This window comes from Procambarus clarkii, chromosome 70, assembly GCF_040958095.1.
Source record: "Procambarus clarkii isolate CNS0578487 chromosome 70, FALCON_Pclarkii_2.0, whole genome shotgun sequence".
NCBI classification, from domain to species: domain Eukaryota; kingdom Metazoa; phylum Arthropoda; class Malacostraca; order Decapoda; family Cambaridae; genus Procambarus; species Procambarus clarkii.
In genome coordinates, this window is record NC_091219.1 from 11279250 (window position 1) to 11351338 (window position 72089).

The 72089-nt window shown below is 39.6% G+C and overlaps 2 protein-coding genes across 2 annotated transcripts; both read left to right on the top strand.

Annotated features, from left to right (window-relative positions):
• The first annotated feature begins 15430 nt into the window (after positions 1–15430).
• On the top strand, positions 15431–27195 carry LOC138349734 (uncharacterized). Its single transcript, XM_069311583.1, has 5 exons — positions 15431–15747; positions 22790–22833; positions 26003–26084; positions 26869–26989; positions 27167–27195. Exons 1-4 carry the CDS (start codon positions 15441–15443, stop codon positions 26874–26876), a joined length of 441 nt encoding a protein of 146 aa, XP_069167684.1. The 5' UTR covers positions 15431–15440; the 3' UTR covers positions 26877–26989; positions 27167–27195.
• Positions 27196–27602: 407 nt separating this feature from the next.
• Positions 27603–34958, top strand: LOC138349658 (uncharacterized). The gene is made up of 12 exons (XM_069311582.1): positions 27603–27720; positions 28453–28575; positions 29996–30225; positions 30565–30743; positions 31126–31219; positions 31619–31951; positions 32111–32157; positions 32626–32717; positions 33083–33284; positions 33412–33578; positions 33807–33991; positions 34273–34958. The coding sequence occupies exons 3-8, from the start codon at positions 30067–30069 to the stop codon at positions 32678–32680; spliced, it is 867 nt and encodes a 288-aa protein (XP_069167683.1). The 5' UTR covers positions 27603–27720; positions 28453–28575; positions 29996–30066; the 3' UTR covers positions 32681–32717; positions 33083–33284; positions 33412–33578; positions 33807–33991; positions 34273–34958.
• Positions 34959–72089: the final 37131 nt, after the last annotated feature.

Genomic DNA, 72089 nt, shown 5'->3' on the forward strand with positions numbered 1-72089 from the left:
ATCTCCTCAGATAGATCAAGTCTTATAACACCATGTTGCAATATAAGCAAAGGAATATATATATATATATATATATAAACATGTGCAAGGAAAATCAGCGTATGAATGCAATAACATATATATATCAGTATAAATGTTCCTTGATATATAACAATGATCAATCGATCACCCTATCAGTCCTAGAGCACATACATCTGTAGGTAATCCAGCCTACGACTGTAACTCTATACTTCAGTATAAACACTCCTCGGCACAAGAATGCAAACAATCACTCACCGTTCACTGCGTCTTGCACGCTAATGACAACCAAACACTCCATCACCTCCCTACAAGTAATCATTTAGAACGTCCCTTTCACATCTGGAAGTTCACTGCCCTGATCTCTTCAGGTTCTTCCGGGTTTAACTACCAGGATCCTCTGCAGCTCCTCCAGGCTGTTACATCATGAAGTTTTCCTTGGGCATCTATGGTGCTTCACCTACTAGGGTCCTCCACAGCTCTTCTGGCTGCTACACAATGAAGTTTCCTCGAGCAACTTTGGTGCTTCACCACCTCTACAGAAACACGTGACACTCCTCTTCACTGCTTCTCCTCACAGCTCGAGGTCCTCTCCTCCACTACCTTGGAGTCTCATCAACTACTACCTCTGTGCTGGCTTCAAAGTTCTCAGCAACTTCTTCCCCAAAGACAAACCTGCAACCCATTGACACTCCAATAAAAATGTTTCCCCTTAAACACATAAACAAAAACAACCACACAATATGTTTGCCTCCTACATCTATCTGCTCTCTACATACTGTGAGAGTGGACTCCCCCGTTTTAGGCTGGAGTCCATGCTCCGCCTTGCCCGGCGGTCCTCACTCACTCTGGGAGGGTCCTCCACCGCTGGGAGCTGGGCTCCCTCAGTCACCTGCCAGCGCTCAGAGGAGACGGACGTCGCTCCGTCCTCCAGGATGTTCCTCACTCTCCACTCTCTTATTTTATGCCTTCTGCCTTATCAAAACATGTCAAACTTATCAATAAACATTGCTACTGTTGCTGGGCACACGACCGACTACAAGTAATCGCTATAGACTGGCTTAAATCGTGCTTACCACAGATTGTCTGGTCGACGGCGCTCCTCCCTCTGACGGAGTCTGGTCAGGCACTCCCACGGCCCACGATAATGTCTCTGGGCGGCTTAATAAACACTCCTCGCTGTCCAGGACTTGAGACCACAACGTTCCCAGCTCGATTCCACATCTAGCACATCTGCACACTTCTCTTCTCTTGGAGATATATCACTAGGGGTTCCTTTCTGACGGGAGCTCAAACGGAGCATAGCATCCCCCTGCGATGTCTGGCCTCAAGTGAGGTCAAAGCCCTCCAGAAGCGAGCCTCACGCCTCCAGCAAATTATCCACATCTCCTAACCGTCATTTATCTATTTTCTTATTCACTGCCCATAATCTCAAATTGTTTATTAAGTCCAACCGACTATTTTACATCTGTGTTATCACCTCTATATTTCCTAGACCTTCTAGTCAGGTCAGGTCAGGCTTGATAGAATAATTCTCCCCGGCTTGATAGAATAATTCTCAAGGGGAGACTCGTTTCTCGGCTGCCTGGGATCATAACAGTACACACACACACACACACAAACACACACACACACACACACACACACACACACACACACACACACACACACACACACACACACACACACACACACACACACACACACACACACACACACACACACACACACACACGCACACACACACACACACACACACACACACACACACACACACACACACACACACACACAAACAAACTCTTCAGCACGGGTGGGACACGAACAAGGGGACACAGGTGGAAACTTAGTACCCAGATGAGCCACAGAGACGTTAGAAAGAATTTTTTCAGTGTCAGAGTAGTTAATAAATGGAATGCATTAGGCAGTGATGTGGTGGAGGCTGACTCCATACACAGTTTCAAATGTAGATATGATAGAGCCCAGTAGGCTCAGGAACCTGTACTCCAGTTGATTGACAGTTGAGGGGCGGGACCAAAGAGCCAAAGCTCAACCCCCGCAAGCACAATTAGGTGAGTACAATTAGGTGAGTACACACACACACACACACACACACACACACACACACACACACACACACACACACACACACACACACACACACACACACACACACACACACACACACACACACACACACACACACACACACACACACACTCACACACACACATACACACACACACACACGTGTGGGACGAAACGTGGGGAGCAAAATTAGTAGATGTTATAGACAGGAATTTTCTGACACAACATGTGAAGGAAAACACAAGGGAAAGAGGAGGAGATGCACCGAGCCTATTAGACCTGATTTTCACCCAGAACGTAGAAGATATCGAGAATTTAGAGCATGAAATACCTCTTGGGGCCAGTGACCATTGTGTCCTAGTCTTTGACTACATGATGGAATTCAAACTTATGACCATGGGACAAGAGGTCTGGGAAAGGAGAGCTGACTACAGGAAAGGGGACTATATGAGGATAAGGGACTATCTGGGTGAAGTGCAGTGGGAGGAAGAAATTAGAGGAAAAACAGTCCAAGATATGATGGACCTAGTCATACAGAAATGCCAGGTGGCCGAAGAGAGATTTATACCAACGGTAAAGGGAAAAAATAAGAAGGAATAAAATAACCCATGGTTTAATAGACAGTGTCAGGAAGCAAAAATAGCCAGCAGGCAGGAGTGGAGGAAGTACAGAAGACATAGAACAGAGGACAACAGAAGCAGATACAACAGAGCTAGGAACGATTACATTAACATAAGACGAACATCGGAAAGGGACTATGAGAACGATATTGCAATCAAAGCGAAAAAACAACCTAAGTTACTACAGTCATATAAGAAGAAAAATGTCGGTGAACGACCAAGTGACAAGACTAAGGAAGACAGAGGGGGCATATACTAAAAGTGACAAGGAAATCTGCGAGGCACTGAATGCCAGTTTCCATGGAGTGTTCACTACCGAGCCTGAGCAGCTCCCATTGTTGGAAGGGGTTACCCTAGATGAAAGACTATCAGATATAGAGGTGACAGCAGAGGAGGTAATGAAACAGTTGACAACTCTAGATGCAACTAAAGCAGTTGGACCAGACAAAGTATCACCATGGATACTAAAAGAAGCAGCACAGGCCCTCAGCGTGCCTCTGGCAATGATATTTAATGAGTTACTTATGTCAGGAGAATTGCCCAGTTGCTGGAAGAAGGCAAATGTCGTGCCGATCTTCAAGAAAGGTGATAGGGAGGAGGCACTTAACTATAGACCTGTATCACTGACAAGCATCCCCTGTAAAATACTGGAAAGAATAATTAGGCTACGACTGGTTGCACACCTGGAGAACATTAGGTTTGTGAACAAACATCAACATGGGTTCTGGACAGGGAAATCGTGCCTAACAAACCTTCTGGAATTCTATGATAAAATAACGAGGATAAGACAGGACAGAGATGGTTGGGCAGACTGCATATTTCTGGACTGCCAAAAAGCCTTTGATACAGTACCGCACATGAGACTGCTGTTCAAGCTCGAGAGGCAGGCGGGGGTGGGGGGAAAGGCCCTAGCATGGATAAGGAACTACATAACAGGAAGGAGTCAAAGAGTTACGGTAAGGGGCGAGAAGCCGGACTGGCGAACAGTAACAAGTGGAGTACCACAAGGATCGGTGCTGGGACCAATTCTATTTCTTGTATATGTTAACGACATGTTTACAGGCGTAGAGTCCTACATGTCGATGCTTGCGGATGACGCAAAGTTGATGAGAAGAGTTGTGACAGATGAGGATTGCAGGATCCTCCAAGAGGACCTGAACAGATTGCAGAGATGGTCAGAGAAATGGCTACTAGAATTCAACACGATCAAATGTAAAGTTATGGAAATGGGACTAGGAGATAGGAGACCAAAGGGACAGTACACAATGAAGGGGAACAGCCTACCTGTAACGACGCGTGAAAGAGACCTGGGGGTGTATGTAACACCTAATCTATCTCCTGAGGCACATATTAATAGGATAACGACAGCAGCGTACTCTACACTGGCAAAAGTTAGAACATCATTCAGAAACCTAAGTAAGGAGGCATTTAGGGCGCTTTACACTGCCTACGTAAGGCCAGTCTTAGAGTATGCCGCCTCATCATGGAGTCCCCATCTGAAGAAGCATATAATGAAACTGGAAAAGGTTCAGAGGTTTGCAACGAGACTCGTCCCAGAGCTACGAGGGATGGAGTATGAGGAGCGCCTGAGGAAACTGTGCCTTACGACACTAGAAAGAAGAAGGGAGAGGGGGGACATGATAGGAACATATATGATACTCAGAGGGATTGACAGAGTGGACATAGACGAAATGTTCACACGGAATAGTAACAGAACGAGAGGACATGGATGGAAGCTTGAAACTCAGATGAGTCACAGAGATGTTAGGAAGTTTTCGTTTAGCGTGAGAGTAGTGGGGAAATGGAATGCACTTCAGGAACAGGTTGTGGAAGCAAATACTATTCATAATTTTAAAACCAGGTATGATAGGGAAATGGGACAGGAGTCATTGCTGTAAACAACCGATGCTCGAAAGGCGGGATCCAAGAGTCAATGCTCGATCCTGCAGACACAACTAGGTGAGTACTAGGTGAGTACACACACACACACACACACACACACGCACAGGGGGGGGCCTCGTAGCCTGGTGGATAGCGCGCAGGATTCGCAATTCTGTGGCGCGGGTTCGATTCCCGCACGAGGCAGAAACAAATGGGCAAAGTTTCTTTCACCCTAAGTGCCCCTGTTACCTAGCAGTAAATAGGTACCTGGGAGTTAGTCAGCTGTCACGGGCTGCTTCCTGGTGTGTGTGTGTGTGTGGTGTGGGGGAAAAAAAAAGAAAAAAAAAAAAAAAAAAAAAAGTAGTTAGTAAGTTAGTAGTTAGTTAGTAAACAGTTGATTGACAGTTGAGAGGCGGGCCAAAAGAGCAAAGCTCAACCCCCGCAAAAACACAACTAGTAAACGCAACTAGTAAACACACACACACACACACACACACACACACACACACACACACACACACACACACACACACACACACACACACACACACACACACACACACACACACACACACACACACACACACACACACACACACACACATTCTACCCAACAGACACCCATCCTGCCCCATCCCCTGTCAGTCCCCCACTAAGTACCCACCTAGGGCACCCTCCCCCACCCACCCCCCTCCTCCCACTCACCCCTCTCCCCAGGACCTCCCTTCTCCCACATCCCTCAAGCCCTCCCCTCTTCCACATGCCTTCCCGTCTCTCCCACCCCCAAGCTCTCCCTTCTCCCCCACCCCCCTAAGACCCCCACTCTCCCCCACCCCACCTAAGTCTTCCCCTCTCCCCCACTCCCCTAAACCCTCCCCTCTTCCCCACCCACCTCAACTCTCCTTTTTCCCCCACGCCCCCCAAGCCCTCCACCCTTTTCTCCCCCCCCCCATCTCCCCTATCCCCCACAGCCTCTCCTCCCCCCAAGCTTCCCCAACCCTCCCTCTCTCACCCCCCCCAACCCTCTCACTCTCCCCCCCTACCCTCCCCCTCTTACCCACCCCCCTTACCCTCCCACTCTCCCCCACCCCCCCAAGCCCTCCCCCTCTTACCCCCCTTACCCTCCCCCTCTCCCCCACCACCCCCCTCACCCCCACCCCCCAAGCCCTCCCTCCTCCACCAGTCTCCCCGTGCCAGGCCCCCCCCCAACTCCCAGATCCCAAAGGTCCCCCCCCCAGAGAAGAAGCAGAAGAGAGTCAGTTTCAGGGTGATGTACTCGAACATAGATGGGATCACAAGCAAGACAAGTGAACTAAGGGAAAGAGCACAGGAAGTTAACCCAGATGTGATCGGACTCACTGAAAGAAAACTCTCTGGAATCATAACGAATGCCGTGTTTCCCCAGGAGTACACAGTAATAAGAAAAGAGAGGGAAGGTAGGGGAGTAGGCGGAGTGGCCCTACTCATGAGAAAGGAATGGAGTTTTAAGGAGATGGCCATCCCGGGCTGTGAGGAGTTCAGAGACTACATAGCAGGCACCATAATAATGGGAGGACCAAGAATAGTAGTAGCAGTAATATACAACACTCCACCAAATGACAGAAGACCCAGTCAAGAGTATGAAAACAACAACATGGCAGTTAACACTATAATTGAGAGGGCAGCCTCTGCTGCCTGTAGAAATAGATCCCACCTGCTCATCATGGGCGACTTCAATCACGGAAGGATTGACTGGGAGAACAAGGAACCGCATGGAGGCGAGGATACGTGGAGAGCCAAAACTATTGGAGGTGGTGACAAGAAACTTTTTAACCCAGCATGTCGGAGAATCCACAAGGATGAGAGGCAATGATGAACCAGTGAGACTCGACCTAGTCTTCACTCTGACCGACCCCGACATAAGAAAAATCGGTTTTGAGGACACAGTAGGAATGAGCGACCACAGTGTACTGGTGTTTGAGTACTTGCTTGAAGAAGGATTATTGAACTCGAGGAGGGATACCGAAACCAAAAGGTTAGCATACCGAAAGGGAAACTATGAGGGGATAAGAAAATTCCTAACAGATATAGCATGGGAAACAGCTCAGGGGAAAGACGGCCCAAGATATGATGGATTACAACACACAGAAGTGCAAGGACGCAGCAAACAAGTTTGTCCCAGTCAAAAAGGAAAACAGAGAAATGAAAATGAGAAACCCATGGTTTAATCAGAGATGTGGGCTAGCTAAGCAGCAAAGTAAAAGGGCATGGAGAAACTATAGGAATAACAGGACACTGGAGAGCAGAGAAAGATACCAGAATGCCAGGAATGAATATGTCAAGATGAGAAGAGAGGCAGAAAGACAATACGAAAATGATATCGCAAGCAAGGCAAAGACTCAGCCTAAATTGTTGCATAGCCACATCAGGAGAAAAACAACAGTAAAGGAACAGGTTATGATATTAAGGATAGGGGCGGAAGGATTCACTACAAATGACAAGGAAGAGTGTGAGGAATTGAATAAGAAATTCCAGGAGGTCTTCACCTTAGAGCAAGGAGAAATTCCAGAGGCAAGTGTGGGAATAGCTAACCAGGAACCACTGGAAGAGTTTGAGATTACCAGCGGGGAAGTAAGGAAGTGTTTACTAGAGTTGGATGTGACAAAGGCTATAGGCCCAGATGGAATCTCCCCTTGGGTTCTAAAGGAAGGAGTAGGAGAACAGTGCCTACCACTCTCCATAGTGTATAACAAATCACTGGCAACAGGGGAACTGCCAGATATTTGGAAAGCAGCTAACGTAGTCCCGATATACAAGAAAGGGGATAGACAGGAGGCACTGAAATACAGGCCTGTGTCCCTAACCTGCATACCATGCAAGCTGATGGAGAAGATTGTGTGAAAAAAACTAGTGCAGCATCTGGAGCGAAGGAACTTTGTAACACAGCATCAACATCGTTTCAGGGATGGCAGGTCCTGCCTCACTGGGTTACTTGAATTCTACGACCAGGCAACAAAAATAAGGCAAGAAAGAGAAGGGTGGGCAGACTGCATATTTTTGGATTGTCAGAAAGCCTTTGATACAGTGCCACACAAGAGGCTAGGGCGAAAGTTGGAGACGCAGGCTAGAGTGAAAGGGAAGGTACTCCGGTGGATAGAGGAGTACCTAAGCAACACGAGACAACGAGTCTGTGTGAGGGGTGAGGTCTCAGATTGGCGAGACGTTACAAGTGGAGTCCCGCAGGGGTCAGTCCTTGGACCTATACTGTTTCTGATATATGGAAATGATCTCCCAGAGGGTATAGATTCGTTCCTCTCAATGTTTGCCGACGATGCAAAAATTATGAGGAGGATTGAAACAGAGGATGATAGTAGGAGGTTACAAGATGACCTAGATTGACTGAGTGAATGGTCCAATAAATGGCTGTTGAAGTTCAACCCGAGTAAATGCAAAGTAATGAAACTAGGCAGTGGAAACAGGAGGCCAGACACAGGATACAGAATAGGAGATGAAGTACTTAATGAAACAGACAGAGAGAAAGATCTAAGAGTTGATATCACACCAAACCTGTCTCCTGAAGCCCACATAAAGAGAATAACGTCTGCGGCATATGCGAGGCTGGCTAACATCAGAACGGCGTTCAGGAACCTGTGTAAGGAATCATTCAGAATCTTGTACACAATATATGTAAGACCAATCCTGGAGTATGCGGCCCCAGCACCTTGTCAAGCACAAGACGAACCTGGAAAAAGTCCAAAGGTAGACTAGTCCCAGAACTAAGAGGCATGAGTTATGAGGAAAGGCTGCGGGAAATGCACCTTACGACACTGGAAGACAGAAGAGTAAGGGGGGACATGATCACAACCTACAAAATCCTCAGGGGAATCGACTGGGTAAACACGGATGAACTATTCAACACTTAAGGGATGCGAACAAGGGGACACAGGTGGAAGCTGAGTACCCAAATGAGCCACAGAGACATTAGAAAGAAGTTTTTCAGTGTCAGAGTAGTTAGTAAATGGAATGCACTAGGAAGTGATGTGGTGGAGGCTGACTCCATACACAGTTTCAAATGTAGATATGATTGAGCCCAGTAGGCTCAGGAATCTGTACACCAGTTGATTGACGGTTGAGAGGCGGGACCAAAGAGCCAGAGCTCAACCACAGCAAGCACAATTAGGTGAGTACATACACACACACACACACATACACACACACTATAGTAGAAGTCACATCTAACCCCCCACCAAACGACAGAAGACACAGACAGGAATATGATAGAAGCAACATGGCCTCCATCAACTTAATAAAGAGAGCAGCTTCTGTGGCTAGCAGGAACGGATCCAGACTACTAATAATGGGAGATTGCAACCATGGGTAAATAGATTGGGAGAACAGAGACCCACATGGAGGACCAGACACATGGAGAGCTAAGCTGCTGGACGTGGCAACGATAAACTTATTAAGTCAGCACATCAAGGGACCGACAAGAATGAGAGGAGAGGATGAGCCAGCTTTGCTTGATCTGATATTTACCCTAAAAGATTCGGATATAGGAGAAGTTAAGTTAGAAGCCCCCTTGGGAATGAGTGATCTTAGTGTATTGAGCTTTGAGTACCTGGTTGAGTTAGGAATTATCTCCCCCAAAAAAGAACAGGGAAAGAAAGGGCTGGCTTATCGAAAGGGAAACTATGAGGAGATGAGTAAATTCATAAGGGATATACCATGGGACACAGAACTCAGAACTAAGTCCGTACAAGACATGATGGACTATGTCACCCAAAAGTGTCAAGAGGCGGTTAACAGATTTATCCCAGCTCGACAGGAAAAAAACGAGAAGCAAAAGAAGAATCCATGGTTTAATAAGGAATGTATGAAAGCAAAGGAGCTGAACAAAAGGGAATGGAGGAACTTCCGTAATAACAGAACACCAGAAAGTAGAGAGAGATACTCGAGAACCAGGACCGAGTATGTTAGTGTGGGAAGGGAAGCTAAGAAAAAGTATGAAAATTATATAGCTAATAAAGCCAAGACCGAACCAAAGCTACTACACAGTCACATCAAGAGGGAAAACAACAGTGAAGGAACAAGTGATGAAACTTAGAACTGGTGAGGACAGGTACATAGAGAATGACAAAGAGGTGTGTGAAGAACTCAACAAGACGTTCCAGGAGGTCTTCACAATAGAACAAGACTGGTCACTGTGCTAGGAGAGGTGGCAGTAAACCAGGCGGCCTTTGAAGGGTTCGAAATTACAAGAGATGAGGTCAAGAGGCACCTGTTGGATCTGGACGTGAGAAAGGCTGTTGGCCCAGACGGAATCTCACCATGGGTATTGAAAGAGTGTGCAGGAGTGCTTTGCTTGCCACTCTCCATAGTGTATAGTCGGTCACTGGAAACGGGAGACTTACCATAAATATGGAAGACGGCTAATGTAGTCCCAATATACAAAAAGGGTGACAGACAAGAGTCACTGAACTACAAGCCAGTGTCTTTAACTAGTATACCATGCAAGGTGATGGAGAAGATCGTGAGAAAAAACCTAATAACACATCTAGAGAGAAGGGACTTGGTGACATCCCATCAACATGGGTTCAGGGAGGATAAATCCTGCCGTACAGACTTAATAGAATTCTACGATCAGGTGACAAAGATTAGGCAAGAAAGAGAAGCATGGGCGTACTGCATTTTTTTTTAACTGACAGAAAGCCTTTGACACAGTACCCAATAAAAGGCTGATCCATAAGCTGGAGAAACGAGCAAGAGTAACTGGTAGGGCGCTCTTGTGGATAAGGGAGTACTTAAGCAATAGGAAGCAGAGAGTTACAGTAAGGGGTGAGACCTCAGATTGGCGTGAAGTCACCAGTGGAGTCCCACAGGGCTCCGTACTCGGACAATTCTTGTTTCTGATATACGTAAATGATCTCCCAGAGGTTATAGACTCATTCCTCTCAATGTTGGCTAACGACGCCAAAATTATGAGAAGGATTAAGACAGGGAAGGACAGCCTAAGGCTTCAAGAAGACCTGAACAAGCTGCAGGAATGGTCGAACAAGTGGTTGTTGGAGTTTAACCCAAGCAAATGCAATGTAATGAAGATAAGTGTAGGGAGCAGGAGGCCAGATACAAGGTATCATTTAGAAGATGAAATACTTCAAGAGTCAGAGAGAGAGAAAGACCTGGGGGTTGATATCACGCCAGACCTGTCCCCTGAAGCTAATATCAAGAGGATAACATCAGCGGCATATGCCAGTTTGGCTAACATAAGAAGGACCTATATAGGTAAGTACAATTAGGTAAGTACACACACACACGCCCACACACCTCGTGTGTGTGGTGTTGGGGCCTCGTAGCCTGGTGGATAGCGCGCAGGACTCGTAATTCTGTGGCGCGGGTTCGTTTCCCGCACGAGGCAGAAACAAATGGGCAAAGTTTCTTTCTCCCTAAGTGCCGCTGTTACCTAGCAGTAAATAGGTACCTGGGAGTTAGTCAGCTGTCACGGGCTGCTTCCTGGGGTGTGTGTGTGTGTAGTGTGGGAAAAAAAAAGTAGTTAGTAAACAGTTGATTGACAGTTGAGAGGCGGGCCTAAAGAGCGAAGCTCAACCCCCGCAAAACACAACTAGTAAACACACACACACACACACACACACACACACACACACATACACACAGGAAGCAGCCCGTAACAGCGGCCAGTAACTCCCAGGTACCTATTTACTGCTAGGTAACAGGGGCATCAGTGTGAAAGAAAGAAAGGCCATTTATCTCTGCTGGCGCCGGGAATCGAACCCGGGCCACACGATTACGTGTCCCACGCGGTGTCCATTCAGCTACCAGACCCCGTGGACTCCATTTCATGATGGTGTCCGAATGCATGATAGAGCTAATGAGTTAGCCAAAGAATCTGCCTTTAAAGGAGAAATTTAGTATAACCTTGGATTGTCAATAAGCAGTCTGAGAGCAATAGTATACCAAGAACTTCAACAAAATTTGTAGCTCTGATGCAAAGTGAAATCGGCACCAGTAATTCCTTCTGTCATCATACTATCATGCAAGAGGAGCCACACATCTATGGATCATCCAGTAAAATCAGCAGACTTCTAGATGTTACTACTGCTCGGCTTAGACTTGGTTACAAGTATCTCTGGGGAATTCTCATTATTTGCTGATGTAGATCTGACCAAATGTAAACTGTGTCATTGAAATTATTCTCACACCCTCCGTCACTATGTGATGGAGTGCGAAAAGATACGTGAATTCAGAGACAGTTCTATGACAAATGTTCCAGACATGTGTAAATATTTAATTCAAAATGATATGCTACCAGAAATTTTATATATCCCCCAAATATCCCCAGTTTGCTAACTGTAGGTAGTAACTAAGTGATTGTAACCTATCCGCCGCTGCCCACTGGATGGGGGACGGTGTGCAGGAAAAACATATCAAGTGTGACACTAGCTCTCCACATATGTCAGTTGCTTAATTTAGAAACTGTACTTGTGGTCGACCTCGACTCCAATGATGATATGACGATGTGTATTGAATTTTGTAACTAGCTCATCAAGACTGTAACTTGCTTAGCAAAATGAATTGTGGGGTTCAGTCCCTGAGCCCATTATGTGCCTCTGTAACCCTTTCCACTACGGCCCACATGATGGGTATGGGGTGTATAATAATTTAACTAAACTAAAAAACTAACTAAGCCAAATAGGTACTATGTTATAGCGAGAGCGGGTCGTACAGTGTATAGTGATTTTGTCATGGGTCCTGTAAACTGTTTATAGTGCTTGTGTCAAGTGCTCCTGTCAGGTATCCTGTAAACTGGGTATAGGAATTTTGTCTGAGCTTCTGTGAACTGTTTGTAGTTACTGTGTCAGGACTCCTGTAAACTTAGTATGGTGCTTGTGTCAGGAGTCCTGTAAGCTCAGTGTATAATGCTTGTATCAGAGCTGTAAACTGTGTATAGTGACTGTGTCGGGGGGTCCTTTAAACTGTTTATAGCGATTGAATCATGGTTCCTGTAAACTGAATATGGCTTTTAGTAACAGGGCTCCTGCGAACAATCTTGGGTGCGTGAATCAAGGCTCCTGTGAACTGTAAATGGTGCTTGTTGCAGGGTTCGTGTAAACAATGAACGGTACTTGTGTCTGGGCTCCTGTAACCTCGATATTACTGGCGTCAGGGTTCCTGTATATTTCTGGCTATTACTTGAGTCAGGGCTCCTGTATATTCTGGACATTACTTGTGTCAGGGGCTCCTGTAAATTGCGTATAATAACTGTGCCAAGGCTTATCTAAACCGCTCCGCAGAATTACCCAAAGCCTCCTATCATTACGTAAGTAATGAAGAAATATGATATATATCTTCAATGTACATTATTATTTCTTCATTATTTTCCCAACTTTAATTATTGATTGTGTGGCATGTAGGACATGAAAAAATATATTTTAACTCTGAAATAATAGCATTTCATTACTAATTAAAGCGAAAATATGTGGCAGGTGACGCCGTAGGAAGTCGACTGTCCAAGCCAAAATATTGTAGAGCGACTTATGCAAGATATATTGTTGCCTGGAGACTAATTGCTGGCATATCAGCCTCCTGTACACAGTTATCCAGTCGTCACACTTCTCTCATATAATCGCAAATTTAATTTGTAATATTAATTTATAGAATGCATGAAAGCATATTTACAATAATATTTAGCATAAATTACCACAAAACATTTTTAATTTATGAAGAAAATATTTCTGGAAGTTAAATTAACTCCATAAAAGAATTGTGTGCGTTTGCTCCTTAAACTACTATGTACTTGAAAACGTCATGTACGTTTTCTGATATATTGCTTAATTTAAAGAGATTTTCATATTAGACTTATATTTTTATATGTTAGCAGAAATACAGGGATAAAACCTTTTTTGCGAATCTATCAAAGGGATAATATCTTATGAGAGAAGAATGATATTCATATTTTAAAGAAGGTTTCTTTGCCAACGCTCTCCATATCGATGAGAACTACGACTTTTAGAAGATCAACGTTAATTTTATCTAGATATTGTAATAAACGCAAGTAATCTATGTCATCAGAAAGGCAGGAATATATACTACATCTTAAATCCCTTGTCATATATATAACTGAAGTGAAAGCGAAGATTTGTGCATTTTTATGGTTACTCGATGGCTCGCTCTGAGAGTGTGAAGCTCTACACACTAGCAATCAATTGAGTAATTAACTTGCATATATGCCACTTAAGCTTAAAAATCTATCTATACCTCTGAAGAAAGTATATAGTTGAATATATCTGATTTTAATATATGAAATAAACGTTAATATAACGTCATAATAACATAACGATAGCGTGTATATAACATTATATTCACGTCATACAAATGAGATATTTATGTTAAAATAACGTAAATTGGATAGTTTACATAAATTAATCATAAAAAACAAAATGTTGACTGTTTTTTTTTATTTTTAAATATATAGCATGAAAACATTATAATTGCATATTCCCTATAATTTTTAACTTTTTACATATATCTTAAAAAATTGCGTCTCAAGACGGTATGTTTTTAGTTATCTCTAATGGTAGCACAGAGACGTATATAAATCAATAGTTATAGTGCTACCTCTCTGCCACCATTTAAAAACGCTCACAAACGTTTTGTGTTTGCTGGGTGTTATGTAAGTAATGTTATGTGAGCACTATTAGGTAAGCACTTTTTATGAACATTGTTAGACAAACACTGCTATAAAAGCCCTGTTAAGTGATGCTATATAAGCATTGTTAGGTAAGCACTACTATATAAGCGCTACTAGGTAAGCACTGTTATATAAACCCTGTTCGGCAAGCAATGCTATATAGGCACAGTTAAGTAAGCACTGCTATCTAAGGACTGCTAGGTAACCACTGCTATAGAAATAATGTTGGGTGAGCACTGTTATATAAGCCCTATTAAGTAAGCACTGCTATATAAGCACGCTTACATAATCATTGCTATTTAAACAATGCTGGTTAAGCACCGTAATATAAGCACTGTTAGGTGTGCGCTACTGTATAAACAATGTTAGGTAAGCACTGCTATATGCACTAATAGGTAAGCCCTACTGTATGAACATTGTTAGGTAATCACTGCTATATAAGCACTGTTAGGTAAGCATTGTTATATAAACACTTTTAGGTAAGCACTGCTATAGAACAAATGTTAGGCAAGCACTGCTATAGAACAAATGTTAGGTAAGCACTGCTATATAATCACTGTTCGGCTAACACTGCTATATTAGCACCGTTCGGCTAACACTGCTATATTAGCACCGTTCGGCTAACACTGCTATATTAGCACTGTTCGGCTAACACTGCTATATTAGCACTGTTCGGCTAACACTGCTATATTAGCACTGTTCGGCTAACACTGCTATATTAGCACTGTTAGGATAACACTACTATATTAGCACTGTTCAGCTAACACAGCTATATTAGCACTGTTTGGCTAACACTGATATATTAGCACTGTTCAGCTAACACTGCTATAAGCACTGTTATACAAACACTGCTATCTAAGCACTATTAGGGTAACACTGCTATATAAGCACTGTTAGGCTAACACTATATAGCAATGCTATATACGCACTGCTATAAGCACTGTAATACAAACACTGCTATATAACCACTGTCATACAAGCACTGATATAAGACTGTTATGATAACACTGCTATATAAACAAAGTTAGGTAAGCAGTGTGAGGTAATCAGTGTTGTGGAAGAGGAGCACGTTTAGGAGAGACTCAGCAGTGTTTCAGGAACCCAGAGGTTGCCAGGTCGACCAATGAGTTAAGAAAACGAGTCATATTATGCGTCGTCCTGGGCTGGTTAGCTGCGGCTCCGGCTTGACAACACAGCTCCAGTTTTTACACAGCGCCGACCCAGTGAACTGTGAGAGGTGCCAGCGCTCTCCTTGGGGAACATCTCTCAGTACATCCTTAAGCGCCCGGGGAACCCCACACCAGCCACACGTGTCCCGCCAGCAACACCTACTGAACCTTTCACCTGCCACAGGTCTTGGTCAGAATAACCTCCTCTCAAGCAGTCGTCAACACCTTCACCTCACCTGCAGAAGCCACGATGAAGCTGTTGCTGCTCTCAGCTCTATTGTTTGCGGTGAGTGGAGTTTTTTAATGCCTTGGTTCCAGAGGGACAAGGTCAGTATGCAATCACAATCTTGTTTAATATTGTTTGTATACTCATGCGTCCAATAGGTCATTTATTATGTGTCCCATACCCATCCTGTGAGTGGTATTGAACTTTATACTCATCCTTTGAGTTATAGGAGACCCAATACCCATTTTTTTCAGTAATAGTTGGTCTATATCCATCTCGTGAGTAGTAGTGGACTCAATACACATCCTATGTGTGACATTGCATCTCATCATCATCCTTTTAATGATAGTGTACCCCATGCCCATCCTATGAGGGGTATTGGACCCCATACCCAACATGTGAGTGGAAGCAGACCCCTTACCCATCCTTTGAGTTGTATTGAGCCTCATACCAATTCCGTAAATAGTATAAACGTTATCCCCATCCTGTGAGCGGTATTGAGCCCCATACCCATCCTGCGAGTGGCAGTGAACCTCATCCCATCCTGCGAGCAGCAGTGAACCCCATACTTATCCTGCGAGCGGTAGTTAACCCCATGCCCATCCTGCGAGCAACAATGAACTCTGTACTATACCTGAGAGTGACAGTTGACCCCATACCCAATTCTTTAGAGTGTTGCATACCCATTTCTTTTAAGTAGTAATAGATCCCCCAATCCTTTAAGTTGTTTTAAATCACCCATACGCCTGTGTGTGGCAATGGACCCCCATACACCTCCTGTGAGCGGTAATGGACCCCCAACCACCTCCTGTGAATGGGAATGGACCCCCATATACCTCGTTGAGTGGTAATGGACCCTCTAATTCCTACTGTAAGTGGTAATGGAACCCCATATACCTCCTGTGGGAGGAAATGGACCCTATATACCTCCTGTAAGTGGTAATGGACCCCCATACACTTCCTGTGAGTGGTAATGAGCCCCCATATGCCTCCTGTGAGTGGTAATGGACCCCCATACACCTGTGAGCGGCAATGGATCCCCATATACCTCCAGTGAGAGGAAATGGACCCTATATACCTCTTGTAAGTGGTAATGGACCTCCATACACCTCCTGTGAGTGGTAATGAACCCCCATTTGCCTCCTGTGAGTGGTAATGAACCCCCCATATATCTCCTGTGAGTGGTAGTGGATCCCCCATATACCTCCTGTGAATGGTAATGGACCTCCTTATGACTCCTGTGAATGGTAATGGACCTCCATATGACTCCTGTGAGTGGTAATGGATCTCCATATACCTCCTGTGAGTTATAATGGACCCTCCTATATCTACTGTCAGTGGTAATGGACCCCCATATACCTCCTATCAGTGGTAATGGACCGCATACCCATCCTGTGTCGCAGTGCATCTCATACTCTTTTTGTGAGTACAGAGACAATGAGTTGAATGGTGCAACAGTAAACTTTCTGGTGTGGTGGTTCAACAGTAACAGCAGCCAACGTTGTGAATTGGTGGTTTAGTGGTACAGCAGTTAACCATTGTGGTGTGATGATTCAGTAGTACAGAACGTAACATCGTGGTGTGGGAGGTTCAGTGGTACAGCCCTATACCACTGAGAAAGCAAAAGAATATGCAAGAGATTGAACCAGTGATTGTGCAAGAGATTGGTCAAGTGATTATGCAAAAGAGCAAGAGAAGAGAAGAGCAAGAAGTTATTGTTCAAGAGATTGATTAACCGATTGAACAAGTGAATGTAAAAGAGATTACGCAAAAGAGGAAGAAATTGGCTGAGTGATTAAGAAATTGATTGGGAAGAGACTGAGGAAGAGATTAAGAAGTTGATTGGCAAGAGAATGAGGACGACATTGAGTATAAAAATTGGCAAGAGACTGAGCCAACAGACTGAACAATAGAATGAGAAACAAAAATTGGAACAGAATTAGCAAGAGTTTGAGCCTGAGATTTGGCAAGAGATTATTCAAAAGATGGGTTTGAGAACGGACAAGAGAGTGAAGAAAAAGATTGTGCAAAAGACTAAGCAAAAGGTTATACAAAAGATTGGGTAAGTGATTGGTCAAGAGATTCAGCAAGAGACTAGGCCTAGAGGTTGAACAAGACATTGGACGCGGGACTGGACTAGAGGTTTGGCAAGACATTGGACGAGAAATTGGACTAGAGATTTGACATGCCATTGGGAGAGAGACTGGACTAGAGGTTGGAGAAGACATTGGGAGAGAGACTGGACTAGAGGTTGGAGAAGACATTGGACGAGAGAATCTGGACTAGAGGTTGGAAAAGACATTGGACGAAAAGACTGGACTAGAGGTTGGACAAGACATTGGACGAGAGATTGGACTAGAGATCTGACATGGTATTGGGAGAGAGACTGGACTAGAGGTTGGAGAAGACATTGGGAGAGAGACTGGACTAGAGGTTGGACAAGACATTGGGCGAGAGACTGGACTAGAGGTTGGGCAAGACATTGGACGAGAGATTGGACTAGAGATTTGACATGGCATTGGGAGAGAGACTGGACTAGAGGTTGGAGAAGACATTGGGAGAGAGACTGGACTAGAGGTTGGAGAAGACATTGGGAGAGAGACTGGACTAGAGGTTGGAGAAGACAATGGGAGAGAGACTGGACTAGAGGTTGGAGAAGACATTGGACGAGAGAGACTGGACTAGAGGTTGGAAAAGACATTGGACGAAAAGACTGGACTAGAGGTTGGACAAGACATTGGACGAGAGACTGGACTAGAGGTTGGGCAAGACATTGGACGAGAGATTGGACTAGAGATTTGACATGGTATTGGGAGAGAGACTGGACTAGAGGTTGGAGAAGACATTGGGAGAGAGACTGGACTAGAGGTTAGACAAGACATTGGGCGAGAGACTGGACTAGAGGTTGGGCAAGACATTGGACGAGAGATTGGACTAGAGATTTGACATGGTATTGGGAGAGAGACTGGACTAGAGGTTGGAGAAGACATTGGGAGAGAGACTGGACTAGAGGTTGGACAAGACATTGGGCGAGAGACTGGACTAGAGGTTGGGCAAGACATTGGACGAGAGATTGGACTAGAGATTTGACATGGCATTGGGAGAGAGACTGGACTAGAGGTTGGAGAAGACATTGGGAGAGAGACTGGACTAGAGGTTGGAGAAGACATTGGGAGAGAGACTGGACTAGAGGTTGGACAAGACATTGGACGAGAGACTGGACTAGAGGTTGGGCAAGACATTGGACGAGAGATTGGACTAGAGATTTGACATGGCATTGGGAGAGAGACTGGACTAGAGGTTGGAGAAGACATTGGGAGAGAGACTGGACTAGAGGTTGGGCAAGACATTGGACGAGAGATTGGACTAGAGATTTGACATGGCATTGGGAGAGAGACTGGGCTAGAGGTTGGAGAAGACATTGGGAGAGAGACTGGACTAGAGGTTGGAGAAGACATTGGGAGAGAGACTGGACAAGAGGATGGAGAAGACATTGGGAGAGAGACTGGACTAGAGGTTGGACAAGACATTGGACGAGAGACTGGACTAGAGTTTGGAGAAGACATTGGGAGAGAGACTGGACTAGAGGTTGGAGAAAACATTGGGAGAGAGACTTGACTAGAGGTTGGAGAAGACATTGGGAGAGAGACTGGACTAGAGGTTGGAGAAGACATTGGGAGAGAGACTGGACTAGAGGATGGAGAAGACATTGGACGAGAGAGACTGGACTAGAGGTTGGAAAAGACATTGGACGAAAAGACTGGACTAGAGGTTGGACAAGACATTGGACGAGAGACTGGACTAGAGGTTGGGCAAGACTGGACTAGAGGTTGGGCAAGACATTGGACGAGAGATTGGACTAGAGATTTGACATGGTATTGGTAGAGAGACTGGACTAGAGGTTGGAGAAGACATTGGGAGAGAGACTGGACTAGATGTTGGACAAGACATTGGGCGAGAGACTGGACTAGAGGTTGGGCAAGACATTGGACGAGAGATTGGACTAGAGATTTGACATGGTATTGGGAGAGAGACTGGACTAGAGGTTGGAGAAGACATTGGGAGCGAGACTGGACTAGAGGTTAGACAAGACATTGGGCGAGAGACTGGACTAGAGGTTGGGCAAGACATTGGACGAGAGATTGGACTAGAGATTTGACATGGTATTGGGAGAGAGACTGGACTAGAGGTTGGAGAAGACATTGGGAGAGAGACTGGACTAGAGGTTGGACAAGACATTGGGCGAGAGACTGGACTAGAGGTTGGGCAAGACATTGGACGAGAGATTGGACTAGAGATTTGACATGGCATTGGGAGAGAGACTGGACTAGAGGTTGGAGAAGACATTGGGAGAGAGACTGGACTAGAGGTTGGGCAAGACATTGGACGAGAGACTGGACTAGAGGTTGGGCAAGACATTGGACGAGAGATTGGACTAGAGATTTGACATGGCATTGGGAGAGAGACTGGAATAGAGGTTGGAGAAGACATTGGGAGAGAGACTGGACTAGAGGTTGGGCAAGACATTTTACGAGAGATTGGACTAGAGATTTGACATGGCATTGGGAGAGAGACTGGGCTAGAGGTTGGAGAAGACATTGGGAGAGAGACTGGACTAGAGGTTGGAGAAGACATTGGGAGAGAGACTGGACTAGAGGTTGGACAAGACATTGGACGAGAGACTGGACTAGAGGTTGGGCAAGACATTGGACGAGAGATTGGACTAGAGATTTGACATGGCATTGGGAGAGAGACTGGAATAGAGGTTGGAGAAGACATTGGGAGAGAGACTGGACTAGAGGTTGGGCAAGACATTGGACGAGAGATTGGACTAGAGATTTGACATGGCATTGGGAGAGAGACTGGGCTAGAGGTTGGAGAAGACATTGGGAGAGAGACTGGACTAGAGGTTGGAGAAGACATTGGGAGAGAGACTGGACTAGAGGTTGGACAAGACATTGGACGAGAGACTGGACTAGAGGTTGGGCAAGACATTGGACGAGAGATTGGACTAGAGATTTGACATGGCATTGGGAGAGAGACTGGACTAGAGGTTGGAGAAGACATTGGGAGAGAGACTGGACTAGAGGTTGGGCAAGACATTGGACGAGAGATTGGACTAGAGATTTGACATGGCATTGGGAGAGAGACTGGGCTAGAGGTTGGAGAAGACATTGGGAGAGAGACTGGACTAGAGGTTGGAGAAGACATTGGGAGAGAGACTGGACAAGAGGATGGAGAAGACATTGGGAGAGAGACTGGACTAGAGGTTGGACAAGACATTGGACGAGAGACTGGACTAGAGGTTGGAGAAGACATTGGGAGAGAGACTGGACTAGAGGTTGGAGAAGACATTGGGAGAGAGACTTGACTAGAGGTTGGAGAAGACATTGGGAGAGAGACTGGACTAGAGGTTGGAGAAGACATTGGGAGAGAGACTGGACTAGAGGATGGAGAAGACATTGGACGAGAGAGACTGGACTAGAGGTTGGAAAAGACATTGGACGAAAAGACTGGACTAGAGGTTGGACAAGACATTGGACGAGAGACTGGACTAGAGGTTGGGCAAGACTGGACTAGAGGTTGGGCAAGACATTGGACGAGAGATTGGACTAGAGATTTGACATGGTATTGGGAGAGAGACTGGACTAGAGGTTGGAGAAGACATTGGGAGAGAGACTGGACTAGATGTTGGACAAGACATTGGGCGAGAGACTGGACTAGAGGTTGGGCAAGACATTGGACGAGAGATTGGACTAGAGATTTGACATGGTATTGGGAGAGAGACTGGACTAGAGGTTGGAGAAGACATTGGGAGAGAGACTGGACTAGAGGTTAGACAAGACATTGGGCGAGAGACTGGACTAGAGGTTGGGCAAGACATTGGACGAGAGATTGGACTAGAGATTTGACATGGTATTGGGAGAGAGACTGGACTAGAGGTTGGAGAAGACATTGGGAGAGAGACTGGACTAGAGGTTGGACAAGACATTGGGCGAGAGACTGGACTAGAGGTTGGGCAAGACATTGGACGAGAGATTGGACTAGAGATTTGACATGGCATTGGGAGAGAGACTGGACTAGAGGTTGGAGAAGACATTGGGAGAGAGACTGGACTAGAGGTTGGAGAAGACATTGGGAGAGAGACTGGACTAGAGGTTGGACAAGACATTGGACGAGAGACTGGACTAGAGGTTGGGCAAGACATTGGACGAGAGATTGGACTAGAGATTTGACATGGCATTGGGAGAGAGACTGGAATAGAGGTTGGAGAAGACATTGGGAGAGAGACTGGACTAGAGGTTGGGCAAGACATTGGACGAGAGATTGGACTAGAGATTTGACATGGCATTGGGAGAGAGACTGGGCTAGAGGTTGGAGAAGACATTGGGAGAGAGACTGGACTAGAGGTTGGAGAAGACATTGGGAGAGAGACTGGACTAGAGGATGGAGAAGACATTGGGAGAGAGACTGGACTAGAGGTTGGACAAGACATTGGACGAGAGACTGGACTAGAGGTTGGAGAAGACATTGGGAGAGAGACTGGACTAGAGGTTGGAGAAGACATTGGGAGAGAGACTGGACTAGAGGTTGGACAAGACATTGGACGAGAGACTGGACTAGAGGTTGGAGAAGACATTGGGCGAGAGACTGGGCTAGAGGTTGGACAAAACTTTGGGAGAGAGACTGGACTAGAGGTTTATACCTGGTTGATACCTGGTTGATGGGGTTCTGGGAGTTCTTCTACTCCACAAGCCCGGCTCGAAGTCAGACTTGACGTGTGAGAGTTTGGTCCATCAGGCTGTTGTTTGGAGCGGCCCGCAGGCCCACATACCCACCACTCCTTGAAGGAAACAATCTAGTTTCCTCTTGAAGATGTCCACGGTTGTTCCTTTGGACAAGACTGGTGGTTCAGGTTGGACAAGACTTTAAGAGAGAGACTGGACCAGAGGTTAGACAAAATTTTTGGAAGAGACTGGGTAAGTAAGACCAGAAGGACTTTGCAAACATTTAAAAAAAATTTAAGTTATCAAGTCATCTGAAATTTCTTTCAGTTAGCTTAGACATTAATTAATATTAAATTATTTTGTTGTTTTATCAGATTGTTGTTGTGGGAACAACTTCTCAGCCCACACTTTACCCTTGGTAAGTACACTGTTTGAATGTTGTCATTATTAGTGTTCCTTGAGTGTTTGTGTTTGAGTGTTTGAGAGTTTGTACCTTGAGTGTTTGAATGACAACGTACTACAACAAGTACGTTGTCCTTGTTAATGTTCTTTGAGTGTCTGGTTGGTACGTTGTCCTTGTTAGTGTTCCCATGAGTGTCTTGGTGGGGTATTTTGTCCCCTTGTGTGACCCCTTAAGTGTCTGGTTGGTAATGTAACCCTGTGAGTGCCAGGTTTGTAGTTTACTCCCGTGAGTACCTTGATACTTTCCTCCCGTGAGTACCTTGATACTTTCCTCCCGTGAGTACCTTGATACTTTCCTCCCGTGAGTACCTTGATACTTTCCTCCCGTGAGTACCTTGATACTTTCCTCCCGTGAGTACCTTGATACTTTCCTCCCGTGAGTACCTTGATACTTTCCTCCCGTGAGTACCTTGATACTTTCCTCCCGTGAGTACCTTGATACTTTCCTCCTGTAAGTACCCTGATACTTTCCTCCCGTGAGTACCTTGATTCTTTCCTCCCTAGAGAACCTCGATGCTTTCCTCCTGTGAGTACCCTGATACTTTCCTCCCGTAAGTACCTCGATACTTTCCTCCCGATAGTGCCTTGTTGAGAAATTACCCCAATGAGCGCCAGGTTTGAACTTTGCCACTATGAGTGCCAGATTTGTATTATGTATGCATGAATGCCTGGTTTGGTACTTTGTTCCAGTGAGTGCCTGGTGAGTTCTTTTCCCCCATGAGTGTTTGGTTGGTACTTTGTCCCCGTGAGTGTCTGGTTTGTACTTTGTTCCTGTGAGTGCCTGGTTGGTACATTGGCCCCGTGAGTCCCTGGTTGGTACTTTGTTCCTGTGAGTGCCTGGTTGGTACTTTGTTCCTGTGAGTGCCTGGTTGGTACTTTGTTCCTGTGAGTGCCTGGTTGGTACTTTGGCCACAATGAGTGCCTGGTTGGTAATTTGTCCTCGTGAGTTTCTAGTTAGTATTTGGTTCCAGTGTAATTGTGAGATTACAGTCTACGGGGGATGGCACTAATACAAGTGGCCTCAGTCAGAAAAGACTGCACTGACAACAACAAGTGCAGCTTATTAATTTAAGGCTGACGTAGGTGGCGTAGAGCCGCCGCCAGAGTCCAAATCCTTGACGCTCTAATGATCCACTGGGTCGTTTGATTCCGTAACTGCTGACGGCAGTTGTCAGAGAAGCTAGTCGATTCTCATACCAAATTTGTTGGTATGTGTGTGGCTATGAAACTGGCTCGAGTTCAAGTATCCAAAGCAACATGTAGGGATCACTTGAAACGGTAAGGAAACGGATCACGGATCACTTGGGATGGTACTGAAACTAGGAGGAGGAGGAACTAGGAAGCCAGTCACTGGATACCGAATGGGAGATGAAGTCCTTCACGAAACGGACAGAGAAAAAGATCTGGGAGTTGATATCACGCCAAACCTGCCTCCCGAAGCCCACATCAAAAGAATAACATCAGCGGCCTATGCGAGGCTGGCTAACATCAGAACTGCTTTCAGAAACCTGTGTAAAGAATCCTTCAGAACCTTGTATACCACATATGTAAGGCCAATTCTGGAGTATGCAGCCCCAGCATGGAGCCCGTATCTAGTCAAGCACAAGACAAAGCTGTAAAAAGTTCAGAGGTAAGCCACTGGGCTAGGGGAGACATGATCACCACATACAAAATTCTCAGGGGAATTGACAGGGTGGACAAGGATGGATTATGTAATACGGGTGGCACACGCACAAGGGGACACAGGTTGAAGCTGAGTACCCAAATGAGCCACAGAGCAACCCATCCTCCGAATAGACAGTACTTTTTAATACTAAGTGTAAAAAGTACATTTTCATACTTACGTATTTAGTACATAAATGCACTTACCGGGCTGTTCCAGCTACCGGCTGGCCTCCCTAGAATATTCTCCCCGAAACGAGGAATACGTTTTCTTTAATGTAACGGGTGTGTTGTTTTCTTTTCTTAATTTTTGCGGATACTCAGTCAATTTTGCTTATACTTGTATACTCAGCCCAAATTTTGCCTTTATAATTTAAGGTATCATGAAAATTGGCCGCTTTTGAGGCAATTAAGCATAGCAGAAGCACAGTCACTGACATTCAAAGGAAAGAAGGAATGAGATAACTATTTAAATTACGATTTAAATCCTTCTAATTTTTGCTCGTTCGTCAATGAGAACTGATGCCAACGCACTGGCCAATAAACTGAATAATACTGGCCACTAAACAATAGATTGATTGATTGGTGATTGATGAAGATTAAGCCACCCAAAAGGTGGCACAGCCATGAATAGCCCGTAAGTGGATGCCCTCTCTGAGCCATTACCAGTATCAGTAGATGATACTGGAGATCTGCGGAGGTGCGATCGCACCCTGCCTGACGGGAGATGTCTCCCGTGACTAAACAATAAACTGAACCTATCATAAAGAAGAACGACGACCACTGACCGTCTAGTGCTCCAACAGAGTGTAACTGTAATTAACAATGCTCAAGTCCTGACCAACAGTCAAATATTAATCCATCAGCCACGAAGCAGACCGTCTCCCAACATCAACTCTAGTGCAGGGTCCTGTTGAAAAATTTTTTCCGCTTTTACATAGGTTTACCGTGACAGACACTAACAATAATAGCCTTGAAGAGGAAAGGAAATTGGCAGATTGTCGAAGGTTTGCCTTGATATTTTCCAGCTATACAGTACTTTAAAAGAAAAGTTAACAGATGTTTGACTTTTATCCTTCTGTTTGACCAATATTTACCAATCATCGGGATGAATACTTATATGACACAAACTAGACATATTAGTATGAAAAAGAACTAACAATTCTCCAAATAGTAGGACGTTATTCAGTTTTCATGGATATATTCATTTTCGGGTGTTCGACTTCAGTTTGGAAATATGAAAAGGCACAGTTTGGTGCATTCAGATGATAAAGCTTTATGACATTAATTACAAATGGCATAAGAAAGAAGCAAATATTAGTTATATTTAGAACCTATAACAAAATAATTTAAGTAAAACAGTTGATATAAAAAGCTGTATATAATTAAAAGTTGTTAGTTTCATCGCAATGAATGTAAACATGTGATCATTCGTTCAAAAACAATAACACACGTGATCCTAGATTTTGCAGTCATCGGGAGAACAAATCCTTCATGCAAACTGCACCTACTATCAAGAAGAAGAAGATCCTAGATTTGGGCATGGTATGTAAAGTTTTCTCGGCATTTATGTAAATAATTCCTTCATATGTAATATTTTACTAATTGAAAAGAATGCAAATGTTTCATTGCTGTTTAGTTAAATAATTTTCAAAAACTTGTTGCAGTATTAAAGTTTTGCTTGTTATGTGTAGGAAGAATATATTTTACTGCATATTGGTATACACATTCCAATACGTTTTTAGTATGCAGCATGTTGTTTTTATCAATTATGTTTTTTATAATAAGCTTCCTAGAAGGTTGTAACAGATCCCATGAGCACCACACCAGAAACAAATACCTATTTGATATTCCAAGAGTACGACTTAGTTAAACTAGAAATGCTTTACAAATCAAGGGACCTCGAATGTGGCCTTCCCAATTATGTTAAAGACTGTACCTCTCCCAACCAGTTTAAGTTAAAAACTAAGTACTACCTAATTAACTCAATGTAACCTACCTCACCCCCAAAATGTCAACTCATCTCTTCTATTTAAAACAATGCTGTTTGTTGACCAAATTGTATTTTACTTTTTTCTGCCATGTTTCACCCCCCCCCCCCCTCCCTTTTTTTCCATTTTTTCTTATTTTTTCTCAACACAATTTATACTTAAATCTCTTTTAGTATTAAGTTTTAGTCTTAGTGTTTTTCCTGCCCAAAACACTTTTCGTAATAGTGGCTTTAGGCATTGTATGTACTAGCTCTATCTATAAATCCATCTACTTTTGTATCTTACCTTGTATGCATGTACTTTACCAGAATAAATAATTGTATTTGTATTTGTAATAGGTAGATGATACAGAAAGCAGTACAATGTCTGTCACAAATCCTTTTACTGCGGCAGCATTAAGACCACAAGTCAGTAGAATAAATATGCCTGGAAGATCGACCCCAGCCAGCATACTAGCAGGTAAAAAAACATTTAATCAGCTTTTGACAAAATTACAAATAATGATGTGTTATGTTATGTCATTGTGTTAGGTTAGCCTAGCTATTATTTCCAATTTGTTTTTTAATTTGTATTAGTGTGCAGTACTAGGCTATTGTAACAAATTGGAATGTACAACATCCAATATTTTTTTGGCAGATTCGTTCTTGGCTCCTGAAAACTATCTTTACTTACCAGATGTACCAAGAATAACTCCGGACAATAATGATGGTATTGTTTATAAAATCATTTGATTATGGCCTTTATAATACATTAATATCAAAGTTTACAACCTTGTGTAATACAGTAAGTCTTTGTTTTAACAATAACAACAGAATTTGTTTCTATGCTCAGCATAATTGGCTTGAAATCCATTATCCCATTATAATTTCTATCACTTTGATCATTGGTTTGGACAATTACATCAAAACATTTAATGTAGCTTCTCTTGCTACAGTTATAATGTATCCTATTGAGAATGTATATTTTTTTAACAGAAGGTATCCAGACACTAGCAATTTTAGCTAAAGAGAACCTTCATCGTGAATATTTGAAAATAAACTCAGCTCTCCAGAAAAAATGTGAATATATGTAGCGAAGTTTAAATATTGAGGACCTAAATTATCTGAAGCCTTCAAACAAGAAAGGAAAAGGAGAAAATTACTGCAGGATTATTGAAATCAATCAAACACAACGTTCAAACTTATCAGAAGGTAATTTTTTATTTAGTTATTTATTCCATGACCCATGTTTGTGTGTTCCTATATCATAGTATAATGATAGGTTTAATTGCTATTGTAGATTTCATTTTGCCTCAGACTTAAAATTATTTAGGTTTTTGGTGTTTTATTATTCAAAATTTGTTTATAGATAATCCAAGGTTATAGTCAACTTCTCCTTTGAAAACAGATATTTACCTGAATGCCACAAACTCTAGTAGCTTAGAAGAGTACAGGAAGCCCGCGGCTTGTCGAAATTCCCCCCATTTGCCTTTATGATCATTTTTTGGGTATATTTAGAAATTCAGCACAGTTTTGGCAGTTACAGCTCTGGTGGGTAGGCACTTCCATGTGTTAATAACCCTCTGGGTCAAAAATAATTTCCTGTTGTCAGCCCTACATTTTGGTTTGTTGAACTTGAAACCGTTGCTCTTTGTTTGTATTACATCTGAACCAAACTAGCCAAACTTTTTTTGATAGTGTCATTGACTGCTTTATATCTGGCAATCGTTCCCTGTGTCTTATGACAGATTAGGCCATGGCTGCCACATTGGTCTGCCCTTGCATAGCCGCAATTACACCGGTGTCCGCAAATACACCGGTGTTCGATGGAGATAGGGGCAGCGATGGTCATAGACAGCAAAAAAATGTAGATAGTTTACAAATTAAAAATAGATAAAGTGTTGTGGAATTACCATACTTAAAGGTTGATTTTCTGCCAAACAGCCCTTCTGCCTGCTTCTCTTTCACCTCCACACATTCAAAGTTCTGACTTCTCAACTAGTGTACCAACATATACTCAAACATATTTACCAGCTGCAGAACAAACACCCAAATCATTGAATTCTGGTACGTCCCTATTTGAACTATGTAATGTAATATAATCTTAGTACCTAGTATCTACTATATATATATATATATCATAGTCTAACTAACACATTACTGAAAGCTGTCAGTTGTTCTAGATGCTTATATAATATGTATAAAATACACTTTTATTTATTACATCTATTTGCTCTTGAAGATTTTCCTGACTAATTTAGAATCCCATATTTCAAAGTACTTGCTGCAGAACTGGAGGAAATTTATGATTCTCAAGCAAGCATTTCTGATTGGCAAAAAAGAAGAAAAAATAGTGAGATTAAATGGGGAGAACGTAGGTCAATGTGGTTTAGCTGGACATTGTCGAAGTTGGGTGTTCCAGATAAAGGTAAATAACAGCTTTAGTGTGTAATTATGGATAAATTTCAATGTAATTATGAAATGCATGATTAATGTCAATCTCTGAATACACTTAGATGTTTGTCATTTTTAAACTTGGTATACAATATTTCTAAATCCAGTATTACCATTCAAAGTACATAATTACATTTTTTGGGGGAAAACCAGGCAAATGTTGTTTACAATGTAGAAGTTGTGAGGCAAGCATAAAATGTGAAGACTGCTTTCATTTTTTGTGTCATAAATGTGATCAGCAGCAGAATTTTGTAATGCCTTTCCACCAGCGATTCTGCTGGAAAAATGGGTTCTTCGAGCCTTTAGACCCAACACAAACTGTGTGTTCAGATGGGAATGTCATTCACTGGAGTAAGTAATGGAGCTGTAGTCTGTTTCTTATACTCTCATTTCTATCCTGAACCAAGCAGTGTTTTAAAATTTTGTTTAGTTCATGTAATTTTTTTAGTAGTTTTTGTATTGGTCATTTTCCTCATTAATTATTGATTACCTCATTAATTACAGATTTTTAGTTAAATAATTGAATATTTATTTGTTATTAAATATAAATCTTTCATGTAACTCCAGTTAATGGTAAAAAAATTATTAGTAATTTAAAATGTAATGATTGAAACATGTATTTATTTTGCTGCATAGCTGATCTTGTAAATTTAGTTGTTACCAGAGCCTGTTGTATCAGCACATCCACCTAATTCCTGCCCGAACTGCAGTGAGAGCAAGTTCACAACTTTAAGCTCCAATAATTTGTGCATCTTTGTAACTTTAAGTGGTAGGTTACTTTAAGAAACATTTATTTGATACTAGTATTGGTAGCTGGCATTGCTCAGGTGACCCAGGCTACAGTCTTCATCAATATAACCATTTATACTTCACTCTCTTTACTTATGAAGACGTATTTATATCACATACGTATTTATAACCATACAGAGAATTGTTTATGGGTTGGTTTACACATATATTGATAGCCACACTTGAGTCCCTTGCCAAATAAAATTGTTTTACTTCAATTTTTTTATTTTTTTGTGGGGGGCAGGAAGGTATGATCTGTATACCCCAATATTTAGGTGCAAGTGCGGATATGTAGATGAAGAACTTGGGAAAGCCATGCACCAATCTGGTTTTTATTCAACTGGAAAAAATAGTAGCACTTTCTACAGCATAAATCTATTGGTTTCCTGGCATTTTCTCAAGAGAAGCAGCCCTGGAACTTCTCTTCAGGCATTAGTTAGTGCACTGGAATTATTTGGTGCTTCTCGAGGGCGTGTAAGTTTTCATACCATTACTGTTTTAATAGTGCAAGTATTAAATTGATGTATAAACTTAAAAACTAAGTTTGTTACTAAGCAAATGCATTGTCATTATTTAAGAAATAGGGTTAAATATTATTAAATTAATAAATAGCATGAATATTCTAAATATATATTTTATATATGTCTAATATCATAAGAAATGGAAATGGATTACCAATCTTTAACAATTTCTCTTTTTATGTAATGCTCATGTAAGTTTATTTTCATTTCCTGCAGGTATTTATAGTCTGTTGCTTAACATGCCACTGCTTGTTACTTTTTGATAATTACTTACACACATTTTACATCTTAGCATGGTCCCATCAATTTTGAGACAACAAAAAGAGTCTTCTTTGAATGGCGTTTCCATCAGTATGAACTTGGGAAAATAAAAGGAGAATTTGACAAGGGGTGCCCTGCATGTGATACAACACCTGTGGCTGTACATATTGATGGCAACAAGAAACTGTATCGTTACAACAAAGTTGGGAGGTAAATATTCAAGTTAAAATATTTAATGCTGCTCATTATTGTTAAGGTATAATGTAAGGTGTAGTAATATGTTTGTAGTACTATAAACACAGCACTGTATAATATTTATATAGTGTCATGCAACTTTTAATCAGATTTTTTTTAATTGTTAACTGATTACACCTTTATTACTTGCCTTTCAACTTCAGTTGAATTTTTTTATTTGGACTAAGGCTTTACTAATTAAAAAATATTTATTTCACTATATACATTCATTTAGAATAGGAGGGATTATGATGTGAATGCCAGCTTGGGTAGTTGAATTAGTTTTAAGTGAAATGATGTTTAACTGTCATCAAAATGTCTCACACAATGAACATTCATTAATTTAATATCATTCCAGAGGGATCAGAAACTCATATTATTCTGGTGGTATCTTCGCTTGTGACAAAGAAGTTCAAGATCACGTTTCCACTATTCAGAACCTTAAAACTCAAGTAAGAATATTTTTACATCTGTTCGAAAGCCTAAAAATAGGTTTTCAAATAGAAACCTAAGACCTAATACCAGGTTTTTACCCATACAATATTTGAAGAGTACCTTTATATATTAGCTTGAGACATTATCAATAATGTATATTAATTGGACGGTTCCTAACTATATCATGTTCAAAAAAATCTATAAAATATATGGAATGCATATTGAATGATGAAAAATATTACATAAAAAAAATTACATTTATATATGACTAAGATATATATATATATATATATATATATATATATATATATATATATATATATATATATATATATATATATATATATATATATATATATATATATATATATATATATATATATATATATATATATAATTTTACTTTTGTCCAACAGAGTAGCCATATGTGTGGAGTGTCGCCATTGAAAGCTGCCAAAAATAAACCTGTTTCATTTAGAAGTTTGGATGAAACCGGCATAAGCATGGCTTCCTGTCGACATGAAATTATTCTTGCTGCATTAAATATGTATCAGGGAGAGCTCTACAGTTATGCCCACTATTTGCAAATGAACCGTTTACAAAATGTGTCCTTCATATGCCTGGATATCATCTGTAAATACTGGCCATGGTCCTTAAAGATTTCATCAAGAGAACAGAAGTTCTCACTTGGGCAAGGAAAGCCTTTTTTAGGAGTCCTACATGCCAAAGGACATTCTTGGTATTGTCAGGTAAATAATCTAATACTGTAATAATATTTTGACTTCGTTTTACTGTAAGTTGGAAAATATAATTTCTTTTAAACTCTTATATGTAAGGATTTATCTGTTAAATGCAAATTGTTAATACAGTAGGTAGTTTTTAACAAACGTTATACTATTATATCAAAGGTTTTGTATGGAGGGCGGTGGCAAGAAGGAAGTGGCCTGACATCTGGGTAGGAGGCAGAGCAAGTATTTTCCTACCTTTCAAGATATAACAACAACACTAAGAACATGCTTAAGTTCTAAATTTTGTACCTTTCAATCAAATCAGTACAATGGTAATATTTGATGGTTATATATATCCATATAATGTTATAAAATAATATAAGAATATAGGAAATTGCAGAAAGGCATTTTGGCTCATATAAAGTAGCATTATACTCATATGCAACCAACATATACATGTATAATCCTTGTTTGAAAAATCAAGTTGTCCCTGTTTTTATGCTTTCTTTCACATCCTGATATTTTCTTTATCTTATTACTTTACCACTATTTTTGAGCTCTTTCTTTCCTCTGAAATAACAATTAATTCATTCCACTTAAGACAGCATCAATATCATCATCCTTTTACTTTCCAATCAGTATTTTGAGACACACAGTATAAAGATGTCAATGAATAACTAAATTTATTTCCACAGAGCGTACAGAAGAACTGACAGAGGGGGCACTCTTTTGGAATCACAGAAAAATTAATGGAGTGCCTCGGGCATTAGTTGCCAGATTCAGAAAGGTATTAACATATGAATTGTTCTATACAATGAAAATATAGAATTATATATAAATATACAATTGTTCTATACAATGAATCAAGTGTATATACATGTTTTTTTTTATCTTTAATCTTATTATAAGACACTAATAGTATTTTCTTCTCATAGACAAAGTAAAATTGGATAAAAACCCACTTGTGTATTTGGGAAATTTATGTAAAGAATTACACCAAGTCTTTCACACACTCCTTGGTGCTTTGTCAAGGTCTGAATCTGGAAAACACATACTCAGACCTTGACAAAGCACTAAGGATAGTTCAAAAGACTTTGTTTAACTTTGAACATAAATTTTACAATAAATATGATGGCATTTATTTTTAAATAGGCCACAGAGACAGCTGCAGCAGTTTCAAATGAGATTCACAGGCCTAATGTCCCAGAATCTGTTATTGAGAAATGGAGATCAGAATTACTGATCATTGCAAGATCCTTAAATAACAGATCCTCTGCCAATAACATTGAGCATACTATCGAGGCATATGGAGAGAATATAAGGCATCGCAAAAATCAGATTACCACTTATGCAGGTAGACATTAATTGTTTGTTCACTGAAACCTAAACATTAATACAGTACACAGTTGTTAAATTAGTTTTTCTATGTAAAATACTATTGGTGCAAATCAAATATTTGATAACAACCTGAAACTTTACAGTTTCATCTAAAATGAGAGCTGTATTGAGAAACAAAAATGAAGTTGAGAAAAAAAACTACGAGATCTCATAAAAATCTACAATCAGAACCATCCGGATTTGTCTGAAGCAGATGTTTTAACTGGCATCCTTCCATGGCACAATTTATTGCTTCATCAAAACACAAGTGGTATTTACACAAGATCTAATGATTCATTAGTTTTCTCAGCATTTTCAAATATTTATATAATTGTATTAATTGTACTTTTATATATGGAAAGACTGCAATACCATTAAATTGAGTTTGTTTTCTAAAGGTAAATTTTATAGATACAATTTTTAATGATGTTTAATTCACAAATGATTCCCATTATCATAATTTGTCAATCACATACTGTATTTTCATTTTGCATTATAGTGTCCCTGACTGAAAAAAGAAGTGCAGTGGAAAAGTTTGAGCTCCAGAAGAGATGTAGAGAGGAGGAATCGCTAACCATTCAAGAAATGATAACATGGTTACAGTACTACAAAAAGACAAGGGACAAACTATCCGAGTATATTCAAGAATTACAATGTGATTCTTTCCCTTCATGTCTCTGCAAGGTAAGAAATTCAAAATACTTTTTGCAATTTAGATCTTCAAAACACTCAACTCACTTAAATGTGTTCAATTAGTCAGAGTAATATTGCCATCACCTTTCACATTTAAACTATGAAACACTTCCATTTTCAAGAGTGGTACTGTGGAGAATATGGCTTTTATTATTATTTGTATCCTTTTGTTTTACTTAATCTATACTTTTATATATTTGCATTATGTACAACTAAATAGGTACAGTATATATTTGACTCTAAGATGTTTTAAATACTGTATTATATTCCAGGATTCTAACACGTACACCATTGAAAACCCAATTCTGTCAGAAAAAGAGAAACGTGGATTATTGGCTCTTCTCAATCAGGGTCAAAAGCAATGTGCTGACAAGCTTACTGAAGCCAAACATTTATTTAGTTCCTACCAGCCAAATGAGGTCTATGAGCCTTTCTTGGAGCTCTTAGAAAGTGATGAAGATGAAGACATGTATTTACAAAATGAATAGATACAAATGAACAAATCCACAAGAGCCATGATGAGGGTTCGAACCTATGTCTGAGAGGATCCCACACGAGCCTTAATGGACTGTGTTACGACATGGCAAAAGAATTCCAACCGGGAGTTCAACTGACCTCAATCATAGATTTAAGGCATCACGCTATTGCGATTTCTGTGTTTAACAAATAGATACAAGATAGGCTTTTAAATTTTTAAATTTTTACTTACTTACTTTTGTCCTGTTGCTTGGTTACATGAATTGACCACACAAATTATGTTGCTTAGTTACAGAGATTCTTATAACTACATGAATTTTGTTGTTCATTTATAAGCCCATTATGTGCCTCTAAAAATTTCCACTGCCACTCACAGGATGGGTATGTTGTGCATAATAAATAAACTAAACTAATATTTTATATGCATATACTTTTGTCTTTTAATACAATAAAACTGGATTATATTAAAATATTTTCCTAATGCTGTGTTTTTCTCAACCCTCTGAAACTATCACTGGAAAAAAAAGTGGTAGCCAAGAGGAGGATTCGAACCCCTCACTTGGTACTCTCAAACTAGCACTGTAGACCACCATGCAACTACTTTGTGAAAATTAATGCCACCTGGGATACCATTGAATCCTCTGATTAAATCCAATTCTCAATGATACATCACATCAATATGATTTCATAATACAAAGGCATGCATACTCTCAATATAAAATACCTTAAACACTCAAGTGAGTGTTGTGTATTGATGTGTGATTTAAAAGTTGAGTAGGTATGGAGGACAAGTACTGGGCTTTATTGTTTGGGATGGTAAAAAATCAAGTCAAAATGTTTATTCAGGTAAATGTACATACATAGATGAGTTACAAACATAATGTTGGATTTATAGATAGAGCTAGTGCATACAATACCTAAACCCATTAATGTGCACAGCGTTTCGGGCAAGGTTTGTGTGTCACATTTCATGATTGCTTGAGAGAGGGGGAAGGAAAGAGAGAAATGGGGAGATGGAGGCAACGGGTATTTGAGGCTGAAATACGCAGAGTAGAAAGCTTTCAATAGAAATAGCAGCAGTAAAAATTCGTCCTGAAGTGTCATAAAGGAAAAGGGTCGTAAGAAGACTTTGAGAAGACTGCCTACAGATATCATAAGGACTTCCAACCATTCGCCGTGCTGGAGGACGAATGAACGTCGTCATTCCTTCATTTTCTAGTGTGTGGATTGGTCAACATAAGGGAGGAATCCTGATTATATGTAGCATATTTAGTCGAGCATACAGACATATGTAGGTGAAACCTTGCAGAACAATGGTGTGAGTTGAGCGCACTGAGAGTCGGTACAGTATCTCGCAAGTGTGTTCTAGACCACACTTGAAAGTAGATTAGTTAATATTTGCTATTCTGCTGCTTATATGCTCTTGGCAACAAAGTAAGGTGTAGTAGAGGGGATAGTAGTAATAATAAGAACTGCAGAGGGCCTATTGGCCCATACGAGGCAGCTCCTATTATAACCACCGAATGAGAAGGAGATAGAAATAGGAATAAGAAGAGGATAGCAAGGGAGCGTAGGAGCAGACAATGAACAGAAAAAGGGAGAAGAGAGAAAGTTATGTTCTGGTCTTGTGCTTACACTCATGGTGGGTAGAGTAAATAGTTCCGTGATTTGGGTGTTCATGGTAGGTTGTATATATATGTGTTTCATTGAATATGACCGCATATTCTGTATTTATTATTTTCTGGTTTAGGGCTTCTATCCCTCTAACTATTTTCTTAGCATCAGGGCTTAATTGAAATAGGAGTTCTCCAAAACTCATTTTCGTACTTTTAAGGTGAAGAAAAGAAGTGATTTACTATAGATTTGATTGATTGATAAAGATTAAGCCACCCAAGAGGTGGCACGGGCATGAATAGCCCGTAAGTGGTACAATTTTTTTTTCTTAGTATTCTAAGGTTGCATTTAACCATCAAGCTGTTATCGCAGGGGAGGATACTGCTTCACAGTCTTTATGAGGGGTGTCCAGCTGCTGGACACCTTTGTTGACCAGGAGAGTGGCTGTGTTGATGGCTTCAGGGTGGCCACTGCATGATTCAGGAACTCTTAAAGCTCTTCTAAGGTCATTGGTTGCTTCACATTCCAGAAGATAGTGAAGTAATGGCTTTTCTGTGACAGTTTGGCAGAAGATGCACTCTCTCTGTCGGGGTTCACCAATCTCCCAGTTGCATCTGTAACCTAGACGTAGTCTATATAGCCTAACTGCTATTTCCCTGTGGATTCCTTTTGGGATATTTAAACTTTCTAATTTGGTTGCCTGAAGATACCATGTTGCAGATGGCGAACCTTCAGCTATTCTCTGGTGCAGGTAGGCTTTGTTGAGATGTGAGAGTTTTTTGGTGATGATGTTTTTTATGTTCTCTAGGCTGGGTTGAATTGTTTTATGTATCACTGGATGACGAGTTGCCAATTTAGCAATTTCATCAGCTTTTTCATTTAATGGGATTCCAATATGGGATGGGATCCAGTTTAAAGTTATGTCGAGTCCTTTGCCTTTAGCGACTGCTCCAAGATAGAAAATGGTGGTAATTATTTCCACATTTTCTTTCCACTGTTTTTGTCCTAGTATTTGAAGTGCAGCTTTTGAGTCTGTGTGTATGATTGCATTTTGAGTGTTTTGTGCAATCACATATGCGAATGCCTGTTGTATGGCGAACAGCTCAGTTTGGGTTGATGATACTAGTCCTCCCAGTCTCCAATATGCCTATACGCTGGTCGTGCAAAGAGCAGCGCCAGCACTCTCATTTTCTGTGTCCACCGATCCGTCTGTGAAGATGTGGGTGGCTCCTGCTACTGCTATGCTATACATTTGCTCTTCTATTATGCGCCTTAGGATTCTCGGATCATAGGCAGCCTTTTTCATTGGGAGACTTTCTATTACTATTTTGAAAGTAGGCTCTTCCCACGGCGCGGAAGGAGTGTAATTTGGGTGTGGATGATCACCCTCTCTATCAAGAATCATGTTTTTTTAAATGTAGTCTGTTTAGGACTTTTCCTGCTCTTGCAACCCAAGAGTTTCCATTGTTTTGGCCTAGTCCAACCACCAAGGCCTGCCGTACTGGGATTGGATCAGAAGAAATAATTATCTTACTGATAATTGTAGCTGTCCTTTGTGATATTCTTTCTTGTAGAGAGGGCAAACCCGTCTCCAGTCTAAGAGTTTCAAGCCTGGTCCACATGGGGGCTCCCAGTGCAGCTCTCATAGCATTGTTTTGGGCAACTTCAAGCTTTTTCCACTGTTGGTGTGATAGATTTGTGAGTGCAGGTGCGGCATAATCGATCACTGATCTGACTGCCTGTACATAGTATGTGCGAAGGACTTGCAGATTGGCTCTTCCAGAAAGGGAGGTTAGCGACCTGAGGATTGCCGTCCGGGCCGCAGTTCGCTCTCTCAAGTAAGTGACCTCAGCATTAAAATTCATGTGTGTGTCCAGGATGATTCCTAGATACTGATAGGTGTCGACCCATTCTATTGGTTGACCCTGTACTGTGAGTTGGATGTTGGGCTTCGCTATTTTTATGGGCATGGCCTTTGACTTTGAGGGGTTGAGTTTGATCCCAATGTAAGCTGTTGTTGTTGTTGTTAAAGATTCGCTACCTGGAACAAAGTTCCAAGTAGCACGGGCTATGGTGAGCCCGTAGTGCCTTCCAATGTAAGCGTTGTATACATGTACACTTGCCTCCACGAAGGATGTAACCTTCAATGTAAGTACATAGGTATGACGTCGACCAAGCTGACGAGGCGTTTGACATGCCATCTTCAATCCGGTGCCCCTAGGAATCACATGAGACAAGCCCATGACATTACTCTAACAAGAGAAATGTTGAACAAGAATACCTGCATAATAGACAAAACCCAAGATGCAAGAAGATTACAAATTCTTGAGGCAATTCACATAAGAAAAGAGCGACCTACCATGAACACCCAAATCACGGAACTATTTACTCTACCCACCATGAGAGTAAGGACAAGACAAGAACATATCGATGCCAACACAGAAGACAATGTCCAACATAATAGGCCAATTACACTGGATTAATCTTTGTGTTTAGATAGGAGCTGCCTCGTATGGGCCAATAAGCCTTCTGCAATTACCCCTATGTTTCACCTCACATTTATCCCTTATGTATCCCCCCAAGTTTTCACCTTTATTGTATTATCACCTGACCCAGTGCGGGTATAAAATCAACTAGTATTGTAAGATCTTTTCACTTGAGAATGAACCATGGAGGTTCGAAACGTTGTGCAAATTATATAAATAAGTGTAATACATTCTATAGTAAATCACTTCTTTTCTTCACCTTAAAAGTACGAAAATGAGTTTTGGAGAACACCTCTTTCAACTAAGCCCTGATGCTAAGAAAATAGTTAGAGGGATAGAAGCCCTAAACCAGAAAATAATAAATACAGAATATGCGGTCATATTCAATGAAACATGTTTGAAAGAAAACCTGCTGCCAGTATACACCAATATATATATATATATATATATATATATATATATATATATATATATATATATATATATATATATATATATATATATATATATATATATATATATATATAAATATATATATATATATATATATATATATATATATATATATATATATATATATATATATATATATATATATACATATTAGTATATTTTGGTAGCAGTCTTTCCTGTAGACATATATTATTAAATATGACCGAAAAAGTAAGATTAATAATTCTAACACGAATTTTCTCAATCTTTCGTACATTTCTTTTCACTGTTGGAGGTAAATCAAAAATCAATTCTCCCAAATTCATTTTTATTTCTAGTCTGACGCGACACGAGCGCGTTTCGTAAAACTTATTACATTTTCAAAGACTTTAATTTACAAATACACAACCGAATAGAACTTACGCATCTCCGATTTTATATCTACATTTGAGTGAGGTGGCATTAATAGGGTATTAATTTCATCAACACAAGACAGAACAAGAGGTGGCATTAATAGGGTATTAATTTCATCAACACAAGACAGAACACGAAACAATGGGTATTGAATAGAAGTGTTTGTAGAAAGCCTATTGATCCATATTTCTTGATGCTTCTATATTGGAACGGAGTCTTGAGGTGGGTAGAATATAGTTGTGCATTAATTGGCTGTTGATTGCTGGTGTTGACTTCTTGATGTGTAGTGCCTCGCAAACGTCAAGCCGCCTGCTATCGCTGTATCTATCGATGATTTCTGTGTTGTTTACTAGGATTTCTCTGGCGATGGTTTGGTTGTGGGAAGAGATTATATGTTCCTTAATGGAGCCCTGTTGCTTATGCATCGTTAAACGCCTAGAAAGAGATGTTGTTGTCTTGCCTATATACTGTTTTTTTTGGAGCTTACAGTCCCCAAGAGGGCATTTGAAGGCATAGACGACGTTAGTCTCTTTTAAAGCGTTCTGTTTTGTGTCTGGAGAGTTTCTCATGAGTAGGCTGGCCGTTTTTCTGGTTTTATAGTAAATCGTCAGTTGTATCCTCTGATTTTTGTCTGTAGGGATAACGTTTCTATTAACTATATCTTTCAGGACCCTTTCCTCCGTTTTATGAGCTGTGGAAAAGGAGTTCCTGTAAAATAGTCTAATAGGGGGTATAGGTGTTGTGTTAGTTGTCTCTTCAGAGGTTGCATGGCGTTTCACTTTCCTTCTTATGATGTCTTCGACGAAACCATTGGAGAAGCCGTTGTTGACTAGGACCTGCCTTACCCTACAGAGTTCTTCGTCGACTTGCTTCCATTCTGAGCTGTGGCTGAGAGCACAGTCGACATATGGGTTAACAACACTCCTCTTGTACCTGTCTGGGCAGTCGCTGTTTGCATTTAGGCACATTCCTATGTTCGTTTCCTTAGTGTAGACTGCAGTGTGGAAACCGCCGCTCTTTTCCATTACTGTTACATCTAGAAAGGGCACCTTCCCATCCTTTTCCATCTCGTAAGTGAAACGCAGCACGGAACTCTGCTCAAACGCCTCCTTCAGCTCCTGCAGATGTCTGACATCAGGTACCTGTGTAAAAATGTCGTCAACATACCTGCAATATATGGCCGGTTTCAAGTTCATGTCGACTAAGACTTTTTGCTCGATGGTACCCATGTAGAAGTTTGCAAACAGGACACCTAGGGGAGAACCCATGGCGACCCCATCTACTTGCTTATACATGTGCCCATCCGGGCTCAAGAAGGGTGCCTCTTTAGTACAAGCTTGGAGTAGTTTCCTCAGAATATTTTCTGGTATGTCAAGAGGAGTACAGGCTGGATCACGATCCACTCTCTCGGCTATCATCCCGATTGTCTCGTCCACAGGTACGTTGGTAAACAGCGATTCTACGTCCAACGAGGCTCTTATCCCTGTGGCCCGTGTGCCCCGCAGTAAGTCAACAAATTCCTTTGGAGACTTCAGGCTGAAGGCGCAAGGAACATAAGGAGTCAGCAGGCCGTTGAGTCGCTTTGCCAGTCTGTACGTGGGTGTGGGTATCTGGCTAATGATTGGCCGAAGTGGGTTTCCAGGCTTGTGTGTCTTGACATTTCCATACGCATATCCAGGTTTATATTCCCCAATGATCTTTGGCAGGTGGAGTCCGGATTTCTTGGCGTTCACAGTTTCGATCAGTTTGTTGACCTTTGCTTTTAATTCGGCTGTAGTGTCCTTCGTTACCCTTTGGAACTTAGTTTGGTCAGAGAGTATGATGTTCATTTTCGCCAGATATTCGTCCTTTTTAAGAATGACATATATTGGCGACTTGTCACCTCTCCTGACAACTATCTCCTTGTTCTCACGAAGGCTTTTAGCTGCCGCTTTGAGCTCGGGGGACAGTATGGTGCTTCTGTAGTTGCCTCGATTCTTTCCTCCTTCTGCAATAAGTTCTGCTTGTAAGGTATTTTTTGGTAGTGACCTTCTTTTGTGTCTCGAGGTCGAATATGTCGTCCAACAGAATTTCCAACTCTACTTTCCGGGCCATCTCACTCGGTCTGGACATAACATGACAGTTTATGCCCAGATTTAGGAGAGTGACTTGGTCCTCAGTGAGGTTAATTCCTGCAAGGTTCAGGAAGCCATCTCTTGGTCGTGGAATTGCCATAGGTCCTTCATATAATGTTGTTAGTTTCTTGATAATCCTTGTTTCAGTGCTGAGGTGATGTTGGTATGTGAGGATGTCGAGGTGTTGTTCAATGCGGGTACGGATACTTTCGTCGATGTTGCTATTTCTCCACTCGTTTGTAGCATGAAGTAGTTGCGTTTTGTTGTCTTTGATTTCATTCTCTGCCTTGTATATCTGATCAGGAATCAGATCCGGGCGATATTTTATCGTGAAGGCTTGATTCCTTGCTGCTGGGTCGTGCACTTTAATATTAGTATATTTTGGTAGCAGGCTTTCCTGTAGACATATATTATTAAATATGACCGAAAAAGTAAGATTAATAATTCTAACACGAATTTTCTCAATCTTTCGTACATTTCTTTTCACTGTTGGAGGTAAATCAAAAATCAATTCTCCAAAATTCATTTTTATTTCTAGTCTGACGCGACACGAGCGCGTTTCGTAAAACTTATTACATTTTCAAAGACTTTAATTTACAAATACACAACTGAACAGAACTTACGCATCTCCGATTTTATATCTATATTTGAGTGAGGTGGATGGGCATTATTATTTTTGTATCAACCCATGTATATCTTGTAACCATCAAATGCATAATAAACCACAAAAAATAAAAAAGGAAGGGGGTGGTAGGAGAAAAGCAAACAGAAACTGTATTGGAGGGGATCTAAACATTCCCTCTAATGCGTTATGCGTGGTTTCCTCCGAGGCTATGGGTCCCCCTTCTTCCAGCTAGAGGTGGTACTCCCTTCCATTAGGTATATATATATATATATATATATATATATATATATATATATATATATATATATATATATATATATATATATATATATATATATATATATATATATATATATATATATATATATATATTATTAAATATGACCGAAAAAGTAAGATTAATAATTCTAACACGAATTTTCTCAATCTTTCGTACATTACGCTTCACTGTTGGAGGTAAATCAAAAATCACTTCTCCAAAATTCATTCTTATTTCTAGTCTGACGCGACACGGGCGCGTTTCGTAAAACTTATTACATTTTCAAAGACTTCACAAATACACAACTGATTAGAACTTACGTCTCTCTGATATTACATCTACATTTGAGTGAGGTGGGAAGGGTGATGTGGCATTAACACAAGACAGAACAGGAGGGGATATTAATAGGGTATTAAAAGTATCAACACAAGACAGAACAGAAACAATGGGTATTGAATAGAAGTGTTTGTAGAAAGCCTATTGGTCCATATTTCTTGATGCTTCTATATTGGAGCGGAGTCTTGAGGTGGGTAGAATATAGTTGTGCAATAATTGGCTGTTGATTGCTGGTGTTGACTTCTTGATGTGTAGTGCCTCGCAAACGTCAAGCCGCCTGCTATCGCTGTATCTATCGATGATTTCTGTGTTGTTTACTAGGATTTCTCTGGCGATGGTTTGGTTATGGGAAGAGATTATATGTTCCTTAATGGAGCCCTGTTGCTTATGCATCGTTAAACGCCTAGAAAGAGATGTTGTTGTCTTGCCTATATACTGGGTTTTTTGGAGCTTACAGTCCCCAAGTGGGCATTTGAAGGCATAGACGACGTTAGTCTCTTTTAAAGCGTTCTATTTTGTGTCTGGAGAGTTTCTCATGAGTAGGCTGGCCGTTTTTCTGGTTTTATAGTAAATCGTCAGTTGTATCCTCTGATTTTTGTCTGTAGGGATAACGTTTCTATTAACAATATCTTTCAGGACCCTTTCCTCCGTTTTATGAGCTGTGGAAAAGAAGTTCCTGTAAAATAGTCTAATAGGGGGGTATAGGTGTTGTGTTAGTTGTCTCTTCAGAGGTTGCATGGCTTGTCTCTGATAGATGAGGCTATTTGAACCACCCCACCGCCGGCACTCGGATAGTAATCTTGGGCATAGCATTTTACCAAATCACCTCATTAATTGGGGCACACGTGAGGAACACAAATGCGAACAAGCCTGAATGGTCCCCAGGACAATATGCAACTGAAAACTCAAACCCCAGAAGTGACTCGAACCCATACTCCCAGGAGCAATGCAACTGGTATGTACAAGACGCCTTAATCCACTTGACCATCACGACCGGACTAAATGAGGTGATAGCCGAGGCTATTTGAACCACCCCACCGCCGGCACTCGGATAGTAATCTTGGGCATAGCATTTTACCAAATCACCTCATTCTTTGGGGCACACGTGAAGAACACACATGCGAACAAGCCTGAATGGTCCCCAGGAAAATATGCAACTGAAAATTCACACCCCAGAAGTGACTCGAACCCATACTCCCAGGAGCAATGCAACTGGTATGTACAAGACGCCTTAATCCACTTGACCATCACGACCGGACAAAATGAGGTGATAGCCGAGGCTATTTGAACCACCCCACCGCCTGCACTTGGATAGTAATCAAACCTGAATGGTCCTGGGGACCATTCAGGCTTGTTCGCATTTGTGTTCCTCACGTGTGCCCCAAAGAATGAGGTGATTTGGTAAAATGCTATGCCCAAGATTACTGTCCGAGTGCCGGCACAAACACATTAACACAAGACAGAACAAGATGTGGCATTAATAGGGTATTAATTTCATTATGAAATTAATACCCTATTAATGCCACATCTTGTTCTGTCTTGTGTTAATGCCACATCACCCATTCCACCTCACTCAAATGTAGATATAAAATCGGAGATGCGTAAGTTCTATTCAGTTGTGTATTTGTGAACTAAAGTCTTTGAAAATGTAATAAGTTTTACGAAACGCGCTCGTGTCGCGTCAGACTAGAAATAAAAATGAATTTTGGAGAATTGAATTTTGATTTACCTCCAACAGTGAAAAGAAATGTACGAAAGATTGAGAAAATTCGTGTTAGAATTATTAATCTTACTTTTTCGGTCATATTTAATAACATATGTCTACAGGAAAGACTGCTACCAAAATATACTAATATATATATATATATATATATATATATATATATATATACATATATATATATATATATATATTTAATGCACAGACTACCCTATTCCAGTAGCTGAAGTTTATAACTTTTTAGACACTCAACCCACCAGGAGACTCGAACACTGGCCAACAAGGTGGCAGTTGCATGCTGTATCCACTACGCTATACTTCAAAGCCATAAAGAGAGGTAGGAATTCTGGGGTATTTAACCAACCAGAAATTCCAATCCTCTCCCAGGCGATGAGATAGTGTGGGACCTCGGATGCTCTTTCATCGGTTCCTGTTATATGGGAAAACTCAGTGCCAAATGCTTAATGCACAGACTACCCTATTCCAGTAGCTGAAGTTTATAACTTTTTAGACACTCAACCCACCAGGAGACTCGAACACTGGCCAACAAGGTGGCAGTTGCATGCTGTATCCACTACGCTATACTTCAAAGCCATAAAGAGAGGTAGGAATTCTGGGGTATTTAACCAACCAGAAATTCCAATCCTCTCCCAGGCGATGAGATAGTGTGGGACCTCGGATGCTCTTTCATCGGTTCCTGTTATATGGGAAAACTCAGTGCCAAATGCTTAATGCACAGACTACCCTATTCCAGTAGCTGAAGTTTATAACTTTTTAGACACTCAACCCACCAGGAGACTCGAACACTGGCCAACAAGGTGGCAGTTGCATGCTGTATCCACTACGCTATACTTCAAAGCCATAAAGAGAGGTAGGAATTCTGGGGTATTTAACCAACCAGAAATTCCAATCCTCTCCCAGGCGATGAGATAGTGTGGGACCTCGGATGCTCTTTCATCGGTTCCTGTTATATGGGAAAACTCAGTGCCAAATGCTTAATGCACAGACTACCCTATTCCAGTAGCTGAAGTTTATAACTTTTTAGACACTCAACCCACCAGGAGACTCGAACACTGGCCAACAAGGTGGCAGTTGCATGCTGTATCCACTACGCTATACTTCAAAGCCATAAAGAGAGGTAGGAATTCTGGGGTATTTAACCAACCAGAAATTCCAATCCTCTCCCAGGCGATGAGATAGTGTGGGACCTCGGATGCTCTTTCATCGGTTCCTGTTATATGGGAAAACTCAGTGCCAAATGCTTAATGCACAGACTACCCTATTCCAGTAGCTGAAGTTTATAACTTTTTAGACACTCAACCCACCAGGAGACTCGAACACTGGCCAACAAGGTGGCAGTTGCATGCTGTATCCACTACGCTATACTTCAAAGCCATAAAGAGAGGTAGGAATTCTGGGGTATTTAACCAACCAGAAATTCCAATCCTCTCCCAGGCGATGAGATAGTGTGGGACCTCGGATGCTCTTTCATCGGTTCCTGTTATATGGGAAAACTCAGTGCCAAATGCTTAATGCACAGACTACCCTATTCCAGTAGCTGAAGTTTATAACTTTTTAGACACTCAACCCACCAGGAGACTCGAACACTGGCCAACAAGGTGGCAGTTGCATGCTGTATCCACTACGCTATACTTCAAAGCCATAAAGAGAGGTAGGAATTCTGGGGTATTTAACCAACCAGAAATTCCAATCCTCTCCCAGGCGATGAGATAGTGTGGGACCTCGGATGCTCTTTCATCCTGCCTGGGAGAGGATTGGAATTTCTGGTTGGTTAAATACCCCAGAATTCCTACCTCTCTTTATGGCTTTGAAGTATAGCGTAGTGGATACAGCATGCAACTGCCACCTTGTTGGCCAGTGTTCGAGTCTCCTGGTGGGTTGAGTGTCTAAAAAGTTATAAACTTCAGCTACTGGAATAGGGTAGTCTGTGCATTAAGCATTTGGCACTGAGTTTTCCCATATAACAGGAACCGATGAAAGAGCATCCGAGGTCCCACACTATCTCATCGCCTGGGAGAGGATTGGAATTTCTGGTTGGTTAAATACCCCAGAATTCCTACCTCTCTTTATGGCTTTGAAGTATAGCGTAGTGGATACAGCATGCAACTGCCACCTTGTTGGCCAGTGTTCGAGTCTCCTGGTGGGTTGAGTGTCTAAAAAGTTATAAACTTCAGCTACTGGAATAGGGTAGTCTGTGCATTAAGCATTTGGCACTGAGTTTTCCCATATAACAGGAACCGATGAAAGAGCATCCGAGGTCCCACACTATCTCATCGCCTGGGAGAGGATTGGAATTTCTGGTTGGTTAAATACCCCAGAATTCCTACCTCTCTTTATGGCTTTGAAGTATAGCGTAGTGGATACAGCATGCAACTGCCACCTTGTTGGCCAGTGTTCGAGTCTCCTGGTGGGTTGAGTGTCTAAAAAGTTATAAACTTCAGCTACTGGAATAGGGTAGTCTGTGCATTAAGCATTTGGCACTGAGTTTTCCCATATAACAGGAACCGATGAAAGAGCATCCGAGGTCCCACACTATCTCATCGCCTGGGAGAGGATTGGAATTTCTGGTTGGTTAAATACCCCAGAATTCCTACCTCTCTTTATGGCTTTGAAGTATAGCGTAGTGGATACAGCATGCAACTGCCACCTTGTTGGCCAGTGTTCGAGTCTCCTGGTGGGTTGAGTGTCTAAAAAGTTATAAACTTCAGCTACTGGAATAGGGTAGTCTGTGCATTAAGCATTTGGCACTGAGTTTTCCCATATAACAGGAACCGATGAAAGAGCATCCGAGGTCCCACACTATCTCATCGCCTGGGAGAGGATTGGAATTTCTGGTTGGTTAAATACCCCAGAATTCCTACCTCTCTTTATGGCTTTGAAGTATAGCGTAGTGGATACAGCATGCAACTGCCACCTTGTTGGCCAGTGTTCGAGTCTCCTGGTGGGTTGAGTGTCTAAAAAGTTATAAACTTCAGCTACTGGAATAGGGTAGTCTGTGCATTAAGCATTTGGCACTGAGTTTTCCCATATAACAGGAACCGATGAAAGAGCATCCGAGGTCCCACACTATCTCATCGCCTGGGAGAGGATTGGAATTTCTGGTTGGTTAAATACCCCAGAATTCCTACCTCTCTTTATGGCTTTGAAGTATAGCGTAGTGGATACAGCATGCAACTGCCACCTTGTTGGCCAGTGTTCGAGTCTCCTGGTGGGTTGAGTGTCTAAAAAGTTATAAACTTCAGCTACTGGAATAGGGTAGTCTGTGCATTAAGCATTTGGCACTGAGTTTTCCCATATAACAGGAACCGATGAAAGAGCATCCGAGGTCCCACACTATCTCATCGCCTGGGAGAGGATTGGAATTTCTGGTTGGTTAAATACCCCAGAATTCCTACCTCTCTTTATGGCTTTGAAGTATAGCGTAGTGGATACAGCATGCAACTGCCACCTTGTTGGCCAGTGTTCGAGTCTCCTGGTGGGTTGAGTGTCTAAAAAGTTATAAACTTCAGCTACTGGAATAGGGTAGTCTGTGCATTAAGCATTTGGCACTGAGTTTTCCCATATAACAGGAACCGATGAAAGAGCATCCGAGGTCCCACACTATCTCATCGCCTGGGAGAGGATTGGAATTTCTGGTTGGTTAAATACCCCAGAATTCCTACCTCTCTTTATGGCTTTGAAGTATAGCGTAGTGGATACAGCATGCAACTGCCACCTTGTTGGCCAGTGTTCGAGTCTCCTGGTGGGTTGAGTGTCTAAAAAGTTATAAACTTCAGCTACTGGAATAGGGTAGTCTGTGCATTAAGCATTTGGCACTGAGTTTTCCCATATAACAGGAACCGATGAAAGAGCATCCGAGGTCCCACACTATCTCATCGCCTGGGAGAGGATTGGAATTTCTGGTTGGTTAAATACCCCAGAATTCCTACCTCTCTTTATGGCTTTGAAGTATAGCGTAGTGGATACAGCATGCAACTGCCACCTTGTTGGCCAGTGTTCGAGTCTCCTGGTGGGTTGAGTGTCTAAAAAGTTATAAACTTCAGCTACTGGAATAGGGTAGTCTGTGCATTAAGCATTTGGCACTGAGTTTTCCCATATAACAGGAACCGATGAAAGAGCATCCGAGGTCCCACACTATCTCATCGCCTGGGAGAGGATTGGAATTTCTGGTTGGTTAAATACCCCAGAATTCCTACCTCTCTTTATGGCTTTGAAGTATAGCGTAGTGGATACAGCATGCAACTGCCACCTTGTTGGCCAGTGTTCGAGTCTCCTGGTGGGTTGAGTGTCTAAAAAGTTATAAACTTCAGCTACTGGAATAGGGTAGTCTGTGCATTAAGCATTTGGCACTGAGTTTTCCCATATAACAGGAACCGATGAAAGAGCATCCGAGGTCCCACACTATCTCATCGCCTGGGAGAGGATTGGAATTTCTGGTTGGTTAAATACCCCAGAATTCCTACCTCTCTTTATGGCTTTGAAGTATAGCGTAGTGGATACAGCATGCAACTGCCACCTTGTTGGCCAGTGTTCGAGTCTCCTGGTGGGTTGAGTGTCTAAAAAGTTATAAACTTCAGCTACTGGAATAGGGTAGTCTGTGCATTAAGCATTTGGCACTGAGTTTTCCCATATAACAGGAACCGATGAAAGAGCATCCGAGGTCCCACACTATCTCATCGCCTGGGAGAGGATTGGAATTTCTGGTTGGTTAAATACCCCAGAATTCCTACCTCTCTTTATGGCTTTGAAGTATAGCGTAGTGGATACAGCATGCAACTGCCACCTTGTTGGCCAGTGTTCGAGTCTCCTGGTGGGTTGAGTGTCTAAAAAGTTATAAACTTCAGCTACTGGAATAGGGTAGTCTGTGCATTAAGCATTTGGCACTGAGTTTTCCCATATAACAGGAACCGATGAAAGAGCATCCGAGGTCCCACACTATCTCATCGCCTGGGAGAGGATTGGAATTTCTGGTTGGTTAAATACCCCAGAATTCCTACCTCTCTTTATGGCTTTGAAGTATAGCGTAGTGGATACAGCATGCAACTGCCACCTTGTTGGCCAGTGTTCGAGTCTCCTGGTGGGTTGAGTGTCTAAAAAGTTATAAACTTCAGCTACTGGAATAGGGTAGTCTGTGCATTAAGCATTTGGCACTGAGTTTTCCCATATAACAGGAACCGATGAAAGAGCATCCGAGGTCCCACACTATCTCATCGCCTGGGAGAGGATTGGAATTTCTGGTTGGTTAAATACCCCAGAATTCCTACCTCTCTTTATGGCTTTGAAGTATAGCGTAGTGGATACAGCATGCAACTGCCACCTTGTTGGCCAGTGTTCGAGTCTCCTGGTGGGTTGAGTGTCTAAAAAGTTATAAACTTCAGCTACTGGAATAGGGTAGTCTGTGCATTAAGCATTTGGCACTGAGTTTTCCCATATAACAGGAACCGATGAAAGAGCATCCGAGGTCCCACACTATCTCATCGCCTGGGAGAGGATTGGAATTTCTGGTTGGTTAAATACCCCAGAATTCCTACCTCTCTTTATGGCTTTGAAGTATAGCGTAGTGGATACAGCATGCAACTGCCACCTTGTTGGCCAGTGTTCGAGTCTCCTGGTGGGTTGAGTGTCTAAAAAGTTATATATATATATATATATATATATATATATATATATATATATATATATATATATATATATATATATATATATATATGTTGTACCTAGTAGCCAGAATGCACTTCTCGGCCTACTATGCAAGGCCCGATTTGCCTAATAAGCCAAGTTTTCCTGAATTAATATATTTTTTAATGTTTTTTTCTTATAAAATGATAAAGCTACCCATTTCATTATGTATGAGGCAAATTTTTTTTTATTGCAGTTAAAATTAACGTAGATATATGACCGAACCTAACCAACCCTACCTAACCTAACCTAACATATCTTTATAGGTTAGGTTAGGTTAGGTAGCCGAAAAAGTTAGGATAGGTTAGGTTAGGTAGGTTAGGTAGTCGAAAAACAATTAATTCATGAAATCTTGGCTAATTAGGCAAATTGGGCCCTGCATAGTAGGCTGAGACGTGCGTTCTGGCTACTAGGTACGACATATATATATATATATATATATATATATATATATATATATATATATATATATATATATATATATATATATATATATATATATATATATATATATGTCGTACCTAATAGCCAGAACGCACTTCTCAGCCTACTATTCAAGGCCCGATTTGCCTAATAAGCCAAGTTTTCATGAATTAATGTTTTTTCGTCTACCTAACCTACCTAACCTAACCTAACCTAGCTTTTTTTGGCTACCTAACCTAACCTTGCCTATAAATATAGGTTAGGTTAGGTTAGGTAGGGTTGGTTAGGTTCGGTCATATATCTACGTTAATTTTAACTCCAATAAAAAAAAATTGACCTCATACATAGAGAAAAGGGTTGCTTTATCATTTCATAAGAAAAAAATTATAGTAAATATATTAATTCTTGAAAACTTGGCTTATTAGGCAAATCGGGCCTTCAATAGTAGGCTGAGAAGTGCGTTCTGGCTATTAGGTACGACATATATATATATATATATATATATATATATATATATATATATATATATATATATATATATATGCGAACAAGCCTGAATGGTCCCCAGGACATATGCAACTGAAAACTCACACCCCAGAAGTGACTCGAACCCATACTCCCAGAAGCAACGCATCTGGTATGTACAAGACGCCTTAATCCACTTGACCATCACGACCGGACATAATGAGGTGATAGCCGAGGCTATTTGAACCACCCCACCGCCGGCACTCGGATAGTTATCTTGGGCATAGCATTTTACCAAATCACCTCATTCTTTGGGGCAACACGTGAGGAACACAAATTGTGTTCCTCACGTGTTGCCCCAAAGAATGAGGTGATTTGGTAAAATGCTATGCCCAAGATAACTATCCGAGTGCCGGCGGTGGGGTGGTTCAAATAGCCTCGGCTATCACCTCATTATGTCCGGTCGTGATGGTCAAGTGGATTAAGGCGTCTTGTACATACCAGATGCGTTGCTTCTGGGAGTATGGGTTCGAGTCACTTCTGGGGTGTGAGTTTTCAGTTATATATATATATATATATATATATATATATATGTCGTACCTAATAGCCAGAACGCACTTCTCAGCCTACTATCCGAGTGCCGGCGGTGGGGTGGTTCAAATAGCCTCGGCTATCACCTCATTTTGTCCGGTCGTGATGGTCAAGTGGATTAAGGCGTCTTGTACATACCAGTTGCGTTGCTCCTGGGAGTATGGGTTTGAGTCACTTCTGGGGTGTGAGTTTTCAGTTATATATATATATATATATATATATATATATATATATATATATATATATGTCGTACCTAGTAGCCAGAACTCACTTCTCAGCCTACTATGCAAGGCCCGATTTGCCTAATAAGCCAAGTTTTCATGAATTAATGTTTTTTCGTCTACCTAACCTACCTAACCTAACCTAACCTAGCTTTTTTTGGCTACCTAACCTAACCTTACCTATATATATAAGTTAGGTTAGGTTAGGTAGGGTTGGTTAGGTTCGGTCATATATCTACGTTAATTTTAACTCCAATAAAAAAAATTGACCTCATACATAGTGAAAAGGGTAGCTTTATCATTTCATAAGAAAAAAATTATAGTAAATATATTAATTCAGGAAAACTTGGCTTATTAGGCAAATCGGGCCTTGAATAGTAGGCTGAGAAGTGAGTTCTGGCTACTAAGTACGACATATATATATATATATATATATATATATATATATATATATATATATATATATATATATATATATATATATATATATAACTGAAAACTCACACCCCAGAAGTGACTCAAACCCATACTCCCAGGAGCAACGCAACTGGTATGTACAAGACGCCTTAATCCACTTGACCATCACGACCGGACAAAATGAGGTGATAGCCGAGGCTATTTGAACCACCCCACCGCCGGCACTCGGATAGTAATCTTGGGCATAGCATTTTACCAAATCACCTCATTCTTTGGGGCACACGTGAGGAACACAAATGCGAACAAGCCTGAATGGTCCCCAGGACAATATGCAACTGAAAACTCACACCCCAGAAGTGACTCGAACCCATACTCCCAGGAGCAACGCAACTGGTATGTACAAGACGCCTTAATCCACTTGACCATCACGACCGGACAAAATGAGGTGATAGCCAAGGCTATTTGAACCACCCTACCGCCGGCACTCGGATAGTAATCTTGGGCATAGCATTTTACCAAATCCCCTCATTCTTTGGGGCACACTTGAGGAACACAAATGCGAACAAGCCTGAATGGTCCCCAGGACAATATGCAACTGAAAACTCACACCCCAGAAGTGACTCGAACCCATACTCCCAGGAGCAACGCAACTGGTATGTACAAGACGCCTTAATCTACTTGACCATCACGACTGGACAAAATGAGGTGATAGCCGAGGCTATTTGAACCACCCCACCACCGGCACTCGAATAGCAATCTTGGGCATAGCATTTTACCAAATCACCTCATTCTTTGGGGCACACGTGAGGAACACAAATGCGAACAAGCCTGAATGGTCCCCAGGACAATATGCAACTGAAAACTCACACCCCAGAAGTGACTCGAACCCATACTCCCAGGAGCAACGCAACTGGTATGTACAAGACGCCTTAATCCACTTGACCATCACGACCGGACAAAATGAGGTGATAGCCGAGGCTATTTGAACCACCCCGCCGCCGGCACTCGGATAGTAATCTTGGGCATAGCATTTTACCAAATCACCTCATTCTTTGGGGCACACGTGAGGAACACAAATGCGAACAAGCCTGAATGGTCCCTAGGACAATATGCAACTGAAAACTCACACCCCAGAAGTGACTCGAACCCATACTCCCAGGAGCAACGCAACTGGTATGTACAAGACGCCTTAATCCACTTGACCATCACGACCGGACAAAATGAGGTGATAGCCGAGGCTATTTGAACCACCCCGCCGCCGGCACTCGGATAGTAATCTTGGGCATAGCATTTTACCAAATCACCTCATTCTTTGGGGCACACGTGAGGAACACAAATGCGAACAAGCCTGAATGGTCCCCAGGACAATATGCAACTGAAAACTCACACCCCAGAAGTGACTCGAACCCATACTCCCAGGAGCAACGCAACTGGTATGTACAAGACGCCTTAATCTACTTGACCATCACGACCGGACAAAATGAGGTGATAGCCGAGGCTATTTGAACCACCCCACCGCCGGCACTCGGATAGTAATCTTGGGCATAGCATTTTACCAAATCACCTCATTCTTTGGGGCACACGTAAGGAATAAAAATGTGAACAAGCCTGAATGGTCCCCAGGACAATATGCAACTGAAAACTCACACCCCAGAAGTGACTCGAACCCATACTCCCAGGAGCAACGCAACTGGTATGTACAAGACGCCTTAATCCACTTGACCATCACGACCGGACAAAATGAGGTGATAGATGAGGCTATTTGAACCACCACACCGCCGGCACTCGGATAGTAATCTTGGGCATAGCATTTTACCAAATCACCTCATTAATTGGGGCACACGTGAGGAACACAAATGCGAACAAGCCTGAATGGTCCCCAGGACAATATGCAACTGAAAACTCAAACCCCAGAAGTGACTCGAACCCATACTCCCAGGAGCAATGCAACTGGTATGTACAAGACGCCTTAATCCACTTGACCATCACGACCGGACTAAATGAGGTGATAGCCGAGGCTATTTGAACCACCCCACCGCCGGCACTCGGATAGTAATCTTGGGCATAGCATTTTACCAAATCACCTCATTCTTTGGGGCACACGTGAAGAACACACATGCGAACAAGCCTGAATGGTCCCCAGGAAAATATGCAACTGAAAATTCACACCCCAGAAGTGACTCGAACCCATACTCCCAGGAGCAACGCAACTGGTATGTACAAGACGCCCTAATCCACTTGACCATCACGACCGGACAAAATGAGGTGATAGCCGAGGCTATTTGAACCACCCCACCGCCTGCACTTGGATAGTAATCAAACCTGAATGGTCCTGGGGACCATTCAGGCTTGTTCGCATTTGTGTTCCTCACGTGTGCCCCAAAGAATGAGGTGATTTGGTAAAATGCTATGCCCAAGATTACTGTCCGAGTGCCGGCACAAACACATTAACACAAGACAGAACAAGATGTGGCATTAATAGGGTATTAATTTCATTATGAAATTAATACCCTATTAATGCCACATCTTGTTCTGTCTTGTGTTAATGCCACATCACCCCTTCCACCTCACTCAAATGTAGATATAAAATCGGAGATGCGTAAGTTCTATTCAGTTGTGTATTTGTGAACTAAAGTCTTTGAAAATGTAATAAGTTTTACGAAACACGCTCGTGTCGCGTCAGACTAGAAATAAAAATGAATTTTGGAGAATTGAATTTTGATTTACCTCCAACAGTGAAAAGAAATGTACGAAAGATTGAGAAAATTCGTGTTAGAATTATTAATCTTACTTTTTCGGTCATATTTAATAACATATGTCTACAGGAAAGACTGCTACCAAAATATACTAATATATATATATATATATATATATATATATATATATATATATATATATATATATATATATATATATATATATATATATATATATATATATATATGTTGTACCTAGTAGCCAGAATGCACTTCTCGGCCTACTATGCAAGGCCCGATTTGCCTAATAAGCCAAGTTTTCCTGAAATAATATATTTTTTAATGTTTTTTTCTTATAAAATGATAAAGCTACCCATTTCATTATGTATGAGGCAAATTTTTTTTTATTGCAGTTAAAATTAACGTAGATATATGACCGAACCTAACCAACCCTACCTAACCTAACCTAACCTATCTTTATAGGTTAGGTTAGGTTAGGTAGCCGAAAAAGTTAGGATAGGTTAGGTTAGGTAGGTTAGGTAGTCGAAAAACAATTAATTCATGAAATCTTGGCTAATTAGGCAAATTGGGCCCTGCATAGTAGGCTGAGACGTGCGTTCTGGCTACTAGGTACGACATATATATATATATATATATATATATATATATATATATATATATATATATATATATATATATATATGTCGTACCTAATAGCCAGAACGCACTTCTCAGCCTACTATTCAAGGCCCGATTTGCCTAATAAGCCAAGTTTTCATGAATTAATGTTTTTTCGTCTACCTAACCTACCTAACCTAACCTAACCTAGCTTTTTTTGGCTACCTAACCTAACCTTGCCTATAAATATAGGTTAGGTTAGGTTAGGTAGGGTTGGTTAGGTTCGGTCATATATCTACGTTAATTTTAACTCCAATAAAAAAAAATTGACCTCATACATAGAGAAAAGGGTTGCTTTATCATTTCATAAGAAAAAAATTATAGTAAATATATTAATTCATGAAAACTTGGCTTATTAGGCAAATCGGGCCTTCAATAGTAGGCTGAGAAGTGCGTTCTGGCTATTAGGTACGACATATATATATATATATATATATATATATATATATATATATATATATATATATATATATATATATGTCGTACCTAATAGCCAGAACGCACTTCTCAGCCTACTATTCAAGGCCCGATTTGCCTAATAAGCCAAGTTTTCATGAATTAATGTTTTTTCGTCTACCTAACCTACCTAACCTTACCTAACCTAGCTTTTTTTGGCTACCTAACCTAACCTTACCTATAAATATAGGTTAGGTTAGGTTAGGTAGGGTTGGTTAGGTTCGGTCATATATCTACGTTAATTTTAACTCCAATAAAAAAAAATTGACCTCATACATAGAGAAAAGGGTTGCTTTATCATTTCATAAGAAAAAAATTATAGTAAATATATTAATTCAGGAAAACTTGGCTTATTAGGCAAATCGGGCCTTGAATAGTAGGCTGAGAAGTGAGTTCTGGCTACTAGGTACGACATATATATATATATATATATATATATATATTTTTATATATATATATATAAATATATATATATATATATATATATATATATATATATATATATATATATATATATATATATATATAATATATATTTAAATATATTATATTATATTATATATATTATATTATATATATATATATATTATATATATATATATATATATATATAATATATATATATATGTCGTACCTAATAGCCAGAACGCACTTCTCAGCCTACTATTCAAGGCCCGATTTGCCTAATAAGCCAAGTTTTCATGAATTAATGTTTTTTCGTCTACCTAACCTACCTAACCTAACCTAACCTAGCTTTTTTTGGCTACCTAACCTAACCTTACCTATAAATATAGGTTAGGTTAGGTTAGGTAGGGTTGGTTAGGTTCGGTCATATATCTACGTTAATTTTAACTCCAATAAAAAAAAATTGACCTCATACATAGAGAAAAGGGTTGCTTTATCATTTCATAAGAAAAAAATTATAGTAAATATATTAATTCAGGAAAACTTGGCTTATTAGGCAAATCGGGCCTTGAATAGTAGGCTGAGAAGTGAGTTCTGGCTACTAGGTACGACATATATATATATATAAATATATATATATATATATATATATATATATATATATATATATATATATATATATATATATATATATATATATATATATATATATATATATATATATATATATATATATATATATATATATGTCGTACCTAATAGCCAGAACGCACTTCTCAGCCTACTATTCAAGGCCCGATTTGCCTAATAAGCCAAGTTTTCATGAATTAATGTTTTTTCATCTACCTAACCTACCTAACCTAACCTAACCTAGCTTTTTTTGGCTACCTAACCTAACCTTACCTATAAATATAGGTTAGGTTAGGTTAGGTAGGGTTGGTTAGGTTCGGTCATATATCTACGTTAATTTTAACTCCAATAAAAAAAAATTGACCTCATACATAGAGAAAAGGGTTGCTTTATCAATTCATAAGAAAAAAATTATAGTAAATATATTAATTCAGGAAAACTTGGCTTATTAGGCAAATCGGGCCTTGAATAGTAGGCTGAGAAGTGAGTTCTGGCTACTAGGTACGACATATATATATATATATATATATATATATATATATATATATATATATATATATATATATATATATATATATATATATATATATATATATATATATATATGTCGTACCTAGTAGCCAGAACTCACTTATCAGCCTACTATGCAAGGCCCAATTTGACTAATAAGCCAAGTTTTCATGAATTAATTGTTTTTCGACTACCTAACCTACCTAACCTAACCTAACCTAACTTTTTCGGCTACCTAACCTAACCTAACCTATAAAGATAGGTTAGGTTAGGTTAGGTAGGGTTGGTTAGGTTTGGTCATATATCTACGTTAATTTAAACTCCAATAAAAAAAAATTGACCTCATACATAATGAAATGGGTAGATTTATCACTTCATAAGAAAAAAAATTGAGAAATTAAATTAATTCAGGAAAACTTGGCTTATTAGGCAAATCGGGCCTTGCATAGTAGGCTGACAAGTGCGTTCTGGCTATTAGGTACGACATATATATATATATATATATATATATATATATATATATATATATATATATATATATATATATATATATATATATATATATATATATATATATATATATATATATATATATATATATATATATATATGTCGTACCTAGTAGCCAGAACGCACTTCTCAGCCTAGTATGCAAGGCCCGATTTGCCTAATAAGCCAAGTTTTCATGAATTAATGTTTTTTCGGTTACCTAACCTACCTAACCTAACCTAACCTAACTTTTTCGTCTACCTAACCCAACCTAACCTATAGAGATAGGTTAGGTTAGGTTAGGTAGGGTTGGTTAGGTTCGGTCATATATCTACGTTAATTTTAACTCCAATAAAATAAAATTGACCTCATACATAAGGAAATGGGTAGCTTTATCATTTCATAAGAAAAAAATTAGAGAAAATATATTAATTTAGGAAAACTTGGCTTATTAGGCAAATCGGGCCTTGCATAGTAGGCTGAGAAGTGCGTTCTGGCTATTAGGTACGACATATATATATATATATATATATATATATATATATATATATATATATATATATATATATATATATATATATATATATATATATGTCGTACCTAGTAGCCAGAACGCACTTTTCAGCCTAATATGAAGAGCCCGATTTGCCTAATTAGCCAAGTTTTCCTGAATTAATATATTTTCTCTAATTTTTTTCTTATGAAATGATAAAACTACACATTTCATTATGTATGAGGTAAATTTTTTTTTATTGGGGTTAAAAGTAACGTAGATATATGACCGAACCTAAACAACCCTACCTAACCTAACCTAACCTATCTTTATAGGTTAGGTTAGGTTAGGTAGCCGAAAAAGTTAGGTTAGGTTAGGTTAGGTAGGTTAGGTAGTCGAAAAACAATTAATTCATGAAAACTTGGCTTATTAGGCAAATCGGACCTTGCATAGTAGGCTGAGAAGTGCGTTCTGGCTACTAGGTACGACATATATATATATATATATATATATATATATATATATATATATATATATATATATATATATATATATATATATATATATATATATATATATATATATATATATATATATATATATATATATATTGGTGTATACTGGAAGCAGGTTTTCTTTCAAACATGTTTCATTGAATATGACCGCATATTCTGTATTTATTATTTTCTGGTTTAGGGCTTCTATCCCTCTAACTATTTTCTTAGCATCAGGGCTTAATTGAAATAGGAGTTCTCCAAAACTCATTTTCGTACTTTTAAGGTGAGGAAAAGAAGTGATTTACTATAGAGTGTATTACACTTATTTGTATAATTTGCAAGACGTTTCGAACCTCCATGGTTCATTCTCAAGTGAACAGATCTTACAATACTAGTTGATTTTATACCCGCATTAGGTCAGGTGATAATACAATGAAGGTGAAAACATGGGGGGATGCATAAGGGATAAACATAGGGGCTGCAGAAGGCTTATTGGCCCATACGAGGCATCTCCTATCTAAACACAAAGATTAATCCAGTGTAATTGGCCTGTTATGTTGGACATTGTCTTCTGTGTTGGCATCGATATGTTCTTGTCTTGTCCTTACTCTCATGGTGGGTAGAGTAAATAGTTCCGTGATTTGGGTGTTCATGGTAGGTCGCTCTATTCTTATGTGAATTGCCTCAAGAATTTGTAATCTTCTTGAATCTTGGGTTTTGTCTATTATGCAAGTATTCTTGTTCAACATTTCTCTTGTTAGAGTAATGTCATGGGCTTGTCTCATGTGATTCCTAGGGGCACCAGATTGAAGATGGCATGTCAAACGCCTCGTCAGCTTGGTCGACGTCATACCTATGTACTTACATTGAAGGTTACATCCTTCGTGGGGGCAAGTGTACATGTATACAACGCTTGACTGCTGTAGAGGGTTCTCCGTCGGCTTCGGGCTGTTTTTGATAAGGAGTTCGGAAGTCTTCTTGGTTTTGTAGAATATTATCAGGTTTATGTTTTGGTTAGGAGTAGTGCTTTTTACTCCTTTACGGATTATTTCTTTCATTATTCTTTCATCTTTTATATGTTCACTGTGCATGGTTGATTTGTAATATAATTTTATTGGGGGTGTTGTGGTTTCTGTTCTAGGTTCTGATTTATACCAACGGTCCAAGTGTCTTCTTATAGCAGCGTTTATTTCCGCGTTGCTATATCCGTTGTTCACCAATACCTGAGTTACTCTTTCAAACTCTCTACTCACGTTGCTCCATTCAGAGCAGTGGGTAAGCGCTCGACGAATATAAGCATTGAGAACACTGGCTTTGTATCTTTGGGGGCACTCACTTCTACCGTTCAGGCATAATCCTATGTTGGTGGGCTTGGTATATACGTTGGTGCTTAAAGAGGTTCCTGTTTTTGTTATTAGTACATCCAAGAATGGCAGACTGTTATTTTCACTATTTTCATGTGTAAATCGGAGTACTGATTCTCTCTCTAGGTGTCTTTTTAGGTCAATTAGTTCATCTGAGTCTTTTACTATTACGAATATGTCATCTACATAACGGCAGTATACAGTTGTTTTTTGTCTGCTACTGAAGACCCTATCTTCGATGGTTCCCATATAAAAATTAGCAAATAAAACTCCTAAGGGGGAGCCCATTGCTACTCCGTCTATTTGTAAATACATGTCTCCTTGTGGACTGATGAAAGGGGCTTCCTTTGTACATGCTTCGAGAAGATTTTTCAAGTGTGGCTCAGGTATGTCTAATTTGGGGGTGCTCTGGTCTCTGTATACTCTGTCCAGTATCATTCCTATGGTTGTGTCGACTGGGACGTTGGTAAAAAGGGATTCAACGTCCAGGGAAGCGATGATTCCATCGGGCTGGGTAGATTTGATCAATTCTAGGAAATCTGCTGATGATTGTAGACTAAACTTGGAGTGTATGGAGTTAGGAGTTCATTGAGTTTCTTTGCCAGGTGATAAGTTGGGGTTGGTATTTGGCTGATTATAGGGCCTAGTGGGTTACCTGGTTTATGCGTCTTAACATTGCCGTAGGCATATCCTAAGCCATAGTCGCCTTGAAGTTTATTGAAATGCACACTACCTTTCTTTGCGTTGATTGCTGTAATTGTTTTGTTTACTTTCCGCTTAAGGTCTTCTACGGGGTTCCTCGTGATTCGTTGAAATTTGGAGTCGTCACTTAGGATGTCGCTAATTTTGTTCATGTATTCATGGGTAGGAATCAATACATATGCTGCTGTTTTGTCGGCTTTTCTTATTGTTACGTCTTTCAGATTTTTTAGTTGTTTCGCTGCTTCTTTGAGTCGTGGGGTTAAGATTGTAGATGAATATGAACCCAGCCCGATGGAATTATCGCTTCCCTGGACGTTGAATCCCTTTTTACCAACGTCCCAGTCGACACAACCATAGGAATGATACTGGACAGAGTATACAGAGACGAGAGCACCCCCAAATTAGACATACCTGAGCCACACTTGAAAAGTCTTCTCGAAGCATGTACAAAGGAAGCCCCTTTCATCAGTCCACAAGGAGACATGTATTTACAAATAGACGGAGTAGCAATGGGCTCCCCCTTAGGAGTTTTATTTGCTAATTTTTATATGGGAACCATCGAAGATAGGGTCTTCAGTAGCAGACAAAAACCAACTGTATACTGCCGTTATGTAGATGACATATTCGTAATAGTAAAAGACTCAGATGAACTAATTGACCTAAAAAGACACCTAGAGAGAGAGTCAGTACTCCGATTTACACATGAAAATAGTGAAAATAACAGTCTGCCATTCTTGGATGTACTAATAACAAAAACAGGAACCTCTTTAAGCACCAACGTATATACCAAGCCCACCAACATAGGATTATGCCTGAACGGTAGAAGTGAGTGCCCCCAAAGATACAAAGCCAGTGTTCTCAATGCTTATATTCGTCGAGCGCTTACCCACTGCTCTGAATGGAGCAACGTGAGTAGAGTTTGAAAGAGTAACTCAGGTATTGGTGAACAACGGATATAGCAACGCGGAAATAAACGCTGCTATAAGAAGACACTTGGACCGTTGGTATAAATCAGAACCTAGAACAAAAACCACAACACCCCCAATAAAATTATATTACAAATCAACCATGCACAGTGAACATATAAAAGAGGAAAGAATAATGAAAGAAATAATCCGTAAAGGAGTAAAAAGCACTACTCCTAACCAAAACATAAACCTGATAATATTCTACAAAACCAAGAAGACTTCCGAACTCCTTATCAAAAACAGCCCGAAGCCGACGGAGAACCCTCTACAGCTGTCAAGCGTTGTATACATGTACACTTACCCCCACGAAGGATGTAACCTTCAATGTAAGTTCATAGGTATGACGTCGACCAAGCTGACGAGGCATTTGACATGCCATCTTCAATCTGGTGCCCCTAGGAATCACATGAGACAAGCCCATGACATTACTCTAACAAGAGAAATGTTGAACAAGAATACTTGCATAATAGACAAAACCCAAGATTCAAGAAGATTACAAATTCTTGAGGCAATTCACATAAGAATAGAGCGACCTACCATGAACACCCAAATCACGGAACTATTTACTCTACCCACCATGAGAGTAAGGACAAGACAAGAACATATCGATGCCAACACAGAAGACAATGTCCAACATAACAGGCCAATTACACTGGATTAATCTTTGTGTTTAGATAGGAGATGCCTCGTATGGGCCAATAAGCCTTCTGCAGCCCCTATGTTTATCCCTTATGTATCCCCCCATGTTTTCACCTCCATTGTATTATCACCTGACCTAATGCGGGTATAAAATCAACTAGTATTGTAAGATCTGTTCACTTGAAAATGAACCATGGAGGTTCGAAACGTCGTGCAAATTATACAAATAAGTGTAATACACTCTATAGTAAATCACTTCTTTTCCTCACCTTAAAAGTACGAAAATGAGTTTTGGAGAACTCCTATTTCAATTAAGCCCTGATGCTAAGAAAATAGTTAGAGGGATAGAAGCCCTAAACCAGAAAATAATAAATACAGAATATGCGGTCATATTCAATGAAACATGTTTGAAAGAAAACCTGCTTCCAGTATACACCAATATATATATATATATATATATATATATATATATATATATATATATATATATATATATATATATATATATATACATATATATAATATGTCGTACCTAGTAGCCAGAACGCACTTCTCAGCCTACTATTCAAGGCCCGATTTGCCTAATAAGCCAAGTTTTCATGAATTAATGTTTTTTCGGCTACCTAACCTACCTAACCTAACCTAACCTAGCTTTTTTTGGCTACCTAACCTAACCTTACCTATAAATATAGGTTAGGTTAGGTTAGGTAGGGTTGGTTAGGTTCGGTCATATATCTACGTTAATTTTAACTCCAATAAAAAAAAATTGACCTCATACATAGAGAAAAGGGTTGCTTTATCATTTCATAAGAAAAAAATTATAGTAAATATATTAATTCAGGAAAACTTGGCTTATTAGGCAAATCGGGCCTTGAATAGTAGGCTGAGAAGTGAGTTCTGGCTACTAGGTACGATATATATATATATATATATATATATATATATATATATATATATATATATATATATATATATATATATATATATATGTCGTACCTAGTAGCCAGAACTCACTTTTTGGCCTACAATTCAAGGCCCGATTTGCTTAATAAGCCAAGTTTTCCTGAATTAATATATTTTTTCTAATTTTTTTCTTATGAAATGATAAAGCTACCCATTTCATTATGTATGAGGTCAATTTTTTTTTATTGGAGTTAAAATTAACGTAGATATATGACCGAACCTAACCAAGCCTACCTAACCTAACCTAACCTATCTTTATAGGTTAGGTTTGGTTAGGTAGCCGAAAAAGGTAGGTTAGGTTAGGTTAGGTAGGTTAGGTAGTCGAAAAACAATTAATTCATGAAAACTTGGCTTATTAGGCAAATCGGGCCTTGCATAGTAGGCTGAGAAGTGCGTTCTGGCTACTAGGTACGACATATATATATATATATATATATATATATATATATATATATATATATATATATATATATATATATGTCGTACCTAGTAGCCAGAACTCACTTCTCAGCCTACTATGCAAGGCCCGATTTGCCTAATAAGCCTAGTTTTCATGAATTAATGTTTTTTCGACTACCTAACCTACCTAACCTAACCTAACCTAACGTTTTCGGCTACCAAACCTAACCTAACCTATAAAGATAGGTTAGGTTAGGTAGGGTTGGTTAGGTTCGGTCATATATTTACGTTAATTTTAACTCCAATAAAAAAAAATTGACCTCATACATAATGAAATGGGTAGTTTTATCATTTCATAAGAAAAAATTAGAGAAAATATATTAATTCAGTAAAACTTGGCTTATTAGGCAAATTGGGCCATGCATAGTAGGCTGAGAAGTGAGTTCTGGCTACTAGGTACGACATATATATATATATATATATATATATATATATATATATATGTCGTACCTAGTAGCCAGAACTCACTTCTCAGCCTACTATTCAAGGCCCGATTTGCCTAAAAAGCCAAGTTTTCCTGAATTAATATATTTACTATAATTTTTTTCTTATGAAATGAAAAAGCAACCCTTTTCTCTATGTATGAGGTCAATTTTTTTTTATTGGAGTTAAAATTAACGTAGATATATGACCGAACCTAACCAACCCTACCTAACCTATATTTATAGGTAAGGTTAGGTTAGGTAGCCAAAAAAAGCTAGGTTAGGTTAGGTAGACGAAAAAACATTAATTCATGAAAACTTGGCTTATTAGGCAAATCGGGCCTTGAATAGTAGGCTGAGAAGTGCGTTCTGGCTATTAGGTACGACATATATATATATATATATATATATATATATATATATATATATATATATATATATATATATATATATATATATATATATATATATATATGTCGTACCTAGTAGCCAGAACTCACTTCTCAGCCTACTATTCAAGGCCAGATTTGCCTAATAAGCCAAGTTTTCCTGAATTAATATATTTACTATAATTTTTTTCTTATGAAATGATAAAGCAACCCTTTTCTCTATGTATGAGGTCAATTTTTTTTTATTGGAGTTAAAATTAACGTAGATATATGACCGAACCTAACCAACCCTACCTAACCTAACCTAACCTATATTTATAGGTAAGTTTAGGTTAGGTAGCCAAAAAAAGCTAGGTTAGGTTAGGTTAGGTAGGTTAGGTAGACGAAAAAACATTAATTCATGAAAACTTGGCTTATTAGGCAAATCGGGCCTTGAATAGTAGGCTGAGAAGTGCGTTCTGGCTATTAGGTACGACATATATATATATATATATATATATATATATATATATATATATATATATATATATATATATATATATATATATATATATATGTCGTACCTAATTGCCAGAACGCACTTCTCAGCCTACTATTCAAGGCCCGATTTGCCTAATAAGCCAAGTTTTCATGAATTAATGTTTTTTCGTCTACCTAACCTACCTAACCTAACCTAACCTAGCTTTTTTTGGCTACCTAACCTAACCTTACCTATAAATATAGGTTAGGTTAGGTTAGGTAGGGTTGGTTAGGTTCGGTCATATATCTACGTTAATTTTAACTCCAATAAAAAAAATTGACCTCATGCATAGAGAAAAGGGTTGCTTTATCATTTCATAAGAAAAAAAATATAGTAAATATATTAATTCAGGAAAACTTGGCTTATTAGGCAAATCGGGCCTTGAATAGTAGGCTGAGAAGTGAGTTCTGGCTACTAGGTACGACATATATATATATATATATATATATATATATATATATATATATATATATATATATATATATATATATATATATATATATATATATATATATATGTGTGTGTGTGTATATCACGAAAATAAACACGTGATTAAAAATGTGACAATGTCAGACCACGGAGGAAAAATGAAACAGGAATTTCCTTAAGTACTTTCGTATATTAATACATCTTCAGAAGGAGTGAAGGACTCCTTCTGAAGATATATTAATATACGAAAGTACTTAAGGAAATTCCTGTTTCATTTTTCCTCCGTGGTCTGACATTGTCATATATATATATATATATATATATATATATATATATATATATATATATATATATATATATATATATATATATATATATATGAAGATACTCCATATATATATATATATATATATATATATATATATATATATATATATATATATATATATATATATATATATATATATATATATATATATATATATATATATATGAAGATACTCCATATATATATATATATATATATATATATATATATATATATATATATATATATATATATATATATATTTAATATACGAAAGTACTTAAGGAAATTTCCTGTTTCATTTTTCCTCCGTGGTCTGACATTGTCACATTCTTAATCACGTGTTTATTTTCGTGATATACACACATAATGAGAACCACGCGCTCTTTTGCTTTGCTGTTCCCTCAGACTGCTTCCTTCGTGACCACCTTCGCTTCTCTACTAGTGAAAGCGCACTGTTCCCGCATCCGCCTCAAATTCCTGAAACAATGTCTTGGTGAGCAAGTTGTACCCAAGTCCCTGCTACCTGCCCGTCTGCTCAAATTAGGTGATGAACCGTTTAGTGATTTCTGTGCTACCATTTTGAAAAAACACATTGAAGTTACAAAATCAAAGGAACGTTCGGTTTTCAAAAGCCTGGATACAGCAAAAAGAAACTTTCATCACGCAATACCTTTGGACTGGAAAAATCTTCTGATGGATGAAATATATAGTGACTTACGCGGAAAAATTAATCAGTTACAGAAAATTCTTAAGCGCAAGTTAGAAAGTTTGATTAAAAATAGTGATTGGAACAAGAAATCTAATCCTAACAACGTGTTGAATCTGTCGTCCAAAACGATATGTGAAAATGTGGTTACTGCTTTGGGTTATGGTATGTCTTTTGCCATTTCAAATCAACCTTCTGCAGTAAAAATTGCTAGTTCATTGTTACAGCTTGAAAAACATAACTCTCTGTCTTCACAAAACCTAAACCTGGTTAAAGGTATTGTTTATGGTTCAATGTTGACGCCCCAAACAAACAATTTTCCCGAAAGATTCAGACGAAGCTTACAGGAGTTAAGAGCCGATCCTTCCATTCATATAACAAAGGCTGATAAATCCAGCACTATTGTTATTTTAAACAAGGAGGAATATATTTCGAAAATGAATGATCTCCTCCTAGATTCTTCAACGTACACTAAGCTTAGGAAAAATCCTCTTGAGGACATCATCAAGTTCTTCAATAGTAGCTTGAGGAAGTTGTTAAGTAAACATAAAGATCTTCTTAATCAATTTACTACTTCATCACCTTCATTACCATATCTATATGGTCTTGTCAAGACGCATAAGCCTAACAATCCCATGAGACCTATCATCAGTTCTGTGGGATCCATTTCTTACAAACTCTCCAAATGGCTTACCAAAATCTTGTCCTCTTTGTTAGGAACTATCTCCTCTTCTCATTTGACAAATTCTCTTGATTTAGTTAACAAATTGAATAGTGTTCCTGTCACTCCTGATGTAAAGTTAATCAGTTTTGACGTTTGTTCCTTGTTCACAAAGGTACCGGTCGATGATATTCTCGATTATCTTGCTCGTGAACTAATGAGCCATGACTTACCTCTTTCTGCTGATATTATTGTCAGTCTTGTTAAGTTGTGCATTAAAGAATGTAAATTTACCTTTAATAATGAGTATTATTTACAGACTTTTGGAATGGCAATGGGGAATCCTCTATCGCCATTGCTCTCAAACCTGTACATGGAATTCTTTGAAAAGAAATTTGTTTCAAAAATAACTCCTGGAATCATTCCTTGGTTTAGATATGTTGATGATATCTTGTGTATTTGGCCTTCAGATGTAAACACAGACGAATTTGTAGCCAAACTTAATGACCAAGTCACCTCCATAAAATTTACTATGGAGACTGAAATTGATAAATGTTTGCCATTCTTAGATGTGCTTATTCATAGGGAAAACTCTTCATTAAAGTTTAGTGTTTACAGAAAACCTACGAACAATTTATCTTATGTTCATTATTTTTCAGGGCATAAATACAATGTAAAAAAGTCAATTTTTTCTTCAATGTATTTAAGAGCTCTTCGAGTTGTGAGTCCAGAATTCTTAGATGAAGAATTTAAGAATATTGATTCGATTGGTCTTAAGCTTTGTTACCCACTGAATTTTTTGGAAGTTTGTCGTAACAAAGCTCGTCGTACATATTATAATAATGTATGCAGTGAAAGGACTCGCCCAAAGAATGTGTTATGTTTACCATATTTCTCTGGGTTTGAGAATATTGTCAAGGCCTTGAAACTTTTTAATATAGATGTAATGTTTAGCTACAAAAACACTGTTGGTAAGCTATTAGTAAGGAACAGCCGTCGTAGTGATAATTGCGTCATTTATAAAATACCTTGTAAGGAATGTAATAAGTTCTATGTCGGGCAAACATCTAAAGATTTAAAATGTAGGATATCGCAACATAAATACTCTGTAAGACATGGCCAATTATCTAATGCTTTGTTTGTGCATTTGTCAGAAAAAGCTCACCAAATTGATTGGGAGAGTGCGTCTTCAATAACAAATTGTAAAAGCACCTATAACAGAAACATAATTGAATCCGCTTTGATACAGATCACCAAAGAAAGTAATTTGAATATTAGCAGTGGTCTATATAACTTAGATCCATTTCTAATAGATCAGCTAAAGGGCGATTTAAGTAGAATCATTGAAAAACATTTGTCTCACTAATTTATTGTATATATTTACCTCTTTATGTTATAATTACCTATGTATTATGCTTGTATGTCTGCTGTATCAGATGGGCCATTGGGTTACATCGGATGGGCCAATTGGGTGCATCTGATGGGCCAATGGGACCCACTCTGCTGTATCAGATGGGCCATTGGGCTACATAGGATGGGCCAATTGGGTGCATCTGATGGGCCAATGGGCCTTCTGCGTTGTCCAAGTATTGTACCTCACCTTACTTCACCACTCTCTCCTGCCTATTTATACCCATCACTCGATCTGTAAAATGACCTTCTGAAGATGTATTTAATATACGAAAGTACTTAAGGAAATTTCCTGTTTCATTTTTCCTCCGTGGTCTGACATTGTCACATTCTTAATCACGTGTTTATTTTCGTGATATACACACATAATGAGAACCACGTGCTCTTTTGCTTTGCTGTTCCCTCAGACTGCTTCCTTCGTGACCACCTTCGCTTCTCTACTAGTGAAAGCGCACTGTTCCCGCATCCGCCTCAAATTCCTGAAACAATGTCTTGGTGAGCAAGTTGTACCCAAGTCCCTGCTACCTGCCCGTCTGCTCAAATTAGGTGATGAACCGTTTAGTGATTTCTGTGCTACCATTTTGAAAAAACACATTGAAGTTACAAAATCAAAGGAACGTTCGGTTTTCAAAAGCCTGGATACAGTAAAAAGAAACTTTCATCACGCAATACCTTTGGACTGGAAAAATCTTCTGATGGATGAAATATATAGTGACTTACGCGGAAAAATTAATCAGTTACAGAAAATTCTTAAGCGCAAGTTAGAAAGTTTGATTAAAAATAGTGATTGGAACAAGAAATCTAATCCTAACAACGTGTTGAATCTGTCGTCCAAAACGATATGCGAAAATGTGGTTACTGCTTTGGGTTATGGTATGTCTTTTGCCATTTCAAATCAACCTTCTGCAGTAAAAATTGCTAGTTCATTGTTACAGCTTGAAAAACATAACTCTCTGTCTTCACAAAACCTAAACCTGGTTAAAGGTATTGTTTATGGTTCAATGTTGACGCCCCAAACAAACAATTTTCCCGAAAGATTCAGACGAAGCTTACAGGAGTTAAGAGCCGATCCTTCCATTCATATAACAAAGGCTGATAAATCCAGCACTATTGTTATTTTAAACAAGGAGGAATATATTTCGAAAATGAATGATCTCCTAGATTCTTCAACGTACACTAAGCTTAGGAAAAATCCTCTTGAGGACATCATCAAGTTCTTCAATAGTAGCTTGAGGAAGTTGTTAAGTAAACATAAAGATCTTCTTAATCAATTTACTACTTCATCACCTTCATTACCATATCTATATGGTCTTGTCAAGACGCATAAGCCTAACAATCCCATGAGACCTATCATCAGTTCTGTGGGATCCATTTCTTACAAACTCTCCAAATGGCTTACCAAAATCTTGTCCTCTTTGTTAGGAACTATCTCCTCTTCTCATTTGACAAATTCCAAGTATTGATTTAGTTAACAAATTGAATAGTGTTCCTGTCACTCCTGATGTAAAGTTAATCAGTTTTGACGTTTGTTCCTTGTTCACAAAGGTACCGGTCGATGATATTCTCGATTATCTTGCTCGTGAACTAATGAGCCATGACTTACCTCTTTCTGCTGATATTATTGTCAGTCTTGTTAAGTTGTGCATTAAAGAATGTAAATTTACCTTTAATAATGAGTATTATTTACAGACTTTTGGAATGGCAATGGGGAATCCTCTATCGCCATTGCTCTCAAACCTGTACATGGAATTCTTTGAAAAGAAATTTGTTTCAAAAATAACTCCTGGAATCATTCCTTGGTTTAGATATGTTGATGATATCTTGTGTATTTGGCCTTCAGATGTAAACACAGACGAATTTGTAGCCAAACTTAATGACCAAGTCACCTCCATAAAATTTACTATGGAGACTGAAATTGATAAATGTTTGCCATTCTTAGATGTGCTTATTCATAGGGAAAACTCTTCATTAAAGTTTAGTGTTTACAGAAAACCTACGAACAATTTATCTTATGTTCATTATTTTTCAGGGCATAAATACAATGTAAAAAAGTCAATTTTTTCTTCAATGTATTTAAGAGCTCTTCGAGTTGTGAGTCCAGAATTCTTAGATGAAGAATTTAAGAATATTGATTCGATTGGTCTTAAGCTTTGTTACCCACTGAATTTTTTGGAAGTTTGTCGTAACAAAGCTCGTCGTACATATTATAATAATGTATGCAGTGAAAGGACTCGCCCAAAGAATGTGTTATGTTTACCATATTTCTCTGGGTTTGAGAATATTGTCAAGGCCTTGAAACTTTTTAATATAGATGTAATGTTTAGCTACGAAAATACTGTTGGTAAGCTATTAGTAAGGAACAGCCGTCGTAGTGATAATTGCGTCATTTATAAAATACCTTGTAAGGAATGTAATAAGTTCTATGTCGGGCAAACATCTAAAGATTTAAAATGTAGGATATCGCAACATAAATACTCTGTAAGACATGGCCAATTATCTAATGCTTTGTTTGTGCATTTGTCAGAAAAAGCTCACCAAATTGATTGGGAGAGTGCGTCTTCAATAACAAATTGTAAAAGCACCTATAACAGAAACATAATTGAATCCGCTTTGATACAGATCACCAAAGAAAGTAATTTGAATATTAGCAGTGGTCTATATAACTTAGATCCATTTCTAATAGATCAGCTAAAGGGCGATTTAAGTAGAATCATTGAAAAACATTTGTCTCACTAATTTATTGTATATATTTACCTCTTTATGTTATAATTACCTATGTATTATGCTTGTATGTCTGCTGTATCAGATGGGCCATTGGGTTACATCGGATGGGCCAATTGGGTGCATCTGATGGGCCAATGGGCCTTCTGCGTTGTCCAAGTATTGTACCTCACCTTACTTCACCACTCTCTCCTGCCTATTTATACCCATCACTCGATCTGTAAAATGACCTTCTGAAGATGTATTTAATATACGAAAGTACTTAAGGAAATTTCCTG

Coding starts and splice junctions, on each gene's coding strand:
- LOC138349734 (XM_069311583.1), top strand. CDS start 15,441: ATGCGTCGTCCTGGGCTGGTTAGCTGCGGCTCCGGCTTGACAACACAG. Junction 15,748..22,789: donor TCTCAGCTCTATTGTTTGCG/GTGAGTGGAGTT, acceptor TTGTTTTATCAG/ATTGTTGTTGTGGGAACAAC. Junction 22,834..26,002: donor CAGCCCACACTTTACCCTTG/GTAAGTACACTG, acceptor ACGTGATCCTAG/ATTTTGCAGTCATCGGGAGA.
- LOC138349658 (XM_069311582.1), top strand. CDS start 30,067: ATGCACCAATCTGGTTTTTATTCAACTGGAAAAAATAGTAGCACTTTC. Junction 30,226..30,564: donor TTGGTGCTTCTCGAGGGCGT/GTAAGTTTTCAT, acceptor TTTACATCTTAG/CATGGTCCCATCAATTTTGA. Junction 32,158..32,625: donor GGAAGTGGCCTGACATCTGG/GTAGGAGGCAGA, acceptor TTATTTCCACAG/AGCGTACAGAAGAACTGACA.